General features: G+C 39.7%; 1 protein-coding gene and 1 long non-coding RNA gene across 3 annotated transcripts; both read right to left on the bottom strand.

The window, feature by feature from the left end:
* Positions 1-37,438: 37,438 nt before the first annotated feature.
* On the bottom strand, positions 37,439-43,706 carry LOC118824191. The gene is made up of 5 exons (XR_005008579.1): positions 43,590-43,706; positions 43,381-43,487; positions 40,357-40,496; positions 39,068-39,167; positions 37,439-37,935 (listed from the first exon to the last, which is right to left on the bottom strand). It is a non-coding gene; the product is annotated as an uncharacterized LOC118824191 (long non-coding RNA).
* A 2,971-nt stretch (positions 43,707-46,677) lies between these two features.
* il6r (interleukin 6 receptor) lies at positions 46,678-71,788 on the bottom strand. Of its 2 annotated transcripts, XM_036594173.1 has the most exons (12): positions 71,598-71,788; positions 65,467-65,910; positions 62,338-62,568; positions 60,471-60,594; positions 58,068-58,240; positions 56,298-56,449; positions 55,650-55,809; positions 53,027-53,067; positions 50,824-50,878; positions 49,584-49,683; positions 48,257-48,475; positions 46,678-48,114 (listed from the first exon to the last, which is right to left on the bottom strand). In XM_036594173.1, exons 1-11 carry the CDS (start codon positions 71,686-71,688, stop codon positions 48,271-48,273), a joined length of 1,776 nt encoding a protein of 591 aa, XP_036450066.1. In that variant the 5' UTR covers positions 71,689-71,788; the 3' UTR covers positions 46,678-48,114; positions 48,257-48,270. The 2 variants fall into 2 exon arrangements, with proteins under 2 accessions (XP_036450066.1, XP_036450058.1); XM_036594165.1 differs by having other exon boundaries at positions 46,678-48,475.
* Between the last annotated feature and the right edge of the window lie 301 nt (positions 71,789-72,089).

Raw genomic sequence — 72,089 nt, 5'->3', positions numbered from 1 at the left:
GTGATCACACAAATCAAAAAATGACCAAATAATTTTGGTCAAAATGCAGGACCTCTACAGAACCTTTATTTCTAACAGTGTTACAGTGTTACAGTGTCACTGTTAAAGTCACTGTTACTGACTATTGTTAGAGGCCTATAGAGTAACTAATGAAAAACAGATCTATGAAAACCAGTCACTGTCATTAACTGGTACCAGTGTTACAGTGTTACTGTTACAGTCACTCTTACTGACTATTGTTAGAGGCCTATAGAGTAACTAATGAAAAACAGATCTATGAAAACCAGTCACTGTCATTAACTGGTACCAGTGTTACAGTGTTACTGTTAAAGTCACTGTTACTGACTATTGTTAGAGGCCTATAGAGTAACTAATGAAAAACAGATCTATGAAAACCAGTCACTGTCATTAACTGGTACCAGTGTTACTTTTACAGTCACTCTTACTGACTATTGTTAGAGGCCTATAGAGTAACTAATGAAAAACAGATCTATGAAAACCAGTCACTGTCATTAACTTGTACCAGTGTTACGGTTACAGTCACTGTTACTGACTGTTGTTAGAGGCCTATAGAGTAACTGATGAAAAACAGCTCTATGAAAACCAGTGTCACTGTCATTAACTGGTACCAGTGTTACTGTGTTACTGTTAGTCACTGTTACTGATTACGGTTAGAGGCCTATAGAATAACTGATGAAAAACAGATCTATGAAAAACAGTCACTGTCATTAACTGGGACCAGTGCTACAATGTTAAGTTGGTGGATGATGGTGGGTATATTCCGGTCTGTCTGGTGTGCTTTTCTTTTTTTTCCAGGGAGACGCTGTTTGTCCTAAAATGTCTGCTTGATGGATTTTTGCTTTATGTCAAGACTGGGTAGAGGCTGGTGGGGTCAAGTTTAAGACAAGACCAAGACTAAGGCCAAGTGAGTCAAATTCAAGACCATGACACAAGTAGTCACATACTATATAGGCCTATACTGTCATATTAATAAAGATTTAGGTGGCGTTTTGTGTAGCTATGCAACATGAGGGTGGTTACATACCCCGGCTGATTAACTGGGAAAAATTTGCACTGTGATATTTTTTAAAAAATGCAACACAATAATTTACCTACATAAACTGTTCCCAAAGAGACTTAATGCTCTGCAATGTGATATCACATGTCCAGCCATGTCCCATGTTTATTTTTATTCCTATTCAAGTTGTCTGTCTTTTTTAGTATGTCCAGTACTGTGCAAAAGTCAGAGGCCACCCCATAATTATTTATTATTTCCGGTCAAAACAGTCATTAAGTACAAGATATTTACTTTCAGAGTCAGGAAAAAGCAGAAATATACATTTAACAGAAAGTTACACAGAAGCCTCAACAACTAAATAGCTTTTTTCAGTGTTTAGTGTGTCCACTCTCCGCCGCTTCCACTCTTTACAAGAGACCCACTTTCAGTTTTTCATAGAAATGTGCAGGGATGTTTTTCCACACCTCCAAAGTTCAGTCTTAGAAGCTGGTTGATCATTTTCTGAAGTAATCAAACCCATCCTGTGATGTTGAAGTCTGGACTCTGGGGTGGTCAGTCCATTGTTCAGCTTTTTTGTTTGATGTGTCCGTCTCCTTTTCTCAGTGAGGTTCTTCTTGAACAGCTACCCATCCTTTCAGACCCACAGTGCTGAGTCGTCTTCTCACAGTGGAAGGATGGACAGAAACACCTGTGGATGTTTTCAGATCTGAAGCAGCTTGATTTTCTCCTCTCTCTCAGAGATGAAAGCTTTAAGTGCTGTTTATCTGATGGGGGGAGTTTTGGTGTCTACCAGGTCTTCCAGGTGGTTGTTAGGAGTCTCATTTTCTCTGTAGCTTTTAATCATTTTCTGAACTTCAGTTTTGGAAACTTGAGGGATGAGAGCATAGTTAAGTCTGTTTGGATCCACATAAAAGACGTAGTTAAGTCCTTCTGTTTGGATCCACATAAAAGACAAGAAGAATAACAGGGAAGCCTGCCAGAGTTTATTTGCAGTTTACAGTAACTTTGGTCAGATGCAGTGATGGCACGAAGCCCAGGAGTTGTTAGCCCAAACAGATGCGTTACGAATTACAGGTGAATAAAAGGATAAACTGGTAATCTGGGAGATTTAATTGTGAATACAATCCATAAACTTTCATTATAGACTTTCACATCTTGGTCCACATAATAACAATTACAAAATCACAGCTTCATTCACTGGTTGCATAAAATCCTTACTCACCAGAAGAGTCAACCAGCAATTAAAGGATTATACAACTCAGATAAGGGAGAAAAAAAGTACTACTAGACATAATCAGGCTGTTCACAGTTTCACTCATCTCATATCCAGTTAATGCCCACATAAGACTGAAACTTTTTGGTAAAAAAAGAAAAAGAGCAAACATCTTTGCCGTTAAACTATCACCTAAAATATCTGATGGCTAATTGTGGGAATGTTGGGGTGTAGAGGTTACAGGACTGCACTATTTTACATGTTACATGTAGGCTCCCCTCGAAAAGATCAGGCTGAGCTCCAGAGTTCGACTTTGGAAGCACGTGGAAAGTGGAAGAAAACACTGAAAAACATCAAATAAACAGGCTGCAGTGCAACTAAAATGACTAGGACAAAATGGATTACTTCTAAGCATTTACACAGTCCCCTGTGGATGTTTCTGGCTAAACGTCAGCCAGTTTGTGCCGGAGGCCGCAAGGCCACATAGACACATCCTACATTCTCCACTTCTGAATGAATTCCCCCCCTTTTAACACCCTAGCCCCGCCCCATCTGGTTAACCCAAACCATTCCCCAGGGCTAGTGAGGGGTTACACAAAACAAACAATAACAAAATAATCCACCACAATGTTTGAACAGTAGAATGCTGGTATTACTACTTCTGAGAGTGGCTGTTTTCCGTGTAATGGATGTAGTGAAACAGTCTAATTCTAGAGCTTAGCAATATAATGTAGCACTGCAAGTCCAGGGCGGCACGGTGGTGCAGTGGGTAGCGCTGTCGCATCACAGCAAGAATGGCCTGGGTTCGATTCCCGGCCAGGTGACCAGGGTCATTTCCGTGTGGAGTTTGCATGTTTTCCCCGGGTCTGCGTGGGTTTCCTCCGGGTACTCCAGTTTCCTCCCACGGTCCAAAAACATGCAGTCAGGCCAATTGGAGATGCTAAATTGCCCCTAGGTGTGACTGTGTATGTCTGTCTGTCTGCCCTGCGAAGGACTGGCGGCCTGTCCATGGTGTATCCTGCCTTCCGCCCAACGACAGCTGGGATAGGCTCCAGCACCCCACCGTGACCCAGGAGGATAAGCGGTTTAGATGATGTATGTATGCACTGCAAGTCCACTACAAGCATTAGCACTTTTCTCTTTTACAGTGCATCTTCCCCACCATTTTGGTTTGGGGGATTCTGGCAGGTTCCCCTCCTACACTGGAACCATCTGTAAACACAAAGTGAGAAGATTTGGCTGAACCCAGAGTATTTACAGATCCACTTCTGAGCCAGCAAGAACTAACGTTACAACAAATGACCATAAATGACAGGAAATGGACAGTGCTGGACATGGCTCAGATAATTAAGTGACAGTTAAGTCTAACAGTGACTGCAGACTTACCCTTTAAGCTTCCTCCAGTTACACAAGGCAATGAAGAGGACGACCAGCACCAGAATAGCACCAACAACAGAAGCGACAGCAGAACCATAGAGGCCTACAAGACAAGACACAAACTGAACACGTCAAATATCACTAAAAAGAAAATACACTTATGGAATGCGCCTGTCCCCCGGACCCCGATGACACCCGCTAGAGCCGGCAGGGAGGCAGGGTCTGAAGTAAAAGCGAGGGGAGAGAGTCGCGAGTGAGTGGGAGACGGCACACAAACCTTGACCACCGCCGAGGGATGCAAGTGATGGTGGGAGGAGGACATCAGCCGCGAGAGAGGGGACGAAGACGGCTGGGCTGCTGTGTTTTTAGAGCTAGCGTACATTAGCTACCAGAAAACATGTAGAGCGACAGAATCAAACGGCACTTTTACAGCTGAGAGTCTTACGAGGCTGACGATTTTTCTCTACTACCATCCCCATCTTCGACGAGGGAAGGTGTTTCTGATCAGGCAGTGCGTCTTGAGGCTTAACAGTATGAGCCACTGACTCAAGCTGCTGAAGAGTTAACGTAGTGCCAGAAAATGATTAGCAGTGAGTGGCAGAGGCGTCCAAATGGTAGAACTTTCTCTAAAAAGGCTGTACGGACGAAAGGTTGACACAGACGGTAACAATGGCCATTTAACATAAGAGCTGAAAAGATCGAGTGAAGAGAAGGACTGAAAAGTCTCGCTGAAAGCCACTTAGCGCTGATTTTGTTTCAGTTTGTGTTGTTTGTTCTGTGGAAAAATAAAGTGAAAATGGCTGCTGCAACACTGAATCCTGCCTCTAGCGTCCTTCTTGAGCCCGGGGAAGCGCATGCCATGCTACAACACTGTTATAAGCATCATAAATAACTGACATGGGAAGTATCACCTGTCAGGCCTGTATCAGCCGTCTGACTTCTCTTTCTTGCTGAACTGATACAGAGATTCTCCATCTTTGTCCTATTACAATAAAGCACTTCAAGCTTCTTTAGGCCAACAATGACCAATACTGCAAAACAGCTTACTGTTGTAACCAAACTTTTGCAGTCGCTCTACCTTTTTAAAAGGGCTCAAGTCCTACATTTGTTGTATTTTACTTTTCCGTTAAGGTCCACGCAAAACTGGGTTTATTTACCAAAAAAGTAATTCATTTTCAAACCTCTGCCATCCCTTAGAATTCAACAAGCTGTTTTTGTTACTGTGCCTGTAAGACTGATTCACTAAAGCCTTTATTGTGTCTCACTCAGGAAAAGCACACAGAGCTGAAACACCCCTTATAACATCAGTGTGAGTGGGTGGGGCTAAACTGCTGTGCTTACATATTACTTCAAACTCAATTTGAAAAATGCGAGAGAATGTTTTTCATGACGTTAGCACCAATTTACGGAGCCCTGATGATGACATTCTGTGTAAATAAAAATAATGCGTAGCTACGCCTTATTAACATGTGGGAATGAGATCCTAATGCGTGGCCACGACTTAGTAGGCGTGGGAATGAGGTGACTAAGTGGTGGCCATGACTTAGTAAGGCGCGGGAACGAGATCACAGCTTACTAAGTCTTAATTATCTCATTCCCACGCCTTACTAAGTCGTGGCCACGCATTTTTTTTTTATATATACAAAATGTCACCAGCGGGGCTCCGTACCAATTAGACCAGCAGATTAACACATAGCACTAAATTGCAGGTCTAATTAAAAAAACTAATCTCACTTTCTAGTCAGTGTTGATGACAGAATGCTATGGTTGCTAATCATGCAGCAGTTCCTGCTGGGATTTTGTCTTTGGTGGAACAAAAGCTTTGCTTTTTAACAAAATATGCCTTGATGTGACTACAGTATGCACCCACATCGGGCCTTCAAAGATACATGTGGTCAAATCTGATTGTAAAATGTATGCATGCAAATTTCAGCCACAGTTTTGCTGTTCATCAGTTTTTTATTGCTGAATCTGTACGATCAAACTCATGTCTGGTAGAGTGAAAGTAGAACAGATGTAATAATTTAACCAAAGTGGATGTTCTTATTTTATACGCACATTGATGTAAACAAACTGTAAATTTTCAATTTAAAGATTTTACACTGTGCTTTGTTTCGTACTACTGGGCCACAAATCCAAAATACGCACAGAAGCATCTCATTCACTGCAACAATACAGCATTTGATACAGGGGTAGTCATTGGCTGGAGGTTAGGGAACCAGCCTTGTGCTGGTTTGAACCCCTGAGCCGACAGGACGTGACTGAGGTGCCGTTGAGCAAGACACCTAACCCCCGACTGCTCCCCGGGCGCTGTGGATAGGGCTGCCCACCACTCCGGGCAAGTGTGCTCACTGCCCCCTAGTGTGTGTGTTCACAAGTGTGTATGTGGTGTTTCACTGCACAGATGGGTTAAATGCTGGGTGAAACTTCCCCATTGTGGGACTACTAAGGGTCACTTAATCTTAATCTTAATCTTAAATATGTTCTAGGAAAACAACCACATCAATCTACTATCTTAAAAAACAAAGACCTTTTAGTTTTTTACATTTTATTCTTTCCAGTGGCTGTAATTTTAACACAAGTTTCGTCAGCTGGGGAAGCAGAGCGGTCACTGCCCAACCTCAAACTCCACCTACAAGCACAGCCACTGGCTCACGAGCCGCTCAATGCGGTTTCTGGTAGGTTGGTTCTCCACTGGAAAGAGCAGGATGTGGTGAGGTGACACGTACGTTCCAAGCAGACACGTACGTAAGAATTCCCGATCAAGTGTGAAACAGGTAATGGAACATGCTTCAGTAACATTCTGTTCACTGTTATTGTAGGGATGCCAGTTAATATGCTGCAATGTTTTTGTTGGAATACATTTATTGAATTAAAAGTTTCTCATATTTTCAGTGTGACAAGATATTTAATGACCTTTTTAATCCCAGATGGCCAACCTGACTACATAAAGCAGGAAAAGCAGCTGTTCCATTACCATTATAAAAGAGCTATGAATGGTTTAAAATGAGTTTATTAATGAATAACAGCTTAAAAAGTATTGATAACCAGTTACAAATGAAAAGGGCAATAGTTGTTCTGTGATGAATATGAATATTTAATGAAGCTAACAGGTTAAATGCTGACGGATGGAGAAGACAAAGTCACATAAGAAACAAGCAAGATCTGATCTTTAGTAATCAGCTGCCATTTTATTAATGTATTATAACTCCCTATTGATTATTGTTTAAGATGTTCACCTAGTTAATAACCATTGATAAACTAATTTTAAAACATTCATGAAAAGTTTAGTCATATAATAAATGCAGCTGTAAATGAGCTGTGTTCAAATGCTTCCAGCCTCTGTGCTCATAGAAGGGCTTTGATCTATGAGAAAATCAATGTCAGTCAATTTTGCTTGGCCAGTGTCAAAAATGGGATTTTTCAGATAATTCAAATTTAGGCGAGTGCATATTTAGAAGTAAGATTTTAATACTGAAATATGACGAGTACATATTGACAGTCTTTTAGGGTTGGCCTAGTCTCAATCATACTTCTGCTACTGGTCAAAGGCCTCACTCAGAAGCGGTTTCAGTACATCAAACAAAAGTACCACACTAATATCACAAATTTCGTAAAACAAAAAAATTGCTCACCTTTAATGGGAGATTTCCCGAGGCAGTTATCTGTAAGGCAAAAAAAAGAATTAATCTCTGGTTTCTGAGAACACAAACATCTGTTATTTCAAGCGGATCTCATTCTGATTACGGTTCCACATTAATGTCAGTATAGATTATAGACTAACAATAAATGGAATAGTGAAAATTTAGCATTAGCACCCAAAGAATTCTCTGATAAAGTGGATTTTAACCTCTTATGCTCCAGGGTATATTTTGGTTTGCCTATCTGAATTTACATGACCAAGGCAAATTATTCAGTAACTGCATGAAATAAATGTACATTTTTATTTTATTTGTTCCCCTCAAATGAACAGAACATGTGTTTCATGATCACACATATTCCTATCTTCTTACAATTTACTGCTGAAAGCCAAAAATCTTAGATGCTCTTTGTATTATTTTATAAGAATAATGTTTACAGAGCAGATCACTGAAGAGACGCCATCTGTTTATAGTTTATAGCCCAGATTTGTGGAAAAATGGGTCGACTTTCAGTAGAAAAAAAAATCGATTTCTTTTATTATAAGGGTTTAAAATTACATCACCCATCTATTTGACTAGAAAGAAGACAGTTACAGCTCTAATACGACACCCGCCTTTTGAATGTAGCTTATGAAATATGAAAGTTATGAAGACTATGACAAAATACGTTTTGGAACCACCGGTGGTTCCAAGGAGCTTAAGTGGCTACGAAACAGTAAAACATTAATGGATTTAATAATTTCATTTTTACCAATGTCATGACTTCAGTACTAGATGTGCAATAAAACACGCAGAGTGGTTTTGTGCACTGAAACGATTCTTCACTTTTAATGGGTTAAACAGCAGGTTAAATGAATATGGTCGTGCATTACAGTGATTTTAGCATTTTTATTTTTCATGAGAAAGTTAAAAGCAAATCCGTGACTAGTACATTGGTTTTATAAAATGGTAAAAAATCTCATATGATAATATACACCAATGTTCAATAAATTATTTATCCCAAAATTAACAAAAAGTATATGAAATGCCAATAAAAACAAAAAGCAGTGATTATTAAATTTTGTTTGAACTGTATTAAACTGAAAACAGCACAAAAACATGATATTTTATGTTCCACCTTATGAACTTTGTTTTTTGGAAATGTATGCTTATTCCAAATATAATACCAGCAACACGTTCCAAAAAAATCTTGGGATAGGATCATGTTTTCCACTGTGTTACGTCATCTTTCCTTTGAACAGCTCTTAATAATCCTTTAGGGACTGAAGACAAAGACTGGTCCAGTTTTGAAAAAGGGTTTATGGCCGTTTTTCAGTTGTACATATCTTCAGCTGTGCAATCATATGAGGCCTTTGGTGCCGTATTTTGCACTTCACTCTCTGATTACACAGCCATGCTGTTGTAACACATTCGGTATATTTCTTGGGCTTATGTTAAAATAAGTGTGAACGTCCCTGAAAAAGACAGTGTCAAAAAGGCAGCATATGTTTCTCCAAAATGAGTGTATGTCAGGTGTAATACCAGCCTCGACACCAGAGGTCAGTTGCAGCTCGTCCAATTCCCTTTATAAGAACCTACACAAACACATACTCTCTGCGAAGTATTGCCAGTTTGTCTGTGAACTGAGCCGTACATCTCTACTGCTGCTGTTCATGGTTTACTTGGACTTTCTTCTGAACTCTTGGATTCTGTCCTTTGGACTATTTTTGGTACTTTTTTTGACTATTTTTGGACTGTCTCTGTATTTTTTGGTACTGTGACTATTTTGGACTGTCTCTGACTGTTTTTGAGTAAATGGGAAAAAAAATGGATTCAAATGCCTCTGAAGAGGCTTCATTACAGTGCATGCCTTTCAATGTTTCACCCTCATAACATGACCCTGGATTTTGAACTTTACACTGGTAACAATCTGGACGGTCCTGTTCTTCTTTGGCCCGGAGAACACAACATCCATTATTTCCATAAACAATCTGAACTCAGCAGCTGGCGTTTTTTCTGGACAATGCTGATAAATGGCTTCTGCTGTGGAAACTACAGGCTAAACTTAAATTTGAATCAGTGACAAACGGTGTTTATGGACAAAGGTTTGTTAAAGTATTCCCGAACCCATGTGGGAATATCCATCACCGAAGCATGCCAGTTTTTAATGGAGTGCTGCCTGAAGGGTCAGAAGTCATGGGCATTTCGTTGTAGCTTGGTTTTTACACAATTTTTGCTGATTCCCTGAATTTTTGATAATACTGTGCACCCCACAGGGTGAAATGCCCAAAATCCTTGCAACTGCTCGTTGAGGAACGTTCTTAAACAGTTGGACTTTTTGCAGAGGCATTTTTTGGCAAAGTGGCAAGACTTGACCCATCCTCACTCATAAAGGCCTGCTCTTTTATATCCAAGCATGATTACATCACCTCTTTTAAAATGTTTTCTGAATTTAAAGTTGTGAAACGTACTGTAGGCATCAGTTTCAATATGATCGTAGATTTACGAAAAACAACAAAACTGATAAGATACAATTTTAAATATATTGACTTTGTACTGCTTTCATTTAAATACAGGTCAAAGTGGATTTACAAGTCTATAAATTCAGTAAGGTTTTCTCTGCCAAGCAGTGTTATTCTTCACACAACAACAATAACAATCCTTTGATTTTTAATAACTTTGCACATTAATACAGAATTTAACTGATTATTTTAAATTGGATTTTACTCACAGGAGCAGTTGGTCGGCACCTGTGGAGAAAAAAACTATAGAGGTTAAAAAATAGAGGTTATAGATTCACAGATGAACAAACCACAAGCCTGAAAGAGAATACAGACATTTTACATCAGTGTTTCCAAATCCCAGCCTGGTTCAAAAAAATGTGAAGTACTTAATAGTCAAGTACGATAATGTAGCTTTAAAAAAATTCAGAAGAATTTATAAAATTCCTCAATTTATCAAATTCCTCAATAATTATCAAAAAATATTTGAATTTTTTAAACGGTATGGCTGGCATATACTAATTAATTGTTCTGGAATAATTCAAAATAATTCATAATTAGGCCTAATTAAAAATTCTATAACTCAAGAATCCTTCACTCAAAAAAGTGAAACTTCACAGGCTTAGTCAGTAGGAGATTCTGAGATAGAGTATCCATTTTGGTATGCATACATCACTAGGGGGCGTTGTAACTGCTGAATAACTGTCTCACCCTTCGTACATCCAATCAAGCTGAAACTTTGCATGCAGCATCTGTTAGACAGACTATAAGTGAATCTCTAAGGACAATTTGATGCGTTGAAACTTATGGCTGCCATGAGCCAATCAACATTCAGCAGGCTTTTGACAGGGTTAACACTGACCAATCATCATAATACTTGAATGCTGTATCTACAGTATGTGGGCACTTTCTAACAACCAGTGAAGTTTCAAAAGATTTGGCCACTGGGGGGCGCTATTCAGCTCCTGCATGTTGTACAAACCTTTGTAAATCAGTACATACGAATGTAAACGTATACTGTGTTTAAATACCACTGCTCATTGTTTATGGCAGCTGAAGGCCTTTTGATCAACTCTGACCTCCTTTCAGGTTTTTTCTTTTCCCAAACAGCATTAGGCCTTATCAGGCCTGATTGGCTTAAACTACAGAAGGGCTCATACTGCTGACGAGTGCTTGAACCTACTTATTGCCGCTTGCAGCAATGTTTTTATTTATTTATAAAAATTGAATTCTATTCAAAAATTGAATTAAAAAAAAACATTGTACTCTGTTGCATAACTGTTTTGCATTTTATCTATTCCAAATATAGGACCATTTTTTTTAGCAATTTCCAACTGGAATTAAGCGTGCACCAACAGATCTGATCAAATCTAGTTTTAATAAACTGAAATTTCATTACTTACCGTAGTACAGGTATTCTTATGTGTAACATTCCTATGGCAGGCAGTCAAGGTGATGTTTTGAAAATGGCGCTCGTACACAAGGCTTTGGGTAAAGTTTTCTTCATGGGCCACCACAACTCCCTAAACACACACACACACACACACACACACACACACACAATACTGAGTCTTTCTACGTACAAATAAAACTCTTTATTGAGCACAGAAATACATAGTGAAAGTGCAGTTTACACAATTTACCATATTTTTACTTTCATGGTTGTCTTTGTTTCTATGAATATCTACAGTGGAAACCACTTTGTCAGGATATCTGATCTATAGCACACAATCTAACCAAACTACAATTGGAACTGAAAGACTCATGTTTTGAAATGACGGATTAATGATTGTGGGTTACTTGACCAGCAAACCACAGTGTTGCTACAGTCTAATATATATATATATATATATATATATATATATATATATATATATATATATATATATATATATATACACACACACACACACACACACCTCCTTGTTTCTACGCTCATTGTCCATTTTATCAGTTCCACTGACCATATAGGAGCACTTTGTAGTTCTACAATTACAGACTGTAGTCCATCTGTTTCTCTGCATACTTTGTTAGCCCCCTTTTACCCTGTTCTTCAGTGGTCAGGACCCCCATGGACCCTCACAGAGCAGGTATTATTTGGGTGGTGGATCATTCTCAGGTGGTGGTGTGTTAGTGTGTGTTGCGCTGGTGCGAGTGGATCAGACACAGCAGTGCTGCTGGAGTTTTTAAACACCTCAGTGTCACTGCTGGACTGAGAACCAAAAATATCCAGTCAACAGCGTCCTGTGGGCAGCGTCCTGTGACCACTGATGAGGGACTAGAGGATGACCAACACAAACTGTGCAGCAGCAGATGAGCTATCGTCTCTGACTTTACATCTACAAGGTGGACTGACAAGGTAGGAGTGTCTAATAGAGTGGACAGTGAGTGAACACTGTGTTTAAAAATTCCAGCAGCACTGCTGTGTCTGATCCACTCGTACCAGCACAACACACTAACACACCACCACGTCAGTGTTACTACAGTGCTGAGAATGATCCAACACCCAAATAATACCTGCTCTTTTGTGCTCCTGTGGGGGTCCTAACCATTGAAGTACAGGGTAAAAGGGGGCTAACAAAGTACGCAGAAAAACAGATGGACTGATAGCACCTATATGGTAAGTAGAGCTTAATGAAGTACTTAATGAAGAGGTAAAGGAAACACTATCAATAACGTTTACAGACAAAACAAATACTCACATTGACAAGCCAATTATAATCCTTACACTTCTGAACACTCTCATCCAGGATGTAAGAGGTAGTGCCATTAGGATGTTCCTCAACATGGCAAAGTGTACTGGCTCCAACCCCACATGACTTCAGCAGGGCAACGCAGATAACTGGGTAATACAGAGAACAGATCACAATACAAATGTATGTACATCCTGACAAATTATGATGACCCAAAGCCCAAAGTTTCTGAGAGGGCTCAAAAGGAGAACACCTTAACACTGGTCAAAATATGCAGGTCTCAGTTTCAACTGAAGAGCTGCAGGTTTGACAGGTTGAGTTGCAGGAACAAAGCTATTAATAAAATGGCAAAATAAGAAAAGGAGGCTTTCCCAGGGCAGCACCACCAGTGGACTACTGAAGACTGTTAGAAGGTCTTAAAAAGCAGTGAATCGAAATTTAAAGTCTTTGGTTCATCATGCAGGGTTCTTGTTTTTAAAAACGGCATTGGAATGGATGGCACTGAAGAGCTCAGTGGCTTTAAACATGGTTCTGTGAAACTGTTTAAACACACACACATTTCATATATATATACATACATACATACATACATACATACATCATCCAAACCGCTTATCCTTCTGGGTCGCGGTGGGGTGCTGGAGCCTTTCCCAGCTGTCATTGGGCGGAAGGCAGGATACACCCTGGACAGGTTGCCAATCCATCGCAGGGCAGACAGACAGACATACACAGTCACACACACACTCACACCTAGGGGCAATTCAGCATGTCCAGTTGGCCTGACTGCATGTCTTTGGACTGTGGGAGGAAACCGGAGTACCTGGAGGAAACCCATATATATATATGTATATGTATATGTGTTTGTGTGTGTGTGTGTGTGTGTGTATATATTTATGTTATATGTATGTATGTGTGTACATATACAGGCCCTAAATAAATTAGTGGGTGGAATTTCTAAATGGTATTACATTTAGTGATCTGCTGTAAATGTAGCTCTTCTGTTGATTGTCTCCTGAACGTGTGGCTCCACTGGACTGAGCTGATGTAGATTTCCTACACTACCAGTAGATTACTCATATTTTTTTGGCACTTTTTATAAGGAAACCTTAATAATCACATAATAAGAACTTTGTCACCAACCATCCCCACGTCCCCTGCCAGCACGTGGTTCTCAGATGCCTCATCATAATTTGTCTTTGTTGGCAGGCCTGCAACAGACTCTCCCACAGTATCCAGACAGGCCAACCTCAGCATGACTCCACTGGGCAATAATGCCTTTCAAACACAAGAAACTTGGGCAGACTTTGGGACACCAATACCAAAATGGAGCCATTTTTACAAACTGTGTAGAGTATAAACATTTCTAAGCTTGTATTTTGATTATTTTTATTAAAAGTCTTTTTATTCATTTTTTTTTTTTTCACTTGTATATTCATTGTTATGAATGCTAATCAATCGCGTCCAACATGCAGGATGCAGCTGATGTAGCTATACATGCTCCTATCTCTTTCTGGACAGCCATATGATCCAAACCCATGTTCTGCAGTAAAATAAACACTTTAGCTCTCGCTGATGGGCTTTGGCCACACTTCAGAATAGTTCATGGCAAAGAGCTCCATTCTGGAAAGACTTACAAGTCAGAATTGTTCACAGCTGTGAACCAGATGTCTGACGAGTTTTAAGGGCATCTCTGCTGATTTATAAACTTTCTCTATTATTAAGTTGTTAAGATGTAACCAAAGTCATTCAGAGTGGTTTGGTGTGAAACGCTCAGTTCTAGAGAAACTTGCAGAGTCAGAACTGTTCACAGTGGTGGTGATAGGAACCAGACGTCCACCTCTAAAAGCTCCCTCACAGAAAGTTACTACATGAAATGGTTATGAATATAACGCCAGATGTCTGATGCAATGTTTTATGATAGGTTTAAGACAGTTTGGGCTCAAAACGTATTTTTAAAACTCATTTATGGTGGAGGGGTCAATGCGAGGTGTTGAGGCAAAACAGTTCCCAAAGAAAACTTTTCAGAAGTTTTTCAGATTTATGACTATTTTACCATAAACAACATTACATCTAAAAACTCAGACACGTGTAGGTTCGCTGGTGGTTTTGGATAGTGAATGAAGTGGCTATATTTGTGTTGTAGACATTGCGACTCCTGGTTCTAGTCACTACCACTGTAAAGAAATCTGAGTCTGAAAGTTTCTCTGCAATGAGCCACTTCACATCAAAATAAAGACTTTATATGTCAAGGACTGAATTATACAGACGTTTTGAAAAATCTGTGGAATTCCCCTCTAAAACCTCTAAAACCTACATCACATTATTTTACACAACAGTTAGTCCCGGCCAAGCTGATTGGTTGAGAAGCGTTCTGTGCTGTTATTTTGCTACAACATCACAGGTTTTTCACAAACACTGTATCACTCCGCTGAGACGCTGTTGCTAAGCAACGACTTTGCCAGCTGTAGGAGACGCTCAAGACATTTGAACGTTTTGACTTCTTACTTTGCCACAAACAGAAAATGGACACTTTTAAGATCACATTTGACTGACAGCCGATTTGGTCAGACTCTGAAGATGAGACGACACTAAATTCCCAAACTGTCACCACTGAGCAGCTTTTCAGTCGGCAGCTGTGACAGAAGAACAGCTAAACAACCTGGAATCAGCCAGAAATGAACCCAATACCATTCGCCAAACTAAATGGGCTGTAAGATGCTACAGACTGGCTGGAACAAAACAACATTAATATTGATCTGGAAAAAATTGACAAAACTGAGCTGAACTTGATATTGCGGCAGTTTTGTGGCTCAGTCCGATATAGTCTGAAGATCAGACTACACATTTGGCGAATGGTATTGGGTTCATTTCTGGCTGATTCCAGGTTGTTTAGCTGTTCTTCTGTCACAGCTGCCGACTGAAAAGCTGCTCAGTGGTGATGACAGTTTGGGAATTTAGTGTAAGAAGCTGGAGAACGAACTGCCGGCTGTGCAGCGAGTGAGCGGAGTTCATTACTCTGATGGAGCAACAAGCTGCTTGTTAAGGAACTATAATTTGGCGGAAGGAACTGCCAACATTAAAACATATTAAACGCCGCGTTCACGGCCCAGTTTATTAATTTATTACTTTATTTATTTAACTGTTGTATTAAAGCAATAGAACACGGGTTCTATTGCTTAAATATAAAATGGTCATGAATATGCTGCCTGAGGCCTGAGACATTATTTCTGTTAACCGAGTTAAGCTTCAGGGCTAAAACATAGTTTATTTCATGTACGGTAAAGAGATTTACAGCTGTTATGATGTATGGCAAAAAGTGCCCAAAGAAAACTTGTAATTACAACTATATTAACATCAGTATTACATACAAACACTCAGAAGACACGTGTAGGTTCACTGGCGGTTTTGGACAGTAAATAAAATGGTTATATTTGTGTTGTAGACATTATGACGGTGTGTCACACCCTGTTCTGTTGAGGTAACCTCTCTCCACTCACTGTTACAGATATCAGTGTGGTTAGGAAGAACATAAAACACAAATGTACTTACAAATCCGGAATAGCATCCGAGGGGCAGCACCAGTCTTCAAGTTCATGCTGAGGAAGCTGAGGGAGCTCGTCCAGACGCCCCTAACGCCGTTCAAACATGGGTCTTTTTTGCTCGGTCGCAGCATGAAAGTATAAGAAAGTGATAAACTGAAAGTGAAAAACAGAATCTCATAGCTAAAAAGCCCGACAGTGTCAGCTTGTAGAAGTTAGCGCAGCGAAGCGCCTGTTAAACCTGCAGCGTCCTCAGCTGAGCACTCAAACAAACCGGCGCGCGAGCAGCGAGGAGGAGCTGCTGGAAGAGGAGTAATTCACTCTTCTCTGGTGGGAAAACCGACCAACCAGCCGCTCCGTTCGCGAACACGCCTCTCCGTCTACACACAGGATTGGTCGAGCCAAGGCGAGCCCCTTTAACTCACCCGCAGCACAGCGCATGTCTGAAAAGTGCTGCCGCGTGGCACACTGGGAGATGTAGTTTCCCTGACATTCATTTTTTATTCGTTTTTCGCCTCTGTGGTTCACTGATATCGTGTGTTACCACCATAGATATGCATAACTAGATGCCGCGTTGGGATCAAGCCAGGCACGTCAACTGCGCCGCCATTTTAGGGCGGTCAACATCGTTGCTGGACTGCATTCAGTACCATTACAGAGCGGCAGTTTAAGAAAGATACTGTCCAAAATTATACTATTTCAAGAATATTGCTCTCAGAAAGTGGGATAGGATTATATAACGGAGGGAACGCAGCGATACACGCTCATGATTGTGTGATATTTATGTGTGCATATGGTCGTGTGGTTGGTGAGGCACAGAGAACCTGTTGATCTGATTGTTTTTCCTCTGATTTTATATTAAGCTTATTTCATTTAATAGTCCTTATACTCCTTAATCTGTGAAGATGTTTATAAGAGATTAGCACCTTATTATACGAACCTGAAGTTATTCTTAATTGCCAGCTTCTTGTTTTAATTTTCCTGTTCCACCTTAAATGGTGCATCAGCCAGCTTCTTGTTCAAATTTCCCCGTTCCACTTTAAATGGTGCATCAGCCAGCTTCTTGTTCGCGTTTTCCCGTTCCACCTTAAATGATGCAGCTTCAGGCACCAGAAAGTGCACCATTTAAGGTGGAACGGGCAAACTCGAACAAGAAGCTGGCGAATTGGAGGCCAACGTAGCTTCGTTCTTCTGTGTATAAAGATTAGAAATGATTCACACATTGATGGATTTGCTGATTGTGTTTTTACCAGAGCTCGCGCTAAATTCATGTCGGGTGCAGACTGAATACTTTCCCGCTGTTCCGGACGGATAATTAGCTCGATCCGTTATTAAAGAAATAAAAGTTACCGAGAGCAGCCCGTGCAGCCCAGATTAATCTGTGTCTGAGGATTCTAACAAAACAGATTTGGTGCAAATCGGTTGAGTAAGAAGGAAGTTGTGGCTGATTTAATCCTGAGACTCTTCATCTCTCAATAGAAGTGAATTTGTTCACAAGCGGATCTTGACCGCACCAACATGGCGGACGCGCCTCAGCTACAGAACAACAGGCAACGCGGCATCCAGGTATGGATATATATATGGTTACCACTAATTCTTTAGTTATTGGATAAACAGTCCCTGCCGCTGTGCCTGATCACAGAGTCATCTTAGATATCTTAGTAGAAACAAAATATTAATGCTGGTCTTTCTACGAAAAATGTACTGGAACCTCCAAGAACACAACAGATTTGAACAGCGACCAGTGTGGGCTTCGATGGAGTCTGAAGACTCTCTACAATAAGACAGCAACCTCACCCTGCACTCTGAGTTTCAGCTCCCTGGGTCTTGCAATTCTTTACCAGTTCCTCATTGTTAATAAACAAAACGTTAAGTTTGTGAAAAGTGCAAATGCAGTGTGACTTTTTTGTTGCTGTGATCTTTAGTTGTTGCTCCTGCTGACTTGAGTCAACAATTTTTTCCTCCTCTCTGTGTCAGTGGAGAAACCGTACATCCTTCCTCCTTTCTCTGGGCGACTGAAGCATCTCTATGCAGCAGAGCAAACCATGGTGGAGACCGAATGCAAGGACAACATGGAGAAAAGGGCACAGACTAACTGCTTGACATGCTATTCATATTTGAGTTTATTCAAGCTTTATTTAATGAATTCATTGCACTACACAAGTGCATAGTAAAAAACAGGCTACATAAAGCGTACATGCATACAGAGAAATATGAATATATGTGTTTTAATATGTCCTGTCTGGATGTGATGCCTTCTAACATCCCCTTTTCATAGCAGATTTCTGCTCATGCAAACCAGAGAAATTTCTTTGGCTCCTTCTCCTTCTGTCCTATCTGAAAGTCATAAAGGTGCATTAGTGCTTAAGTCATTAGGATTATTTAGACCCTCAGTTACCATATGATTACTGAAAGCACCAGGAGTTAAAGGTTAATAATAGAAAATGAATCTGATCTGAGTTCTGAAACATTAGGATATGACTGCTCTTAACTACCATACAAGTTTAAGAACATAATGATAAAAGCAATAAACAACAACATGCTCTGTAACTGATGTAATGTTAGTCTAAGATATGCCAACAAAGCGAGTAATGCTGGCTGTTTAATCCTCAAATCGTAGCGAATTGTCCTTAAAAAAACGATACTGATGTAACTACATATAGTGTGCTGTGTAAATGCTGTATAAATGTTGTAAATCAATGCATTTATTGACCACTAAATACCGAAAGGTTGCAGTTCTCTACATGGCTCTGCACTCGGCTAGCTCAAAGACCCTTGCTGACACTGTGTTTCACTCGCAAATACGTTATAAGGAAGGAAATGTGTTCTTATTTCCCAATCAGGTGGACTTCAAACATGTTTCTGGTAGGGATGCACTGACATTTCAGCCACTGTAACGTTCCAGCCGAAAAGGGTTGAAATGGCACTATTGGTTTTTGGTTTCATGAGTTTTTCTCGTTTTTGAAAAAGAAGAAGGGAAAACAAATTTATAAAACTGATGAAAACTGGCCAGTATTTGTTTTTTTTTTTTTTGTATTCCTAAAGCAAATAGGTTTGATCAGTGGGATGCAAACACAGTTACATTGTGACAACCTACTGTTTTTAGGGGTGCTCACCCAATGAGACCAGCACCCCCCCCCCACCTTTTTTTTGGGTTTTCAACATATCTTCTATTATTCTATAACATTAATTAGCTGAGATGCATGCAGACAATACTAGTCTAGCACCTTGTCTTAACACACACAGGCCGACCAATGGCACAACAGCTTGCTTCTCTCACTCGAATTCAAACAGTGGACGGGCGTTGATTGACAACCTGCAACATTAGCTTGCTACGTAAAAAAACATCAGACAGCTAACAAGAACAACATAAAGAGTGATCTGAGATTCAGTGCAGCAAAATGAGGACTGCTGCAAATGACTAATGTGTTGGCGCTGAACGTTAAAGTAAAGAAATCCTCGTCTGCACTACTTACTGGAGCCACTACACCACACAGTCACACTGTAACAAAGAGACAAACTTCTGTTTAAAAATAAACAAAAAACTTTTTACTCTTATTTTTAGGGGTGCTGGGACTCAATTTAGAGGCACTTGAGCACCCCTTAAAAGGGGCTAGACACACCTATGGTTGTCACAATGTTGAAATGTAATTCCTCTGAAAGTTGTGACAACGTTATCTGACAACATTGTGGCAGCGTAGTGGCAACGCTGTCAGTATGTTGTCACAACCTCCAAGAATCTCCTCTTAAGTTCCATTACGTTGTGAATGGAACTCCATGGAATTTTGCTACGTTACCAACAGGCGGTGATAAAACTGCACAGCAACGTTACTCAATGATGAGGTTGGGACAACTGCACCACCTTTTTAGAAACGTTGCAGCAACGTTGTAAGAAAGTAAACAACGTTTTGACAATGTTGTGTGTTTGCTGGGATCACTACTTTAAAGCCCCTATTCATGTTGGGCTGTTTAGCTAGCACCCTCTAGTGTTCTCTCCTAGGAATGTCCCATGGAAGATGGTGGAATGTCTTTCTTTTCTTTGCATATTGGAATAAATGTAGTGAAACATTCTAATTCTAATGCGCAGCAATACAACAGTGCTTTGCAAGGAGACCACGAGCATTAGCTAAAATGATTAGTTTTCTCTTTCACAGTCCAACTTCATGACGATTTTGTTGTGGGGTACTGTGGCAGGTTCCCCCTCCTCCTGGAACCATCTGCACACACAAAGTGAGAAGACTTGGCTGAACCCAGAGAATTTACAGATCCACTTGTGAGTCAGCAAGAATTAGTGTTACAACAAACAATCATATGCAAATGAATGTAAACTGACTGTCCGGCGCTGATGGCTAGATATTCAGATAATAAGTGACAGCTGTCTAACAGTGACTGCAGACTTACCCTTTAAACTTCAAGGTAAGACGATGGAGATGACGACCAGCACCAGAATAGCACGGAGAACAGAAGCGACAGTGGCCTACAAGACAAGACACAAACTTAACATCAATAAAAAGAAAAATACATTGTTAAAGGGAGAATCATAAACAAATAACTGATATAAGAAGCATCCCGGATTCCGGCTCGCGTCAGCCATTAGACGTCTCTTGTTTGCTGGATTAATACAGAGCTTTTCTATCTTTGTTTCAATAAAGCACTCAGGTCAAGCTTCTATAGGTCAACAATGACAAACTTTGCAAGACTGTCTATTGTTGTAACCAAACCTTTGGAGTTGCTGTACATTTTATTTAAAAGGGCTTATATCCTGCATTGTTTCTTGTATTTTATTTTCATCCCCCTTGAGGTCGACTCAAAACGTTTGTGTGGATTTATTTATTTACAAAAAATAATTCATTTTTAGTGATAATTGAAAATAAATAATTCAAATCTCTCTTTATCCCTTACTTGTTACTGTTACTGTGCCAGTGAGACTGATATACGTAAATGACCTCTGTCCTGCATTACGCCTCATTTGAAAAAGCACACAGAGCTGAAACACTCCTTATAACTTCAGTGTGAGTGGGCGGAGCTAAACTGCTGTATGCTGAATAAGTGGATATTTAAGCAATAGAACACGAGGGGAGTGTGTTAAAACATACAACCTCGCTGCACCGTCTGCTGTAAGCCTCGCCTTTTGAAGTACAGACTGAGCCTTTAAACTGCAGCAATATCAAGTTCAGCTCAGTTTTGTCAGTTTTTGCTAGATCAGTATTAATGTTGTTTTGTTCCAGCCAGTCTGTAAAGCATCTTACAGCCCATTTAGTTTGGCGAATGGTATTGGGTTCATTTCCGACTGATTCCAGGTTGTTTAGCTGTTCTTCTGTCACAGCTGCCGACTGAAAAGCTGCTCAGTGGTGATGACAGTTTGGGAATTTAGTGTCGTCTCATCTTCAGAGTCTGACCAAATCGGCTGTCGGTCAAATGTGATCTTAAAAGTGTCCATTTTCTGTTTGTGGCAAAGTAAGAAGTAAAAATGTTCAAATGGCTTGAGCGTCTCCTACAGCTGTCGAAGTCGTTGCTTAGCAACAGCGTCTCAGCGAAGTGAAAAAACGTGATGTTATGGTGAAATAACAGCACGGTTAGAACGCTTCTCAACCAATCAGCTTGCGTGGCCGGAACTAAACTGTTGTATAAATGTAAATGAGATCTCGTGACATCAGAAAAGCAATGATTTCAAAACAGACTGTGTTTCTGCAGCATAGTTGAGTAGAGAATGGTACGTTTTGAAACTTTAACAGTGTTTACGTTTTACGTCAAACAAGAGAAACTTGGTTTTTCCACGATACGGACACTTAAATCATTTTCACTAAATTGCTGGTCTAGTTAAAAAAAAAAATCTCACTTTTGAGTCATTATCGATAACAGAATGCTGTGGCTGCTAATCATACAGCAAGTGCTGCTGGGATATTGTCAGTTGAACGAAAGCTTTGCTTTAACAAACTGTGTACTGATGCAGCCACAATCTTCACCCACAGTAGGCCTTATTCACCAAAGTTACATGCAAACAAATCTGATTTTGAATGAGCACACGCAGATGTCACGACAGATCTCTGGCATATCTGTGTGTTTAAACTCACATCTGATTTGCAGCTAAATACCCAGCACTATTGTGATCCCACACTGAGTAACCTACTTAGAATGAAGTAGTTGTCAGTGTAAATGAGTGCAGTGTAGCTGAACAGTGAAATCATTAAAATCAGGCTTAATGCTCACTATTGGAGAACACAAAGTAACATAAGTAAATCAGCAAGATCTGAGCTTTACCAGAATAGATGAATATGGCTCACTATTTGGCAAACAATCATTGTTGCCTTTTTTATTGATGTGTTGCTGATTAATGTTTTTTACAGTGTTCATGACTTAATTATTAACAATTAACAAACTAAATTTAAAACATAAAATTTAAAATTAAAAATAAAACTTAAACTTTAAAATTCAGTTTTAAAAATTAGTATGAAAAGTACTTTAGTATTATATTAGTAACAGTATTAGTAGTATTATAAACAGTGCTTTAAATGAGCTGTGTTCATTTGCTTCCAATCCATCTGTTCATGGAAGAGCTCTGTTTTTTTCTTCTATGACAAGAAAAAAAAGGTCAAAACATCTCATTTATGGTTAGTGGTTAAAATAGTTTGATTGGTCAATGGCAAAAAATGTGAACACAAATTTAGCAAGTTCATTATTTGTGTCTGTGGTTTATTTATAGGTAAGATATTAATATTGAAATAATATTTAAAGTCATGTCGGGTTGGCCTAGACTTACCTAGGCTGTTACACGACGGCAGGGAGGCGGACCCAAATGCAGAGGGGAAAACCCGAATGAAGTTATTGAGGCGATGGAGTGTGAATTTGGCGATTGTGCACGCTGGAGCAAACACCTTTTGTATGGCTTGGAGCCGTTTCTTAATCAAGCCTACTTTTGGTTTTTAAGTAGTTTTGGGGCAATTCCTCTCTTTTGCTTTTTCCAGCCGCCTTTTCTTTTCTTTTTTTCCTTTTCTTTTTGTTTAAATACCCACCTGGGCTAAGTACTGTACTGGTCACCCCTCTACAAAGGTGTGACAAAGGGCTGCTGTTTGCCACAGCCTTAAGTAGAGGAGTCCACAGGTGTGTCAGGTTGGGCCTAATCAGCCCGAGGGCATCTGGGGATTGGAGTTCCCTGAACTTATGGCACCTCGCCGCCGTCGCCCTCTGCTGGCGGCCAGCGGGGCTTACTGGGCCCTTACATAATCATACTGGTCAAAGGCCTCACCTGGAAGCAGTTTCTGTACTCAAACAAATATACCGCATTAATATCTGAAATTTGTTAAAACACAATAATGCTCACCTTTATTGAAAGACTTCCTGAGGTTTAGGTGGCAGGTATCTGTTGGACAGAAAAAAAATAATAATCTCTGGTTTCTGAGAACACAAACATCTGTTACCTATGTGGATGGTTGAACATTTTGATTAAAGTTCCACATTAACTTCAACATATGTCAATCAATTGTGAATAGTGAAAATTTAACTTTGTGTGTTGAATCTGCGACATGATCGTCCACAGCCATCACTAAGCAGGGGCATTCAGGGCATTAGGACCCCCGAGTTTATATTTTACTGGTGATACATTTTATATTACACAGTTTATATCATGAATCAGTTTTATAAAATGCAATATCATATTATACACAAATGTTCATTACATAATTTACAACCCCAATTCCAAAAATGTCCTGTCTTTGTACTGCTTTCGTTTAAATAGAGGTCAAAATATTTTATAAATCAATGCCTTTTATTTTGCATTTCACAAACTGTCCCACCTTTTTTTGGAATTGGGTTTGTAATTTGTCATTAATAATAATTTCTCCGCCAAGCAATATCGGTCTTACTATTTACATAACAACTCTTTGATTTTTAATAACTTTAAATTTTAAATTTTGTTAAAATTTTACAAAATATTTTAAATTGGATTTTACTCACAGGAGCACTTGGTCAGTACCTGTGGAGATAAAAACAGAGGTTATAGATTCACAGATCTCCAAACCACAAGCCTGATAGAAACAGAAAATAGACATTTTACATCAGTGCTTCCTAAGTCTAGCCTGGTTCAAAAAATGTGAAGTATTTAATAGTGAAGTATGATAAAGTAGCTATCAGAGGTATCATCAGTAATAAAAATGTTAAATGGCCAAAACTTTATTACACAATTCTATAACCTAAGAGTCGCTCAGCCACTTTGCATTGTAGTTTGTGTAGTTAAGTAATAAGCCTGGGATTTTAAGGGGTTAAAGAACAATGAACTGCTGCATTCTTCATAAATAAAACAGAGATTTGGAGCTTGTAAACAACAACAACAACAACAACAACAACAACAACAACCAGTATTTGTTTAATAATTGAATTTTTAATTACTTACCCCATTACAGACATTCTTACGTGTAACATATTCACGGCAGGCAGTCAAAGTGATACTCTGAAATTGACGCTTTGACTGGAGGCTTTGGTTCAAGTATTTTTCACGGGCCACCGCAGTTCCCTAAAAAACACAGACACCATACAAGACTGTTTGAGTTTAACTTTGTATGAATTAAATTCCACATCTAGCATATAAAGTGGAAAATGGAAACCACTTTGTCAGGATGTCTGATATGTAGCACAAAATCTAACCGAACTGCAAACAGAACTGCACAAGTGATTTTTTGAAATGATCTAGTTTATTAAGTGGTTTGTTTCTCTTTGTTTCTACACTCATTGTCCATTTTATCAGCTCTACCTACCATCTAGATGCATTTTAGTCAACCCCACTTCCAAAAAAGTTAAGACACAGTGCAAAATGTAAGTAAAACAGAATGCAATGATGTGCAAATCATTTATCCTGTGTATAATATCATTAAAAGATTCAGAGAATCCAGAGAAATCTCTTTATGCAGCAGACAGGGCCAAAAACCAACATTGGCTGGCTGAGTTCTTCAGGCCACTACATTAAAAACAGACACAACTAGTAGTATAGATTCACTGCATGGACTCCAGTTCCAAAAACCACTAAAAAACACCACTAACCACCACTAACCACTAACACACTAACCACTAACACAGTTCATCTGTGAAGGCACCATTAATGCTGAATGATATATACAGATTTTGGAGCAACATATGCTGCCATCCAGATGACGTCTTTTTCAGGGAAGGTCTTGCTTATTTCAGCAAGATAATGCCAAACCACATTCCGCATGTAATACAACAACACGGTGCCAAACTGGCCTGCCTGAAGTCCAGACCTGTCGCCACTAAAACAAACCCGAATTGTTGAGCAGCTGAAATCCTATAACAAGCAAGAAAGGGAAAACCTTTTACTTTCAAACTACAGCAATTTGTCTCCTCTTTTAAATAATTCACACATCACTGCATTCTGTTTCTATTTACATTTTGCCAGTCTCCCAACTTTTTAGGAAACAGGGTTGTAGTTCTACAATTACAGACTGTAGTCCATCTGTTCCTCTGCATACTTTGTTACCCTGTTCTTCAATGGTCAGGACTCCCATAGGACCTCCACAGACTGGGTATTATTTGGGTGGTGGATCATTCTCAGCACTGCAGTAACACTGACGTGGTGGTGAAGTGTTAGTGTGTGTTGTGCTGGTACAAGTGGATCAGACACAGCTGGGTTTTTCAACATCTCAGTGTCACTGCTGGACTAAGAATAGTCCACCAACAACAACAATACCCAGCCAAAAGTGTCCTGTGAGCGCTGATGAAGGACTAGAGGATGACCAACACTGTGCAGTGACTGATGAGCTACTGTCTCTGACTTTACATCTACAAGATGGACCAACAAGGTAGGAGTGTCTAATACTGAGTGGACACAGTGTTTAAAAACTCCAGCAGCACTGCTGTCTGATTAACTCTCTTGATTAATGGTCAGGTCCTGTGGGGGTCCTGACCTCTGAAGAACAGGGTGAAAAATCTATATTTATTAAGTGTACATTAAATGTAGAGCTTAACTTTTTCCTTTTCTGCTGAAAAGTTACCATTTTGGAGATACAGGGTATGTAAACATCGATGTGTGTGTCTCATATATAGTAACATCTCAAAATCTGTTCACACTGTTTACTGTATTCTGTCGCGCAACAATCAATTCAGCAGGTTTCTGCTTTACTGCAGTTATTTGCTCTCAAACTGAGACAGCAACACAATAAAAGGAAACACTATCAATAACGTCTATAGACAAAACAAATACTCACATTGACACGCCAAAGATATTCCTCACACTCAGGAACAGTCTCATCCAGGATGTAAAAGGTAGTGCCATTAGGATGTTCCTCAGCACGGCAAAGTGCACTGGCTTCAGCCCCACATGACTTCAGCAGGGCAATGCAGATAACTGTGTACAGAGAACAGATCACAATACAAATGTGGTGCTCAGTCCATAATAAAAACATCCTGACAAATGATGATGACCCAAAGCCCCAAGACAATCAGGAGACAAGTTTCTGAGTGTGAACAGCTGGGCTCAAAGGACAACACCCTAACACTGGTTGAAATAAGAAAGACCCAGGCCCAATCCCATTTCTTATTTTGACCCATACGCCTTGTTTTCGAGTGTCAACTTGCCCCTTGGAACTGAGTTACAAGGGGTAGTGGTTGAAATGTTCCCTTATGAAATGGGACCCTCAAATAAACAAGAGCATTACTTCATTAACAGCTACTAGCGCTGCTCTGTAGGTGACCCTGCCAGTCTGCAGTGATAGCAGAGGAGGGTAAAGTTCAGCTCCTCACTGCTGGGCTTTAGTTACATTTAGGGCATCATATGCCTTCAAAGGGGGGATGACAATTATTTAAAAAAATAAATAGCATCATTCTTACGTTTTTGAGAATGGATTTTATATATATATATATATATATATATATATATATATATATATATATATATATATATAAGCTCTGCATGTTTAATGTGGTGGTAACTTCAGGCTGCCTATGGCATTACACAAGGATGATCGGGCTATAAATACCAGCTGGATGTGCGACGCGATTCATACATTCAGAAGAGCTGGTACAATGCAGTGAATGTCATTGTGGAAAATGGGTCGCAAAGCAGATGTTACAGATTGGCTAAAAGGACTGACTACATTTGGGCGTTAAAAGCTGCGATTCGATTCATGGACTGGACTGGACAAGTGTCTGGATGTAGGCGACATCAATGTTCAGCCACTCTTGCATGAGAGATTTGCGCAGTTCGGCCAGATTTTGTCGATGCCTTCCCTGGCATCTTACTCGTTGTTCCAAGTCGTCCCACAGACTTTTAAGAGGATTTAAATCTGGGAATTTGTGGGCAGATTCCCAAGCTGCTCCAGTGCTGGCTTTTAGGTTTTTAGGTATCTCTTTCACTCACTCATTCACTCTCAATCACTAACTCACTATCTCACTCACTTGCTTTTATTCACTCTTTTACTCATTCACTCACTATCTCTTCCACTCGCTCACTCCCTAACTCACTCACTTCTCTTTCACTCACTCACAATCTCTTTCGCTCACTCATTCACTCTCAATCACTTACTCACTATCTCACTCACTCGCTTTCAAAACGCTGAGTAACGATGTTCTAATCATGCGCACCTGATGTGATACAACTGTGTGTGATTTTAGCCATTTTAAGTGGGAATAAAGGTGGGGGTGTCCTGATTTATTCCTCACCGGAAATTGCATTTTTTTTAATTACACTTTACAGAAACTTTTAAAAAGTCTTTTCTTCAGTTTTAATTGTTTAGTTTTATTACTTGAATCTCTCAGTATTGTTATTCCCACATGTCCATATATGTTAAAAACACACAGGCTTTCATAGAGTGTCCTGATTTTTTCACATGACTGTACACACCCCTTTGTTTGACCTCTGTGCTTGCCAAGTCTCTATGTTGTTAACATGAGTTCTAAACTGGTTTTCATTTCTCTTGTTCCTGTGTTTTGACCCTCTCTTTGTCTTCTAGTTTTGTGAATATAGATCTGCCTTTGCTATTGCTTGCTTGTGTTTTGACTCCTGCCTGTTGTATGGATTCTGAGTACTGACTGCCCCAAATAAAGCCAACGTTACACAAGACTTCACCAATCAAGGCTGCAGTGAGTGGCTTCACAGCCCCAACCAACAAGCCTGTCTCCACTCTGCCAGCTTACCCCAGCTTTTAATAAGGGGAGCCAGAGCAGTGTTCGGACTTCTGGATCTCCAAGTTTCCCACTGCTGAGTCATTCACACAGCTTGTGTGAGCACACTAAGGCCCCAACCACCCCCCCCACACACACACACATACACACACCCTCGGGGGCTCTGGAAAATTATGCAATTGAGCGTATATTTTACAGGAAAGAGGGTTTGCTGAGAGTAGCAGAAAGTCTTTAGTGTCAGTGCTAGAGCAGAATGAATGGGGGGACGGGGACTACAGAAAACTACAGATTTATGCATACAGTAAGACAGGGCAGGCAAGGAGGAGGAGTGGCATGCATTTATAATAATGACTTCAACTGCAAAAATACTAATTCTATAGGTGAATTTATGTCTTAGTATGTTGCGGTCAACCTTTTTAGCAACACTACTGTCATTAATTATAATGTACAGACCTCCTAAATGAAATTGTCATTTTTTGGCAGAAATTGCAGAACTAATATCAATTATATCCACAAGCTATGTGTGGCATATGCCCGCCCCCGAACACCCAGCGGCGACAAACCTCGTTAAGGTCGGCAGGGAGAGAGCCGCGAGTGTGGAGGGGCGGAGCACAAAGCCCAAGCTCCCCCGAGGGACGCGAGTCAGGACAGTGACGGCGGGACGAGGAGGATGAGGACGACGGTGCCGGCCACAAGCGGCACAAGCGAGTCCCGAGGTCCGCCGCCCGAGGTCCGCCGCCCGAGCCCCGCCCCCTGGTACGCAGTGAGGCCGGTTCACTACACCTCACGTTCGACCCGGGTGGCCGAGCTGCAAGCTTACATACTGATAGTCCATCAGACAATAATGCATTAGAATTGATTAGACTTCAAGAGATCTTTGATTTGAAGCAGCATGTGGACAGCTCCACCCACAAGCGAGGTCACATCCTGGATCTGGTCATCACTAATTGTTTAAACACAAATGTATCCTTCACCTCTGATGTTTTCATATCAGATCATGTCTGTATATTTCAGCCCATGGATTCCTCCATACTAAATAATTTTAGACTAATTTCTGATCTTCCTTTGTTAAGTAAAGTCTTACAAAAAGCTACTTTCAAACAATTAAATGTGTATCAAATATCAAAGAAGTTATATGAGAAGTTTCAATCAGGCTTTTCTTCTACCCACAGTACTCAGTATTGAGTTCCTTTATCATTGTGGAACTGAGTTGAAAGTGACTTTGTGGAGATTATTCAGGAAACTTTAAGGCTTTGGCTCTGACAGAGTTTTTCGTCAGACCTTTGTGGTGGGCGTATCTTTAAACAATCACTCGAATTGAGTGAAGCCATGTGAAGTCAAGTTAACCATCCAACCTTCTCGTTGAGCTCCTGAGCACAGCGTTAGTAACAGAACTGAAAAACCCACTAACTCAAAACTGTTGATGCAAAGCACACTTGCATTATTTAAATGTTCTGATCTGATACTTGTGGCTTTGGTGAATAAAACACTCTAGAGCTCTGTAATTCGTGATGAGAAATGACACCATGAAAGCCTGAGTCACATCCTTAATCTGGGTAAAGGGCGGGGGGGTTTCCACAGGTTTAACGTACGGCAAGGTGACTTTTTGTACGATTTTGGGATCCACAGAAAGGAAGTCTACCACTTTAAGCATGCGGTGGACATTAAAGAGTTCTTTACGTGGTGAAATAGTTTCTCAGATTGATGGAGAATGTGCTGAATACAGTTCTATATGGAACCTTTCTGATAATGGTTCTTCATAACACCAAAAAGGGTTCAAGCCTGACATCATAACAGAAACACCCTTTCTGGTGCTATATAGAACCATACAAAACCACACAATCTTAAAAAGATGGTTCTTCTCGGGGGCTTTAGCAAAGGGAAATGATTCTATTTAGAACAATGAGTTCTATATAGAAGCATCTCATGCTTAAATGGTTCTTTGCATGGTGAAATGATTCTTCTTACCATGTCAAGCAGAACCCTTTAGTGCTATATAGAACCATTTTCAAAACCATGCATAAGCAGAGTTGGGATGTAATGGAATACAATTATCAAGAACACGTATTCAGAATACAGACATTAAGTTTCTGTATTCAGTCCAAGTTACATTTTGTAAAGGCAGTATTCAGAATACAGTTACATACTATTAGAATACTTACTCACTAAATTTGAAAAATATATACCATCTCTAAAAACACCATCAAACCTGATTATTAACTATTTTTAAATCAGTGCAGTGGTTGTGTAGTCATTGGCTTAATCACAAAAACTAAAGGTCCTGCTAGAGCCTGAGTAGACTGATAAATCAATGTGATGATCAGTTATTAATCTCAGTGTTACTGAGCTCTGCTAAAGCCTGAGTAGACTGATAAATCAATGTGATGATCAGTTATTTATCTCAGTGTTACTGAGCTCTTTTAAGGGATGGTCAAATGAATCAACTCCTCAGTAATGTTCAGTTTCACCAGATCTGAGTCATGATGGTGGTTTTTCTCGAGACTCGAAGTCATTTAGCTTGAGGAATGATGCCGTTCTGAGGTCTGAGGATGTCCTGAAATGTCCCCCGTAGCCCCGCCTAGTGCTAATTAACATATATCTGCATGTTGTTCAGTTTGAAAACGAAAAAGAAAAGTCGGAAATGAAAAGTGAATCTCCAGCAGGTGGCGCTGATGTTCGTTTGCATTTGTCTTTTCATTCTGACACTTAAAGCGCGTTGACGCTGAAAACTGAATCACAAACCGTAACTTTGCTGTTGATTTATCCGACATTTTCATTTTCAGATATGCAGCCGATTGCTATGAAAAAGCAATATGAACGTAAACATTGCACTTTGATTTTAGTTTTGACACGTATTCTGCATTTTATGAAGAAAAGCCAAAGTGAAGCTTGGATTTTCTTTTCTCTATTAGCTTTTTCATTTTAGATTTAGTCATGAAAAACCAGAATAACGACTAAAATTAAATGATAAATAGCTTTTTAAAATTTATTTTCATTTTCATGAGAAATTAAATTGCAAATGTAGGTATTTCATTTCATTTTCAATGTTGTCAGGATATTTGTGCAGATGTTTGGAAAAAGAAATGGCAAAAAGAGGTCTGCATTTACATTTTATTGTTTTAATTTTAATTTTTGGCTGGATTTGCCTCCCATAGGTGGTGAGAGAAAAGAAAAAAGTTAAGAATTTTCAGAAATTCATTTAATTTAAAAGTGAATTTTTCATGAAACATATTTCAATATATCCAGTTTGCCTTTCCAAGATTTATTGTGAATGTGTTCTTAATGTATTCTGAATACGTTACTTTTCTTATGTACTGTAATGGAACACATTACTGAATACATGTAGGACGGTGTATTCAGTGTTCAGACATCACTACTTTTAAAGTACTCTGCCCACCCTGAACACATGAATGAGGTTCATTGTGCAGCACATCCTATTCTGTTCAGGGAATCTCTCTCCACTCACTGTTACAGAAGTCAGTGTCGTTAGGAAGAACATAAAAGACGAATGTACTCACAGAGCACTGCTAGCATCCGAGGAGCAGCACCAGTCTTCCAGTTCATGATGAGGAGGCTGAGGAAGCTCGTCCAGATGCTGGTCCTGACACTGGTCAAACGTGGCTTTCTTACTCGGTCGAAACATGAAATTATGAAGAAAGAATCAATTTAAGGTGAAAACAGCAGCACAAACAGAATAAACTCCACACTTTCAGGCTGTAAAACTCACCACAGCAGCGTCCACAGCTGAGCACAAACTCAAACTCAGCCGCTACAGCTTAAAATACCCTCTGCGCGGAATGATACATCGGCACGAGTCTCTTCGTAGAGATGGACTCCTATAAAAACATCGGCACCAGGCGCTTTTACAGACTAATATTTGTGCTGAATACCGTAGAGCATTTATATTATTTGATGCTGTGAAAATAAAAAAACAATAACGTTGTCAAAGCAAAATGTACAGGGTCTATTTTTCTATGAGGAGGCATCCATTCCTTGGAGGCACTGCTCCTAGTGCGGCTCTTTAGCCAGCTGTTCTTCTTCTTGAGGGAATTAATAAATATTCATAAATCTCTAGACGGGATTGGTCGAATCAAGGCGAGCCTCCCCACTTTTTTCCGCATGATTTTACCGGGATAGGCTACAGCTTGAATATTCATAAAGCGTTTATTAGAATCAAGCGTCTCACGTGCGTGATTTTCTCCACTGGAAGGATGGAGGATGTCTGAAAAGTGAGTGACTACAAATAGAATCGGCGTCGATGGCCAAGATGTAGTTTTCCTGGCATTTATTCATTCGTTCATTTTTAACACTGTGATTCTCTTTCACGAGTTCATGTTTTCCCACTATCTGCTGTGTTTTTAAGCAGGTTTTTCTCAACTGATTTAGCCCATTAAACACTTAAACTCCTGTCCACTTAATTATGGAGACATTTTGAAAAAAAAAAAATGGACAGAATTTTTGGACCAAATCCCATTTCACCCATTGCCCCTACCACTCAGCCCTTAGCCCTCTGTTTTGCACGTTCACATCTAGGGGTAGGGTGTCCCAACTGTTGTTGAGAGAGAGGGGTGGGGTGAAGTGTTTGGGCTACATGGCCCTCCAAACGGAGGTTTTTCAGAGACTCCAAAAAGAGTGTTATGAGAAAAAAAGGAAAACAGGCAAGATGGCTGAACAAAAGTCCAAAGAACTATTAAGTGCGTGGAAACACACTCAGTGATAACATGATTATCTCTGTTGTCGGAACAAAACCTTGTATTTCTAAAATGGTGACTTTACAGGAGAAGGAAAAAACCTACTTTACTTTTAATGTAAGTCAATAGAACCAGAATTTTTCCAAGTGTGAGAATTTTCTCTGTTACAAAATTACAGTAACTATCGTTTTATCTTAGTTTGATGTTGTTTCAATGTATTATGGTCCTTTTCTTCATATCAAGCATAAAAAATCTCTAATAGCATCCTAATGTCTCGATAGCTAGCTAGCTAACTTTCCCGTTCCACCTTAAATGGTCCAGCAGTTCTGACGCCTGAAGCGCCAGAATGTAACTGCTGCACCATTTAAGGGGGAACGGGAAAATTTGAACAAGAAGCTGGTGAATATCTGACTTCAGCTTCATATCACTGAAGAATTAGGGGGGGTGATAATAAATAATTGCCCCCCTCTTTGAAGACACATGATGCCCTAAATGTAACTAAAGCCCAGCAGTGAGGAGCTGAACTTTACCCTCCTCTGCTGTCACTGCAGACTGGCAGGGTCACCTACAGAGCAGCGCTAGTAGCTGTTAATGAAGTAATGTTGTTATTTATTTTTAATTTGAGGGTGGTCCCATTTTGTAGGGCAAGATTTCAACTACTACCCCTTGTAACTCAGTTCCAGTGAGTTTCTCGTGCTAAAGTGAGTTTAGCGTGAGTAAAAACAAACTCACACACATCAGCAAATCCATCAATGTGTGAATCACTTCTAATCTTTATACACATAAAAATAAAATAAACTCCCAAAACACAGTAAGAAGGACGAAGCTGAATGGCTTCCTATTCGCCAACTTCTTGTTTGAGTTTTTCCGTTCCACCTTAAATGGTGCAGCAGTCACTTTCTGGTGCCTGAAGCTGCACCATTTAAGGTGGAATGGGAAAATTCTAACAAGAAGCTGGTGAATAAGAAACTGACTTCAGCTTCGTGTTAGAAGATGCTAACATTAATCTATTATGAATATCTACACGGATTAAGGAATACTATAATTTAACTAGCTACAAAGCTTTAACCACCATTATAAATAAATACTACGTAAAGTTAAAATCCTCTGAATAGACTATTAAATCAAATAAGCTTAATATAAACCAGAGGAAGAACAATCACATCAGCAGGTTCTCTGTGCTTCACCAACCACACGACCATATCTACATACACATCACACAAACAATACGCATCAGATAATCATGAGCGTGCATCGCTGCGTTCCGTCTGTTATATAATCCTATTCTGCTTTCTGAGTGCAGTATTCTTGAAACAGTATCTGTAATGGTACTGAATGCAGTCCAGCAGCGATGTTGAAAGCCCTAAAATGGCGGCGCCGTTGACGTGCCTGACTGGACCCAACGCGGCATCTAGATATGGATATCTATGGGTTGTACTATAAGAGGTTAGCATTCATTGGCAAACGTGAAAATGTTATAGAAGCAGCTTTAATATTTTTTCCTGTTTTAGGAAAAAAGTTAAGAAGTCTAAAGAATAGAAATCTAATATTCTCTTTTCTGTTTTTACATGTGTGGGGTGAGGCTAATGTAGCTAACAAGTAGCAGAAGTTTACTTATGCGAATAACCCAGTAAAGGCCCGCCGCCGTGGTTTGGCCTCAGGAGGTCATGTCGACCCAGTCCGATTATAGGCCTAACCAAAATTGGTTGGCATACAGACCTCTGAAGGTGTGTCGTCATGCCGTAGTCCACCCATTTCAACGCAAAGGAGTGTTAGCTTGCATGTAGCATTATCCATGTTACGACTCCTTAATGACCTCCTGATTCAGAGGGTCCAGCGAGATTTGGGGGAAAATGTACACGGGACAAAATGTTTCACCTTTGGAACTTCTTTGGTTTATAACAGGGCCTGATATCAGCAATTTTAGAAAACAGAATTCATTTTTACTTTAGACCCGGAGTTCCTAATATGGGCATGACGCCAATTACATAACCCTTCTGGCTTGCGTTCACACTTTCCTGTTTAATGGTTGTTCAATTCCTGTCTAAAAGTACACATGAAAGGCATGCATGAAACAGACTCAAACTCTTTTTAAGTGGCACAGACTTCTACATTAGCCTCATAGCTCCAACGCAAAACTAAAGAAGCAAATTTCAGACAATTTCAGTGAATGCGCCGTGCCCAAGGACCTAAATTGGTCAAAGGGAACATGAATTTGAGGGGGAACTGAATCAGATACAACATTGGCAGCAGCTTTTGCTTACAGTTTATTTTTAGTTTTCTTACCTATTTTTGGAAGGTGGAAAAGTGTGTGGAGGACCTTGATAAGGCCTGTTTCCAAAATGTCGTAGAGCCAAATCGATTTGAACCAGAACACACAAATGATTTGCAGCGGCTTGAAGGGAGCAAACAAGCGAGAGAGAGAGAGACAGAGAGAGAGAAAGAGAGAGAGAGAGAAAGAGAGAGAGAGAGAGAGAAAGAGAGAGAGAGAGAGAGAGAGAGAGAGAGAGAGAGACTGAACCCACTGGCGCTGAAGCAGAAGAACCCAGGGTGAATGGAAATTGACGGTGTTAACAACAAACTACTTGCTACTCTGCTCTCCAGTTTATGGGGCAGGACAGCGAGGAGCAACTGTGATCTATCACAGCTCCTCTGATGAATAACGTTACTCACATAAGCTCTGAGCTTTGTTGACACAACACCACCAACTCAAACAACACGAAAGAGCGGAGGGGTACATGCAGGGCGTTGTAAGGAAAAATAGTCCCCAAAGAAAACACATTTTTTTGAATTTAGCACTATTTTACCATCATCAGCACGACATGGAAACCTTACAAGACACATGGAAGTTCACTGGTCATTTTGGATAAACAGATGTATTTGCAGTGTAGACATACAGACGTCTAGTTCCCAGTACTATAATAGCTACGTTCACATTACAAGCTTCATTTCTCAAATCAGATTTTTTGCTCAAATCTGATCTCTCTGACATGATGGTTCACACTCGTATAGGTGATTCAAATCTGTCATTAATGTGAACTAACTGGCGTCCTGAAATGACCCACATGAGCACATCCTACTCAGTAACGTCACGTGAATGAATTGCGTCACGTGCATCATCAGCAAACAGACTAACGAGCAGAACGAGCTTCACTGAGAGGATAATTAACTCTGATCAGCTCTCAGCTTCATTATTAGAGCCAGACGAAGGAGAAAAAAGTGAGATGAGCTGCTTTTCCACCATTTACAGGCTTTAACTTCTGTTCAGGGCTGCTGCCATGGTAACGCTGAATGATGGCGCACGCGCAGTCGAAAAAAAGCATATGAATTCCGATTTGAAGGTTCACATTAAGGTCGCATGGCCACGAATCAGATAGGTATCCGATCTAGGACCAGAAAGTGACTCAGGTCGGATTTGAAAAGATCAGATTTGTGTCCACACAGCCCTGAAAACATCAGATTTGAGTCACATTAGGGCAAAAAATCGGATTTGTGCCACTTCAACCTGGTAATGTGAACATAGCCAATGGTGAACAATTGTGACTCTGTAAATTTCTCTAGACAGGCACATTTCACACCAAACCACTGAATGATTTTGTTTACGTCTAAACGGTTGAATGATTAAGGAATTTTGCAAAATTGGTGGAGTTCCCCTTTAAACATGGTTTTTGGAGGTTCCTGAATTGCAAGTTTATAATTAATTTCAAAGCCTATTATGGAATTATATTTTAATTATATTATAATAGAGTATAATATTTGTGAGATCACAGCTGAAAATGTTTTAGCACCCCATGAAATGAAGTATAACATTTAAAAATAAAACATTCTTTATTAAAATGAACACTCAAAACACAAACTTTCAGTAGTACAGATTATGTACAAAATCTTTTTAAGATTATGCTGGGAAGGAAACGCCTGCATATGTACAAGAGACAACTGGTGTTTGTAGCCAGTTTTGCATAGTATAGTAGTTCAGTATGGCAGCTGAAGATGACATACAGTATTAACCCTATCAAAACCAGCTGCCCTGCAGACGGGATTAAAATTCCATGTTGTTTTTTGAGCAGCGTTGCGTCTTTGGCAGTTATAAGCATTAAACAACAACAACCAGTGTAGTAACAACATAAACTGCACAGTAACAAGCAGCTGACGGGCGGGTGCTGAAAAGACCCCTCTACCTTATTGTTATTACTTAAGAATAACCCCTCAAGTAACTACTGAATAATAAGACTTATGATGAAATAAAAGTCACTAAGAGGTTATATGTGGCACTGCAGTTTTGCTGGTGCATTTAGTCTGTTTGTAAACCTCAGAAAAACATATGTAGATTATTACTGTATTCTTGGAAATCTGCTCACTGCCCGACTCATTAAGATCTGGTGTTTTCCCATTAAATGCATTGAACAAATTATTGACAAAATCTGATTTTCTGTAGGTATTGGATTATTAAGTGCATGGAAACACACTCAGTGATAACGTGATTATCTCTGTTGTTGGAAGAAAACCTCATATCTCCAAAATGGTGACTTTACAGGAGAAGGAAAAAACCTACTTTACTTTTAATGTAAGTCAATAGAACCAGACTTTTTTCAAAGTCATTTGAGGTCATTTCTTTTAGTCCATTTACCATGAAATTTACAAACAATGTAAAGGTTAAAAGGTATTTTATGTCAAAAACGTCAAAAACTGAGATACGGGGTTTTGTTCCGACAACAGTGATACGTAGAACACAACATGGAATTTCCTCCTCTTGCTGGCAGCATGGCTGATCTGAGGCAGTTATACTGGCCCTGAGAGAGAGAGGGAGAGAGAGAGAGAGATGGAGATAGGGATAGGGGATAGAGAGAGGGAAATGAAGAAAGAATATGGGGGAGGCCAGTTGTTAAATGAATACTGGCCTTTGATACAGCACTGTCATCAGCTTGTCTGCTAAAGTCTCTGACCTTTCAAGTCCATTTCAGTCCCCATGAGAGAAAAAATAATCAAAGTTATGTAAATTAATGCCTTTCCCTTCCTCTTCCGCTACAGGCAGGAAGTGATGCTGGCTTTGCTGACATGAGGGGCTGACTGAGAAGACCTGGGGGAGGCGACGAGCACGAGCAGGGAGGAGAGTAGCTCTGCTTGTCCATTTTAGACATGAACTGCAATCTGTGCCTGACGGGAAACAAACAGACACACAGGAGCCATAAATGGAAGCCAAACTTTAAACCATGGTGAAAAATGCAGGAAACAGTCAGAAAGCACATAAGCAAGTCTATTTGACATCATTTAAAGGGGAATTCCACCAATTTTTCTAAATGTCTATGATTAAATGGTTAAGATGTAAACAAAGTCATTCAGAGTGGTTTAATGTGAAATCCTCAGTTATAGAGAAACGTACAGAGTCCGAATTGTTTACAGTGGTGGCGATAGGAACCAAAGTGTTTAATGCCCTTAAATGCTCCCTCACAGAGAGCTATTACATAAAACAGTCCCAAACACATCCAGAGGCTTGGTTGTACAATACTATGAGATAATATAGATAATATATTGGTCTAAAATGTATTTTTAAACCCATTCATGGGGAGGGGTACATGCAGGGCTGTGAGGCAAAAACTTCCCCAAAGAAAACATACTTTCTCAGATTTACCACTATTTTTGCATCATCAACATTACTAACAGCTCACAAGGCGCGTGTAAGTTCAGTTTTGGATAGTAAAAAAATGGCTATATTGGTGCTGTAGACACTGTGACCCCTGGTTCCATTCATCACCACTGTAACATACAATTTCACATCAAACCACTTTGTTTAGGTCTCAACCACTGAATCAAGCAGATATTTAGACAAATCAGTGGAATTCCTGATATGGTTTGAGCCCAGTGATGATTTAGGCCTGCAGTTCACATAATGCTGACTGGTACATTAGCCTCATAGCTCAAAAAAGAAAACTTCAGACAGAAATCGTCTTGGCTGATTGATTATGTTTGGAGTAACGGGAACTGCTGAACTGAATTTCCTCTGATTTTTCCAAATTTCTAACTCATATGAATAAGATGTAAACCGAGACGTCTCTCTGAAGACTCATGTAGGTTCACTGCGGGTCTTAGATAGTAAATACAATGGCTATATTTGCACTGCAGATATTGTGACCCCTGGTTCCATTCAAAGTAAGTTTCTCTACAATGAACTGTTTCCACTCTAAATGACTTTGTTCAAGTATCGACCACTGAATTAAATCTGGTTGACTTCCCCTTTAAGGATGCAATGAGAGCGGAACTGAACTAAAGAATAATAAAAGGTCAGTACCTGAGAAAGTAGGCAAAGAGCATGATGATGGTGACGAGGAGACACAGCCCAAACGCCCACAGCACATACACCCACGTTACATCAATGCCATCAGCTGCCTCTGTTAAAGCAGAGAGAGAGAGAGAGAGAGAGAGAGAGGGTGGAGGAAGGACGAGTATCAGAGGAGTGTCCAGTCTTGACAGTCAATTGTCAATAAACACTGTTCGCCGCTGCATTCACAAATTCAAGTTAAGACTATAATGTCCAGAAACACTGCCAACGTTTCTGGACTCAAGCTCTCCTGAAATGGACTGATTCAGAGTCAAAGCCTTTATTGTAACATTCTGCAGGTGTTACAACAGCATGGCTGTGTAATCAGAGTGTGCGGGTGCTGGACTGGCCTGCCTGCCTCCTATTGACAACGTGTGCCGCATTATTAAGTCCAAAATACATATACAACAACAAAGACGCCGTACATTTGCAGAGCTGAAGACTTGTATAACTGAAGAAGTGCAAAAAATCCACTTTCAAAACTCCCATATTTGGAATGAGCGTAAAGTTACTGTAAGGGTCCAGTCTGTGCGGGGCCGGCCGCCAGCAGAGGGCAACAGCGGCGAAGTGCCATAAGTTCAGGGAACTCCAATTCCCAGAAGTCCTCAGGCTGATTAGGCCTAACCTGACACACCTGTGGACTCCTCTACTTAAGGCTGTGGCAAACAGCAGCCCTTTGTCACACCTTTGTAGAGGGGTGACTGGCACAGTATGCAGTCTAGGTGGGTATTTAAATAAAAAGAAAAGAGGGCTGGAAGAAACAAAAGAGAGTAATTGCCCTAAAATAAAAAAAAAGGCTTGAGCTACAAACGGCTCCAAGCCATACAAGTGAAACAAAGTCTGCCTTCCCCTCTTAATTACAGAGGAAGTCATTTTATTTTCTGATTATCTTTTATTTCACATTTCTAGTTCAGCCTCTGTCTACTAGGTGAACCAACAAGGTAGGAGTGTCTAGTAAACTGGACTGCGAGTGGTCACAGTGTTTAAAAACTCCAGCAACACTGCTGTCTGATTAACTCTCTTGATTAATGGTCAGGTCCTGTGGGGGTCCTGACCACTGAAGAACAGGGTGAAAAATATATATTTATTAAGTGTACATTAAATCTCAAACTCTGTTCACACTGTATACTTTATTCTGTCGCGCAACAATCAATTCAGCAGGTTTCTGCTTTACTGCAGTTATTTGCTCCCAAACTGAGACAGAAATACAATAAAAGGAAACACTATCAACAACGTCTATAGACAAAACAAATACTCACATTGACACGCCAAAGATATTCCTCACACTCAGGAACAGTCTCATCCAGGATGTAAAACGCAGTGACATTAGGATGTTCCTCAGCACGGCAAAGTGCACTGGCTTCAGCCCCACATGACTTCAGCAGGGCAGTGCAGATAACTGTGTAATACAGAGAACAGATCACAATACAAATGTGGTGCTCAGTCCATAATAAAAACATCCTGACAAATTATGATGACCCAAAGCCTCAAGACAATCAGAAGACAACAGCTGGGCTCAAAGGACAACACCCTAACACTGGTTGAAATAAGAAAGACCCAGGCCCAATCCCATTTCTTATTTTGACCCATACCCCTTGTTTTCGAGTGTCTCCTTGCCCCTTGGAACTGAGTTACAAGGGGTAGTGGTTGAAATGTTCCCCTATGAAATGGGACCCTCAAACCCTCAAGAGCACTACTTCATTAACAGCTACTAGCGCTGCTCTGTAGGCGACCCTGCCAGTCTGCAGTGACCGCAGAGGAGGGTCAAGTTCAGCTTCTCACTGCTGGGCTTTAGTTATATTTAGGGAATCATATGCCTTCAAAGAGGGAGGCAATTATTTATTATCACCCACCCCTCATTCTTCAGTGTCCTGAGCCTCTTCTAGTCTGCCTTTGGCCCAGTACTGAGAGAGGAGAAGGCTCCCCAAGGATTTTTGGGGGGAGGGGCTATACTGGCTTCCTGTCACCAGAACACAGTTTCCCACTGCAGAGTCAGAGCATTCACACAGCTTGTGTGAGCACACTAAGCCCCCCCCCGACACACACACACACACACACACACACACACACACACACACACACACACACACACACACACAGACTTCCTCAGGGAGCTCTTGAAAATCATGCATACTTTTCACAGGATAGAGGTTGTGTCCAGAGCAGCAGGAGGTCTTCAGGGTCAGGGTCAGCAGGCAAGGAGGAGAAGTGGCATGCATTTATAATAGTGACTTTAAATGCATGGGTTAGATTGTGGAGGTGAAATTTTCCCATTGTGGCGACTAATAAGGGTCACTTAATAATAATAATAATAATAATAATAATAATAATAATAATAAATTAGACTTCAAGAGATATTTGATTTGAAGCAGCATTTTCAACTAAAGGTTGAAACACAAATGTATCCCTCATCCCATCATGTTTTCATATCAGATCATGTCTGTATATTTCAGCCCATGGATTCCTCCATACTAAATAATTTTAGACCAATTTCTGATCTTCCTTTTTTAAGTCAAGTCTTACAAAAAGCTACTTTCAAACAGTTGAATGCGTATCAAATATCAAACAAGTTATAGGAGAAGTTTCAATCAGGCTTTTGTTCTAACCACAGTACTCAGTATTGAGTTCCTTTATCATTGTGGAACTGGGTTGAAAGTGACTTTGTGGAGATTATTCAGGAAACTTTAAGGCTTTGGCTCTGACAGAGTTTTCCGTCAGACCTTTGTGGTGGGCGTATCTTTGATCACTCGAATTAAGGGAAGTCATGATAGCTAGTTAACCATCCAACCTTCTCGTGAGCTCCTGAGCACAGCATTAGTAACAGAACTGAAAACCCCACTAACTCAAAATGTAGTTATAACTGAAGTTTGGGGGGAGGAGCATGGCTGAAACCCCTCCTTCTTACAATCTAATGGCCTATAAATTCACATCCTCACCTTCCGTACTTGTGACGAAGGGTTCGCAATCCCCACTACAGATATGAGGGGGGTCTGGCCTTCTGGCTACAGGCAGAAGCTGCACAGAACTCCAGCCCAAGTTCTCAGAGTTCTCCCCCTCCCTCAATCAGCCTTCCCCCATAGTACCACCACCATGTTGACGGCACAGTCTGAACTCACAAAATACTCTTAACATAAGCTTCTGTTGACGCAAAGCACATTTCTATAGGCTTCAGTTATAGATGTATAGCACATTTTGGTTCAGTGAGGCTTTCAGCTCTTTTTCTCTGTGGAAATCATCTGTGCAGTGTGGCAAATATAAAATGTTGAAAATCACTTCAAAGAACCCTTTAGAGCCTCTTAAATTTAGGAGTGATCATTTAGTGATCATTGGGGGCGGTCATGGGCTGGAGGTTAGGGACCCAACCTTGCGACTGGAAGGTCGCCGGCAGGACGTGACTGAGGTGCCCTTGAGCAAGGCACCTAACCCCCAACTGCTCCCCGGGCGCTGCGCATAGGGCTGCCCACCGCTCAGGGCAAGTGTGCTCACTGCCCCCTAGTGTGTCTTCACTTGTGTGTATGTGGTGTTTCACTGCATGGATGGGTTAGATTGTGAAGGTGAAATTGCCCCATTGTGGGACTAATAAGAGTCTCTTAATCTTAGTATAACAGGTTAATAAGGAAGTGTAAGATGAATAAAATCTGAAAATGTTATTGTAATGCAGTACATGACATCTTTGCTTTATTTAAATGTTCTGATCTGATACTTGTGGTCTTGCTGTTGGCCTTGGTGAATAAAACACTCCAGACCTCTAGAATTCATGATTGGCTCTGAGAAATGACACCATGAAAGTATGAGTCACATCCCTAATCTGGGCAAAAGGCAGGGGGAGGGGGTGTAAGCAGCCCAGCAGCCAGGGCGGAAACAATTCTGTATTGAGCCTCTGCTCAGGGGACCGTGGGAACAGCAGTGGACTGAAGCAGGTGGTGAGAGAAAAGAAAAAAGTTATGAATGTTCAGAAATTCATTTAAATTAAAAGTGAATTTTTCATGAAACATATTTCAATATATCCAGTTTGCCTTTCCAAGATTTATTGTGAATGTGTTCTTAATGTATTCTGAATACGTTACTTTTCTTATGTACTGTAATGGAACACATTACTGAATACATGTAGGACGGTGTATTCAGTGTTCAGACATCACTACTTTTAAAGTACTCTGCCCACCCTGAACACATGAATGAGGTTCATTGTGCAGCACATCCTATTCTGTTCAGGGAATCTCTCTCCACTCACTGTTACAGAAGTCAGTGTCGTTAGGAAGAACATAAAAGACGAATGTACTCACAGAGCACTGCTAGCATCCGAGGAGCAGCACCAGTCTTCAAGTTCATGATGAGGAGGCTGAGGAAGCTCGTCCAGATGCTGGCCCTGACACTGGTCAAACGTGGCTTTCTTGCTCAGTCATAACATGAAATTATGAAAAAGTAATCAATTTAAGGTGAAAACAGCAGCAGAAACAGAATAAACTCCACACTTTCAGGCTGTAAAACTCACCACAGCAGCGTCCACACCTGAGCACAAACTCAAACTCAGCCGCTACAGCTTAAAATACCCTCTGCGCGGAATGATACATCGGCACGAGTCTCTTCGTAGAGATGGACTCCTATAAAAACATCGGCACCAGGCGCTTTTACAGACTAATATTTGTGCTGAATACCGTAGAGCATTTATACGGAGCCCCGCTGGTGACATCTTGTATAATTAAAAATAATGCGTGACCACGCCTTATTAATGCATGGGAACGAGATCCTAATGTGTGGCCACAACTTAGTATGGCGCGGCTTACTAAGTCGTGGCCACGCATTAGGATCTCGTTCCCACGCTTTACTAAGTCGTGGCCACGCATTAGGATCTCGTTCCCACGCTTTACTAAGTCGTGGCCATGCATTATTTTTATTTATATAGGATGTCACCAGTGGGGCTCCGTACATTTATATTATTTGATGCTGTGAAAATAAAAAACAATAACGTTGCCAAAGCAAAATGTACAGGGTCTATTTTTCTATGAGGAGGCATCCATTCCTTGGAGGCACTGCTTCTAGTGCGGCTCTTTAGCCAGCCGTTCTTCTTCTTGAGGGAATTAATAAATATTCATAAATCTCTAGACGGGATTGGTCGAACCAAGGCGAGCCTCCCCACTTTTTTTTCGCATGATTCTACCGGGATAGGCTACAGCTTGAATATTCATAAAGCGTTTATTAGAATCAGGCGTCTGATTGGTCCAACCAAGTCGAGCCCCTCCAACTCACACGTGCGTGATTTTCTCCACTGGAAGGACGGAGGATGTCTGAAAAGTGAGTGACTACAAATAGAATCGGCGTCGAGGTCCAAGATGTAGTTTTCCTGGCATTTATTCATTCGTTCATTTTTAACACTGTGATTCTCTTTCATGAGTTCATGTTTTCCCACTATCTGCTGTATTTTTAAGCAGGTTTTTCTCAGCTGATTTAACCTATTAACCACTTAAACTCTTCCCCACTTAATTATGGAGAAATTTTGAAAAAGAAAGATGGTGGAATTCCCCTTCAAGGCTGTCAAAACAATATACCGTCAAAACACACATTTGGAGTTGATCCCTATCAGCTGGTGTTCTTTTCATACAGGAATGGGTTTACAAGACATCCCAGACAGCAACATGTTCGGGCCGGATTACCTTGGCCGTCACAAAATCCTCCTGGCTGTCGCATCTGTACTGCGGACTTGTGCCACATTTGGGCCAAGTAACTGTTAACAGCGTTTACAGCACTGGACACTCCTTAATGACCTCCTGATTCAGAGGGTCCAGTGAGATTCGGGGGAAAATGTACACGGGACAAAATGTTTCACCTTTGGTTTACAACAGGGCCTGATATCAGCAATTTTAAAAAACAGAATTCATTTTTACCAAAACCGCCTTAGACCCGGAGTTCCTAATATGGGCATGACGCCAACTACATAACCCTTCTGGCTTGCGTTCACACATTCCTGTTTAATGGTCATTAAATTCCTGTGAAAGGCATGCATGAAACAGACTTGTGCCACTCAAACTCTTTAAGTGGCACAGACTTCCACATTAGCTTCGTAGCTTCAACGCAAAACTAAAGCAAATTTCAGACAATTTCAGTGAATGCGCCGTGCCCAAGGACTTAAAATGGTCAAAGGGAACATGAATTTGAGAGGGAACTGAATCGGATACAACATTGGCAGCATTTTTGTCTTTTACAGTTTATTTTTAGTTTTCTTACCTATTTTTGGAAGGTGGACAAGTGTGTGGAGGACTTCGATGAGGCCTGTTTCCAAAATGTCGTAGAGCCAAATCGATTTGAACCAGAACACACAAATGACTTGCAGTGGCTTGAAGAAAAGGGAGCAAACATGTGAGAGAGAGAGAGAGAGAGAGAGAGAGAGGCTGAACCCACTGGCGCTGAAGCAGAAGAAACAGGGTGAATGGAAATTGACGGTGTCAACAACAAACTACTTGCTACTCTGCTCTCCAGTTTATGGGGCAGGACGGCGAGGAGCAACTGTGATCTATCACAGCTCCTCTGATGAATAACGTTACTCACATAAGCTCTGAGTTTTGTTGACACCGTGTGACACAACACCACCAACTCAAACAACACGAAAGGGCGGAAAGGTACATGCAGGGCGTTGTAAGGAAAAATAGTCCCCAAAGAAAACACATTTTTTTGAATTTAGCCCTATTTTACCATCATCAGCACGACATGTAAAACCTTACAAGACACATGGAAGTTCACTGGTCATTTCGGATGGCATTTTGGATAAACGGATGTATTTGCAGTGTAGACATACGGACGTCTGGTTCCCAGTACTATAATAGCTACGTTCACATTACAAGCCTCGTTGCTCAAATCCGATTTTTTGCTCAAATCTGATCTCTCTGACACGATGGTTCACACTCGTTTAGGTGATTCAAATCTGTCATTAATGTGAACGAAGCGGCGTCCTGAAATGACCCTCATGCACACATCCTACTCAGCAATTTCACGTGAATGAATCACGTCGATCATCAGCAAACAGACTAACGAGCAGAACGAGCTTCACTGAGAGGATAATTAACACTGATCAGCTCTCAGCTTCATTATTAGAGCAAGACGAAGGAGAAAAAGGTGAGATGTGTTTCTTTTTCACCGTTTACAGGCTTTAACTTCTGCTCGGCGCTGCTGCCATGAATCGAATACGTATCTGATGTAGGACCAGCAAGTGACTCAGGTCGGATTTGAAAAGATCAGATTTGTGTGTCCACACAGCCCTAAAAACATCAGATGTGAACGTAGCCAATGGTGAACAATTGTGACTCTGTAAATTTCTCTAGACAGGCGCATTTCACACCAAACCACTCTGAATGATTTTGTTTCCATCTAAACGGTTGAATGATTAAGGAATTTTGCAAAATCATCAAAACATGGTTTTGGAGAATACACTACTATGCAGACATGACCCTGGCGTTCCTGAATTGCACGTTTATAATTAATTTCAAAGCCTATTATGGAATTACATTTTAATTATATTATAATAGAGTATAATATTTGTGAAGTAACAGCTGAAAATGTTTTAGCACCCCATGAAATGAAGTATAACATTTAAAAATAAAACATTCTTTATTAAAATGAACACACAAAACACAAACGTTCAGTAGTACAGATTATGTACAAAATCTTTTTAAGCTTATGCTGGGAAGGAAATGCCTGCATATGTACAAGAGACAACTGGTGTTTGTAGCCAGTTTTGCATAGTATAGTAGTTCAGTATGGCAGCTGAAGACCACATACAGTATTAACCCTATCAAAACCAGCTGCCCTGCAGACGGGATTAAAATTCCATGTTGTTTTTTGAGCAGCGTTGCGTCTTTGGCAGTTATAAGCATTAAACAACAACAACCAGTGTAGTAACAACATAAACTGCACAGTAACAAGCAGCCGACTGGATGTCAGCCAATTACAGCATCTTTATACTGTTTTTGCCAACTGTTTAATTTTCCTCTTGTTCCTCCTTAAAATTGTACAAATATTAATATAACAAAATAATTGGATTTTTACAGCCTTTTTAAACAGCATGTAACTGCCAGCAGTTCCAGACTTGCATGCCTTATCCTAGAGGTCTGCACTCTCACAGATTCCCGTAAGACCCACCACAGTATCTTGCGGCGTGGGACTAATGTTCAGTGTTGCACGCGGGAGCGGGCGGGAAACCAGCCCACTGCAGGCGAGAGCAGGCCGAAGCACACATGAAGAGAAATCTTGCAAATGAATGACCAGCCTAAATAAAGTAGAATGAGCACTACTTCATATATACAAACAATATAAAAGAACAACAGTAAAACAGTTCAAATGAATGAAGTCTCCCTAAAGAGTTGCGAAGCAGGCGATCACGTGAACAACATGCAAATTCTCGTAGCTTACAGAGATGACCGAGCCTTCAGTCTGACGACCACGGCTGCCCAGCTAAGCACCAAAAAGAACCGCTCTGTGGTTTAATTCATGCTTTGTGTTTACTAAATCTGAAAATTCTTCCTCTTGCATGGCATGAAGTTCGAATTTTGTTATGTTTAGCTTACTGGCCGGTTGCAAAGCAGAAATCTGCTTACTGCCCGACTCATTAAGATCTGGTGTTTTCCCATTAAATGCATTGAACAAATTATTGACAAAATCTGATTTTCTGTAGGTATCGGATTATTAAGTGCATGGAAACACACTCAGTGATAACATGATTATCTCTGTTGTCGGAACAAAACCTCATATCTCCAAAATGGTGACTTTACAGGAGAAGGAAAAAACCTACTTTACTTTAAATGTAAGTCAATGGAACCAGACTTTTTTCAAAGTCATTTGAGGTCATTTCTTTTAGTCCATTTACCATGAAATTTACAAACAATGTAAAGGGTAAAAGGTATTTTATGTCAAAAACGTCAAAAATTGAGATACGAGGTTTTGTTCCGACAACAGTGATACGTAGAACACAACATGGAATTTCCTCCTCTTGCTGGCAGCATGGCTGATCTGAGGCAGTTATACTGGCCCTGAGAGAGAGAGGGAGAGAGAGAGAGAGAGAGATGGAGATAGAAGGGGGAAATGAAGAAAGAATATGGGAGGGCCAGTTGTTAAATGAATACTGGCCTTTGATACAGCATTGTGATCAGCTTGTCTGCTAAAGTCTCTGACCTTTCAAGTCCATTTCAGTCCCCATGAGAGTAAAAATAATCAAAGTTATGTAAATTAATGCCTTTCCCTTCCTCTTCCGCTACAGGCACAAAGTGATGCTGGCTTTGCTGACGAGGAGCCATGAGGGGCTGATGGAGGGGGGCTGGGGGAGGCGACGAGCACGAGCAGGGAGGAGAGTAACGCTGCTTGTCCATTTTAGACATGAACCGCAATCTGTGCCTGAGGGGAAAGAAACAGACACACAGGAGCCATAAGTGGAGGCCAAACTTGGTAAAAAATTCAGGTAACAGTCAGAAACAACATAAACAGATCTATTTGACATAACTTGAAAGGGAATTCCACACATTTTTCAAAATGTCTGTATAATTAAATGTTTAAGATGTAAACAAAGTCATTCAGAGTGGTTTGATAGGAAATCCTCACTTACCAGCTTCAAAAATCGTGTTTACAGTGTTTGATGCCTCTAAATGCTCCCTCACAGGGAGTTTTACATAAAACAGTCCCAAATACATCGCCTAAGTCCAGAGGCTTGGTTGTACAATAACTATGAGATAATATAGATAATATATTGGTCTAAAATGTATTTTTAAACACATTCATGGTGGAGGGGTACATGCAGGGCTGTGAGGCAAAAATGTACCCCAAGAAAACATATTTTACCACTATTTTACCATCATCAACATTACTAACCTCTAACAGCTCACAAGGCGCGTGTAAGTTCAGTTTTGGATAGTAAATAAAATGGCTATATTGGTGCTGTAGACACTGTGACCCCTGGTTCCATTCATCACCACTGTAACATACAATTTCACATCAAACCACTTTGTTTAGGTCTCAACCACTGAATCAAGCAGATATTTAGACAAATCAGTGGAATTCCTGATATGGTTTGAGCCCAGTGATGATTTAGGCCTGCAGTTCACATAATGCTGACTGGTACATTAGCCTCATAGCTCAAAAAAGAAAACTTCAGACAGAAATCGTCTTGGCTGATTGATTATGTTTGGAGTAACGGGAACTGCTGAACTGAATTTCCTCTGATTTTTCCAAATTTCTACATCATATGAATAAGATGTAAACCGAGACGTCTCTCTGAAGACTCATGTAGGTTCACTGCGGGTCTTAGATAGTAAATACAATGGCTATATTTGCACTGCAGATATTGTGACCCCTGGTTCCATTCAAAGTAAGTTTCTCTACAATGAACTGTTTCCACTCTAAATGACTTTGTTCAAGTATCGACCACTGAATTAAATCTGGTTGACTTCCCCTTTAAGGATGCAATGAGAGCGGAACTGAACTAAAGAATAATAAGGGGGGTCAGTACCTGAGAAAGTAGGCAAAGAGCATGATGATGGTGACGAGGAGACACAGCCCAAACGCCCACAGCACATACACCCACGTTACATCAATGCCATCAGCTGCCTCTGTTAAAGCAGAGAGAGAGAGAGAGAGAGAGAGAGAGAGAGAGTTAGAGAGGGTGGAGGAAGGACGAGTATCAGTGTCCAGTCTTGTTTGCTTTTCCAGCCACATTCAAACTGCACTGCACTGCTGAAGGACTGTTTTTTCTGCTACAGAGGAATCTCTGCACGTAAAGGAAAAGGACACAACTGAACGTCCGTGACCTTCGACTCCTCAGACATCACTGCATTAAAACCGCCAAGCTTCTGTGGTGGACATCACCACATGGCCTCAGGAATACTTTGACAATCAACTGTCAATAAACACGGTTCGCCGCTGCATTCACAACTTCTAAGACTGTACTACGCACAGTGGAAGTCACATGTCAGCAACGTCCAGAAACACTGCCAACGTTTCTGGACTCAAGCTCTCCTGAAATGGACTGATTCAGAGTCAAAGCCTTTATTGTAACATTCTGCAGGTGTTACAACAGCATGGCTGAGTAATCAGAGTGTGCGGGTGCTGGACTGGCCTGCCTGTCTTTTATTGACAACGTGTGGCGCATTATGAAGTCCAAAACACAACAACAAAGACCCCACATGGCTGCAGAGCTGAAGACATGTTTAACTGAAGAACTGAAAAAAAACTGGTGTCTTCAGTCCCCAGATGTTGCTTAAGTGCTGTTAAAAGGAAAGGTGGTGTTACCCAATGGTAACAATGTTCTTGTCCCATATTTCGAATGAGCGTATATTCATAATCAATAATAAAGTGCATGAGGCAAAGCATCAAATATCATACTAACACTGTACTGTTTAATTCAATACAGGTCAAGCAGAATTGACCAATCACTGCTTTCTGTTTTTATTTTTGCTTTCTGCATTTATTTCACATACTGTCCTCACCTTCCTGTTCTTCATTTTATCGTTCTAAACTGTAATATGGATAACGTACATTTTTAGTAGTAAATCTGCTCATTTTTTTGTGTTTAATTTTGTTTAATGTCATTTTTTAACACATGGTATGATACTTATATATATTATTTATTTATAAAATAAATATTATTCATTTTAAAAAAAAGTACATTGGTTAACTGGCTGACTTGGAATTAGCGATCAGTATCAGCTCTAAAAATCCTGATCCTAAAAGATCCTGATTTACAAACTTACCCTCTTTTGAATCAACCTCAGATCCAGATCCTTCAGGAAACGTCCAGAAGGGTTCCTAAGAAAACAGGCAAGTTAGTGAGATCAGAGAAAAGATACAGACAAGAGGCAGGACATTTACATATACATATTACTGCCCACTGCATTTATCAGCAACCTCACTTTATATGAACAAAAGGTAGCTGTTATTATTAAGTGCTGTCAAGTTAGTTTCAACAATATGGACAGACCTGCTCCAGAATGTCTTTGGAAGTCACTGTGCTGTACAGCTAGCTGAGGAAATATTTAATATATGTCATATAATATATTTTCATACTTTACATCTGTTTTATTCTTTTGTTTTGATTGTATTCTTTTCAATGGTGCTGCCATGTTTTAACATGACAAAGAAATGTAAGTTCTGGCCACTAGAGGGCGTCCACACTCTATGTCTGAAATGTCCTGGAACTTCAGTCAGTGAGAGAGTGTGTTATACAAAGTAGGCCAATTTTGGCCGTGTTCTCTCTCATCACACACACACACACACACACACACACACACACACACACACACATATATACAGTGTGTCCCAAAAAAATTGACATCATTTCATAGTCTAATAACAGCCAATTCTCCCTCAAATGATCTCAAATTTTAAAATGTGTAAAAACTAACCAAGTTTAATTTTTAATGTTTTTTCAGGTTGAAGAATGGCGTTCACTAGAAATGATAAGGCATTCTGAGTGTTAGAATATGCTCAAACGCAGTCAAACAAGAGTGTGCAGCGAGCATTTTTGAGAAAATTCAATAAAAATGCACCAACTGGAAAGCAGATTTGGACATGGCACAAAAACTTCAAAGAGGAAGGCTGTCTCTGCAGGGCAAAGGGATCTGGACGACCACCAGTATCAGAAGATATTACATTTGTGAAGCTGTGAAATCGGTTATAAAATCTACATCCCTCTGAATTTCTTTTTCGAATTTTGATAAATAAATCTTGTGTTGTTCAACATGAAGCCTCTTTAATTTCGTTTGCCCAGGACATGTAGTTACTCAGATACTGACATCTCAAATGATGTCAATTTTTTGGGACACCTATATATATATATATATATAGGTTGTCACAGGAAAACCTCATATCTCCAAAATGGTAACTGTACAGGAGAAGGAAAAAACATACTTTACTTTTATTTTCAAATTATATCAAAACCTGAAAAACATCAAAAACGGAGATATAAGGTTTTTGTCCGACAACAGCAATATATATATATATATATATATATATATATATTTACACAGTGCAGTGCAAAATTTCAAACATTAATAAGCAGTAAAATCACTAATATTACAATCAATACTAATAGCATTAAACATGAAGTAGTTACTTTACGTATGTCAACATCTGTGTTGAACCATTTCCAAACCTTTCCACAAGGAAGCCCAGTATTATCTGTGGTTATTATCCAACACTTAGTCTGGCTCATCAGTGCTTTATGTTAAATCAGGTGAGCTGGAGATTGAACAAAATCCATTGGATGGCCAGAAGCACTAAAGAGGAATAAGGAACTAGGGGTGGGCGATATCGCAAAAATACAACATCATGATTTCAAAAAACACGATATTCTGAGTTTTTCTGAGGATTGATAAGTTGGCACAGAGAAAAAAGAACCAGGAGTGCCAAACACTATCAATACGCCATTAATACAATGATTTTTATTCACTGTTTCACATTCCGTACTGCACTAAACCCAAATAAATTATGCTCTGTTTCTAATTAAACATAGTTGGTCAGTCCTCATTAAGTCCATATCCATAATATGCTCAAAAACCCCTTTTGTGAAACAGCCTTTACCAGGCAGATCAGATTTTTATTTAAACAGTTTTTTATCAGGAGAATATTTCTCTCATATTTTGACCATGAGGTCAAGCTGATATGAAACAATAGCATTTCTTCATGGCCTTTATTGATCATTACTGCCACTCTACTTTCACCATCCGCTTTATCAAAAAACACCAACCTTGTACTTCCACTCGGACCACTTTATGAGCTCCACCTATTTTATAGATCCACTATATAGGTGTAGAATTACTGACTGTAGCCCTTCGATTGCTGCACTTCGCAAACTGTGCATCGATACATGAGCTACAGTCTCTAACTGAGCACCAGCAAGGTGGAGCTACATGAGGAGTTTCTAATAGAGTCTAAAAACTGAAAGGCAGAACTTACCAGAGTAGCATCGATGTCAGAAACAACGGTGGGCTTGGGAGCTACAAAGACAGATAGACAGACATGTTTATTCTTCTTTTTGTGATTACTCAAAGTTATGTGTGGTCAGTATGTCTGTGTGTGTGCGTCCTGTTAAACAGCCAGGATTTTGGATTAATTTGCTTAAGGCTTCCTCACAGTTGATGAAATTATAAGAGATATATCATTTTGGACTTTTGTAGCTCAGAAAGTTCTTATTAGATATATGTACTCGCATATTACATATAAATAAACATGTATACTACAAACCCAATCCCAAAAAAGATGGGACAGCATGTGAAATGCTAATATGAACAGAATCATCATCATCATCTTAAACTGCTTAATCCAGATAGGGTTGCGGTTAAACAGAACCAGCGATTTATAAACCTATTTTGACCTGTAATTTAACAAACACTGGATTTATGTGTACAAGACATGTAATGTTTAATCTCATCAGTTATTAAGAAATTCTGTTTGATCTGTATTAAAATGAAAACATTACAAAAACACAATATTTTATGTTTTACCGTATGAACTTCATTGTTTTTTCGGAAACATTTGCTAATTCCAAATCTGATGCCTGCAACACGTTCCAAAAGCACGTTTACCACCTTGTTACATCACCTTTCCTTTCGCCTGTGCAGCTGTGGGGGTCCTTCACTGTTGTGTTTTGCACACGGTTTCAGTGGGAAACAGGTCTTGGCTGCAGGAAGGCCAGTCTAGCACCTGCACTCTCAGATGTCGCAGCCATGCTGTTGTAATGCGTACAGAACTTGGCTTGATGTTGTTATGCTGAAATAAGCATGAGCGTCTCTGAAAAAGACGGGGTCTAGAAGGCAGCATATGTTGCTCCAAAACATGTTTAGTGTTAATGGCCTATGGTAACGCCTGTACAGATATCCAAGTTAGCCACTAATATTCCCCGATACCATGACAGACCCTGGATTTTGAACTTTTTCTTATTGGACCAGAGAACACAGTGTCCATTATTTCCATAAACAATCTGAAGGGGTGACTCGTCAGACCACAATACACTTTTCCACTGTCTATTTCAGATGAGCTTGCACCCAGAAAAGTCAGCAACATTTCTGGATGCTGTAAACATAAACAGAATGTGCATAGTACAGTCTTAACCTGCATTTGTAGATCCAGCGACGAACAGTTCTTATTGACAATGGTCTGTCAAAGTATTCTCAAGCTCATATGGTGACCTCCAATACAGAAGCCTGCTGGTTTTTAAAGCAGTCCTGTCTGCGGAGTTGAAGATTATGGGCATTCAGTTGAGGTTTTTGGCCTTTTTTCTGATTTCTCTGAGTCTCTGAATGTTTTTCTATTATTATGCACTGTAGAGGGTGAAACACCTGAATCCTTGCAATCACTCGCTGAGGAACCTTATTTTTAAACTGCTGGATTATTTGCTAATGCAGTTTTTGGCAAAGTGGTGAGGCTCGATCCAACCTCATTCATTGAGAACTTTCCTGGGCAGCAACATGTGTCTCTTTTACTGCCCTGTTGCAGCTCCACAGCAGAATTAGATTCTTAGGTAAACATAAAATAATCCTCTTCTGCAGGAAAATAAAGCTCTGTTGATCGTTCTAACAAGTTTAAAAAACTCTACATTAAGGTAGAACAGCTAATTCACCAGCCTTTAACCCTGAAGATCGGTACTGCTGGTCACATAGCAACGCAGATAAAAATCTTGCCTAGCTAGTAGCTAACGAAAAAGTAAAGAGAGATTTAAGAGGAACATTAATAATTTAAGACGAATGGACACTGTTTGCATTTATAATCACTCCAGCTGGTTTCCTGATACGTTTAATCTGCAATGCGAAACTGAAACACTAAAAGAAGTCGCAAAGCTGAAGTCAGTTTCTCATTCGCCAGCTTCTTGTTCGAATTTTCCCGTTCCACCTTAAATGGTGCTGCAGTTACATTCTGGCGCTTCAGGGACCATTTAAGGTGGAACTGGAAAATTCGAACAAGGACTTCAGCCTTGTAAGAAATCAAACGTTGAGAGACATTTTTGCGGAAAGGTTTCCTGCCGGAGATGTGAGAAAAGCAACTATAGCTGAGCTAAAGCTTAAAGCAGAGCAAAGTAAGTCTGCGTTTTCATTTGTATTATATTTTTTAGCCTGTATTGGTACACTAGCACACACTGACATATATTTACAGCCAAAATGTTGTGGCTCCCAAGGTGGCTTGATTTTTGTGGAAAGGACAGAATGGCTATTCTTGACATTTGGGTTGCCGACCCCTGGGCTAGCACGATTGTAATTGAGGCTTATAGTAGAAAAAACAGTCCTTCAATGATGCAATGCAGTGTGAATGATTTGCATCACCTGTTTAGGACATTTTGTGAACAATTCGCAACCTTCTTAGTCATTTCCTTTCCTCCAACTTTTTTGGAATGTGTTGCAGGTATCAGTTTCAGAAAGAGCGGATATTTACGAAATGAAGTTGGTAAGTTAAAACATTACTTATTTTGTCTTTGTACAAACTTGTTTTTGTTCAAACAGAGGTCATAAACTTATAAATCACTGCTTTCTATATATATATAATATAATATAAATACATATGGGAGGTATGTATTTGTGTATTTTACCTGTCCAGGTGTGTCCATACACAGGATGGGTCCATTCACTCCAGACACCATCAAATTCATCTTTGGCTCGAAGCTGCACTTCATACTGAATGTGTGGCAGAGCATCCATAATCCACCACGCAAGCTCCTCATGCTCAACGTCTATCTCCACATACTGGTACTACAAACACACACACACATACACTGAAACCTAGCATATTCATGTGATAATAATGTGATATGCGATATTAATTCACATAAACTAAAATTCATGTAATGGCATTAAACAGAAACACTCAAGTCAATAAACAATAAAAATGTATACAATATAGATTATATTAAACATAGATTACATTAACTTTTATAACATAGACACCAAATATATTTTACAGCAAAGAGTTACTAAATGATATTCTAAATAATTATGTATATCCAATCATTTTTTGTTATTTGCCTCAAGATCACCTTTGTTATATGAGACAGGCTGAATATAACTTTTATTAGTACTTTCTCTGGATATCTGGATATTAATTGTATTAGAACTTAATTCAATAGCTTGGTCAGTCATTTCAGAATCATCTACAGCTTCCAAACTTCTGAAAATATACTGCAAATGTTTTTTTAATACACTTGTTGTTTGTTGTTGTACATTTTCCCAACAAATCTTACATCTTTGGCCAGTGAAGGCCGATATCTGAGCTGGAACTGGAGAGAGTAATAGCCCCGTTTCCAGGTGGCAGGATATGACCATAAAATGCCCAGAGTGTGAGGCCGACCTTCGGCAGATTTCACCACCACTTTGGCAGGAGGGTCTGGTTTGACTACGGAGAAGGAAAGAGAGAGAGAGGGATTTCACATAGAACCAATGAACTGCTTTATCCAACCACAATGAAACATGGAGGACTGGTCTTCATAAACTAGGACACTTGTGCAGCTGACAAAAGCAACACTATTCCACACACACTAAAATTCAAACCTTGACATTAATACAGAAACACAGAAGCCTAGTTCAGACTCTTCATCTGCATACATGTATATAAATATACAAATACACACATATACACTGTGTGTGGTGCTTGAAAGTTTGTGAACCCTTTAGAATTTTCTATATTTCTGCATAATTTTCACCTAAATCTTCATCAGATTTTCACACCAGTCCTTACACTAAATAAAGACAACTACAAACGTACCAAACATAACAATATATAACAAACAAATATACACCGATCAGGCATAACATTATGACCACCTGGAGTTTTGAAACACCTCAGTGTCAGTGCTGGACTGAGAATAGTCCACCAACCAAAACTATCCAGCCAACAGCGTCCTGTGACCACTGATGAAGGACTAGAGGATGACCAACACAAACTGTGCAGCAGCAGATGAGCTATCGTCTCTGACTTTACATCTACAAGGTGGACCAACAAGGTAGGAGCGTCTAATAGAGTGGACAGTGAGTGGACACAGTGTTTAAAAAGTCCAGCAGCACTGCTGTGTCTGATCCACTCAGACCAGCACAACACACACTAACACACCACCACGTCAGTGCTACTACAGTGCTGAGAATGATCCACCACCCAAATAGTACCTGCTCTGAGGGTCCATGGGGGTCCTGACCACTGAAGAACAGGGTAAAAGGGGGCTAACAAAGTATCAGAGAAACAGATGGACTACAGTCTGTAACTGTAGAACTACAGAGTGCTCCTATACAGTAAGTGGAGCTGATAAAATGGACAATGAGTGTAGAAACAAGGAGGTGGTCATAATGTTATGCCTGATCGGTGTGTATAGTGAGTGATGTGGTCTATCACAGACTGTGATGCACCGAAACAAAAACCTTTGGATGAAACTGAAATTCAGCCACACTGGGCCAAAAACTGAAAAAGAAAACTGGGACAGGCACAGAGGGGCATTTACAATTTTGCATAATCATGCATATTCATAAATGTTTGCATATGTTAAGGCATAGGACATTTCGTATGTCGTTTTTAATGGTTTCCTGGGTTTAACATAAAAAATAATACATAAAACTACTTTATAAATTATTATTCGACACAGATCACTGTTCATGGTTAAAAATATTAAAAGTACTTAACCTACAAAAGAAAATCACAGACTCTCAGGCTACACATGACGGACCCCACTTTGAGAACCACTGTTCATCACTGTTTTTGTAGATAACACTGCGTCAGCGTTAGAAACAATATAAGTAAGGCTATTAGTGATTACTGAACACCTACATACAGTTTAAAGGAAGTTTAAAGAAAGTGTGTGATGTGATTTAGGCCTGCAGTTTTCATGAGGCTAATTGGTGGGCTATAAGCTTCCATTCATTAGCCTTGTAGCTCCAGTGCAAAACTAAAGAAGCAAACTTCAGGTAACACATCTTGGCTGATCAACTACATTTGGGTTAAAGGCGGAATCTTTTCTTGCACTCACTGATGTTCTGTAGTGTGAAAGGGTGGGGTTGACTGGTGGCGTTGCCCGCTGTGTTGGTCACACACAGTTTGGCTATGTAGGTGTCTTTGTCGCCCTCGTCAGTGGACAGAGCGCACCAACAACGAGATCGCTCAGCAGAGTATGAGCAATGAACACGAGAGAAATCTTGCAACCTACAGAGACAGAGAGAGAGAGAGAGAGAGAGAAAAAAGTGTGAATTATGAAAGTTAAAAAAATTGTGATTTATTAAAGCCAAACAACTTAAAGAGTGACTTAAAGTTAAAGTGTTATTTATTAAAGTGTTATAAAATAAAATGTGATTTATTCAAGTTTCAAAAAAATTAAACATGACTTACTAAAGTTATAGATCTACCAAACTACACCAAGAGCAAAATTACCCTACAAGCTTCTGACTAGAATCATGAGCTTCTTCGTCTTCTTTGGTTTAAGCTGGCTTTTCTGAGGCGTTATTATGTTACAATGGATCATATATCACAATATGTCATCGCAGATTTTAATAACTGCAACAGATCTGTACTGTGGCTGAAGAACCTGAAGTCACTCTCACCCCTATCAATTACTCCCCCAGCAGTGATTAGTTTCATGTTTAACTGCATGTTTTTGTGCTCGCTACCTGCTCTGTGTACATCGACCACCAAAAGCTCCAACAGATTTTCCGGGGTCAACTGTTGACACGGGGGTCTGTGGTCACCAGCCTCTGCTCTCTGACTTTTTTGCTCCTATTTGTTTACGTTCCCAATAGAATCGTGCTAACTTATAACTGTGCAGCAATACGTTTTCATATGCACAAGTTTGAACACCCTTGGTCAGATTACACGGTTTGTTGGTTTTCTATGTGAGAATAAGTTAACATGGAATTTCACAGGGAAAAACCTAAATATGACACTTTTCTGCAAATTAATTTGAATACTGGGGGGAAAAAACAGACATTTGCCAGCTTCATGTTTGTTACATTTACAGCATTTGGCAGACGCTCTTATCCAGAGCGACTTACAATTTGATCATTTTTACACAGGTAGGCCAAGGCAGTGTTAGGAGTCTTGCCCAAGGACTCTTATTGGTACAGTGTAGGGTGCTTACCCAGGTGGGGACTGAACCCCAGTCTACAGCATAGAAAGCAGAGGTGTTACCCACTACACTATACTAACCTACCCCAAATGTTACCCAAATCTCCTTGTAGAGGATATGTACTTATTTTCACTTAGAAAATCAAGCAGAATTTTTGCAACTTTTGCATGTGACTGTGACACATGTGACAAGAAAAGTAGCCTCGATAACCATGAGAGGCAAACTTGAGGCCATATTAGTGCAGCGTTAGTCTTTCCGCTTGGTGACGGATTAAGAAATTTTACATCAGTGTTAGATCATTTATTTCTTAAGCCCAATTGGATGGGAACAGTTCTATATGAGAAGATTCTCAGTGAAAAGTTTCTCAGTGATTTCAGTCCCGTCCAAATGCACCATGTCCGTCATTTTTACGGACTGCGCGCAGCCGCAACAGCGAAGATTCCGCCGTCTTTTACTTTCTCAAGCAGTAGAAATAACCTCAGGTGATGTTAATCCTGTGCAAATCGACATGCTGGTAAAAACGCTCTTATATCTTGTGGAAGGAGTTTCTTAAGTACAGATGCACTCATGTTCTCTGTGGCTACAATCAAGCTGATATGTACTGTCTTACTGTGAATGTACAATGCAGAACATTTCAAATTCCAAAAATACAAAGCATGTAAAATTACAAAAACAGTCTGATTTTTGCAGTGATGTTGGCTGTAAATTCTCAAGCTAATAACAGCAAGACAGCTGGTTTTAATGTGATTTCTCCCCTTTTTTCTAGAGTAAAAGTGCTGTGAAAATCAAGAAGCAACTCCTATTTGGGTCATTTATACTGAGACTTCTACCTATCAAACATCCTGTGTCCACTCACTGTCCACTCTATTAGACACTCCTACCTTGTCAGTCCACCTTGTAGATATAAAGTCAGAGACAGTAGCTGTAAAATCTGTTTGTGTTGGTCATCCTCTAGTCCTTCATCAGTGGTCACAGGACGCTGTTGGCTGGATATTTTTGGTTGGTGGACTATTCTCAGTCCAGCAGCGACACTGAGGTGTTTAAAAACTCCAGCAGCACTGCTGTGTCTGATCCACTCAGACCAGCGCAACACACACTAACACACCACCACCACGTCAGTGTTACTGCAGTGCTGAGAATGACCACCACCCAAATAATTCCTGCTCTGTGGTGGTCCTGACCATTGGGGTAACAGAGTATGCAGAGAAACAGTCTGTAACTGTAGAACTACAAAGTGCTCCTGTATGTAGCGGTTATGATGTACTTAATGAAGTGGGTGGTTGTTGTGCATCTCTCGTTGTCACTCTTACTCACCCTGTCTTTATGAGCAGGTAACACACAGGGCGGGGAATTATAGGCTTTCTGGATATCCACTCGCAGCGCAATTTGCTAGTGTGGAATTTCTTGCGGCAGGACAGGGTGGGCGCCTCTGGGGGAACTGAAAGAGGTACAAGAGAGTTTGGGAAATTTCAGTCCAGAGGCCTTTATGCATCACTTTTGCATATTCCTAACTGTGTGCAGTTCACATTACAGCCCAGTGAAGCGATTTTCACTCCGCCTTCCGCTGAGCTCTAAGGAGACAGAGTTGCGTGCAGGTGTGGTCCGAGAGCGGCAGTCGAGCGAAAACAGTGAGAAAAGCACAGAATTTCGGCACTTTATGCAAATAAAGTCTGCTGTCCAGTGATTGCATGTAGCAGTGATTTAACTGAAATCAGCGATTGGGAGATTTTTAAAACAATATTTGGCCTGTGTTCCTTTAGTCTCAGCCTGAGACGCTACATCCACACGAACAGGGGACATCTGATCTACAACAGTCTAAGGTGGCCCAAGCTTAGCTGGGATTTTGTCAGTTCTATTTTGTTTGACAATTAAGCCTGGCAGAAAACGAGCTCCCTGGGGAGGGTGATATGGCAAAGATATCATGTTTTCATTCTTAAAGGGAAATTCAACTGGTTTTTAAAAACGTATGCATAATTAAGTCGTTAAGAACAACAATAATTTCCCCTTTAATGACACTTTCACGATACACAATATGTATCATGATATTTTTAACACACTGCAGCAGCATTTGGTCAGTGTCCTTTAAATACTGATGATATCTACGATATACTCCGAAAGGCATTTAATGTATCACAATAGTATAACTTAATCTGACAGCGATAAAATATAGTCATACTGCCCACCTGTATCTCCTGCTCTGTGCTCAACAGCCTTTCAAAACTATACAAAAAAACTAGGTTTAGATATACAGCTGTATGCAAAAGTTTGAATCCCAATTTCTATTTAACATATTGGAAAAATCAAAACAATACATATAAAATGTGCAATAACTTTTGCACAAATCACATTTGTTTTGTTTTTTTTTCCTTATATGATAAATTTAGCAATTAAACAGTAATTGTGCATTAAAATAAGCAGACATATATCGTCTCACAGGGATGTGTGCTTTTCATTTTTTAGAAAATCAACAGAACATATCATTTGACCAGGGACACACAAACTTTTGCATAGGAGTGTAGTTGTGGGGCTTTAAAAAAAGTTCAAAAAAGAATTTTCTTTGAAGCATTTAGTTGTGCTTAAAGAAGATACTGCTATCTTTGTGTGTTTTCTGACACACCAATTAGTTTCCCATGGGTTTGTTATGGTTGTACACACAGTGATGTGAATCACTGCTATTATGAAACAACATAAGCTATTTGACAGCTAATGGTGCCCCTTCAATCTATAAACAGTCAGCATTCCCTGAACAGCTTTTTCTATTCAGGTTTGCAGTCAGGCTACAAACTCATATAAATATGTATCTTTTTTTTAATATAGACCTACAAAAAAATACATTTTATTCCTTAAAAACTTATGATGATGCAGGTTTGTTGTAAACTTATAATGATGCAGGTTTGTTGTAACAGTTGCCAAAACTGCTTCATACACTTTACCACACTGTCTATTCATTATATTCACAATAGTTTTCGCATTTTAAGCATTTTTCGATATCATGCACATCAGCAGGCTTCAAGCCCAATGCAAGGACGAAGTTGTTGTGCTTCTAACACTACATTCACATCAGCCTAATTACTGCATGTGAGAGATAATTTGATCCTTTTTGATTCTTTTCCTCACAGCCCTTAATCATGTGTTCACTAAGGATGCTCCTACAACATACGATTTACTGTACAAGCCCTACCTCCCACACTGATCTGAACAGTTGAAATGAGGTGGCCTCCTCTGTAGCAGCTGTAGTTTCCTGAGTCGGTCGGTTGGAGGGCGGGCAGTCTCAAAACCCCTCCTCTTTTCACACCCCTCACTTTCTGGCCGTTCCGAGTCCAGTGTGTCTTTCTTTTAATGGCTCTGGTCACCCGCAGCCCCTCCTCATTGTCCTCATAGTCCTCATAGTCCTCATACTCCGTGCTCGTACCTGTTGGCAGGGCGACATTTTAGTATCATATTAATGGACTTAACCATCTTCATGATAAACGCCTCATATCAATAATTCATCATAGACATGCTGATATTTTTAAGGCTGTGAATTCAGGGGGAAAAAAGCAAAACAATTTAAATTACTCATATTTAGGCCTTAGAAACAGCAGTTTTCACTGGTAATATCAAAAAGATAACGTCTGCTGAAAGTACAGATTATAAACTTTTAATCCTTACCACACTTGTGTTTTTAAGTAGAAGAGTAGATTTTTTTTATTATGATTTAAATTTGATAAAAAATCTACGGTCGTGTGTCCAGTCTTGTTTTACCAACTGTATTATTAATTAGAAAAGTGCATTTCCTGACAAAAAATGTGACTGCACAGCTTAGGCCATTCCCAGGTGGTTGCTAGGGTTTTGGTAGGCGGTCGCTGTGGTATTCCGGACTATGTGTTGTTAGGTGGTCGCTGTGTTATTTGAGTGTGTAATTCTGTAATTACAGGTGAACATTTATACAGTTTTTTACGATTGCTTACACGATAAATCACACACAGTTAGTGAAACCTGACGGAGCAAAACCTCAGCCCAGATCTGCACTACTATAAGTTCATTCTCAGCCTCAAACTTTTAGCAAAACACTACACACTGTGCAGAGCAGTGAACACAATTCTCTACATTAGACACAGGAATCTAACATGATGTCACTTCTATGCCATTTCAAGGCACTGCCTTTCAAAATACCACACCTGTGAACCGACCGATCAAACATGGCCATCAGGTGCACCAATCAAGTGTAAGCAATATAAAAAAGGCAACAGGTGAGTTTTTTTAATTCATGCTTTCTTGTTGGGCTCTACAAATGTTTTGCTGTGTTTATGTACTTTATTCTCCAAAATGCAACCTCTGGTTACTGAGCTCTGCTAAAGCCTGAGTAGACTGATAAATCAATGTGATCAGTTATTAATCTCAGCGTTACTGAGCTCTGCTAAAGCCTGAGTAGACTGATAAATCAATGTGATCAGTTATTAATCTCAGTGTTACTGAGCTCTGCTAAAGTCTGAGTAGACTGATAAATCAATGTGATCAGTTATTAATCTCAGTGTTACTGAGCTCTGCTAAAGCCTGAGTAGACTGATAAATCAATGTGATGGTCAGTTATTAATCTCAGTGTTACTGAGCTCTGCTAAAGCCTGAGTAGACTGATAAATCAATGTGATGGTCAGTTATTAATCTCAGTGTTACTGAGCTCTGCTAAAGCTTAGCATTGGTGTTGTACTGGACACCTTCTCAGGAGATTGTTGGAGCAGCAGAAATTAGCAGGTGGTGGGAAATAAACTAAATGTTAAGAATTTGTCATTTTCATTTAAATGATAAGTGGATTTTCCACAAAGATCACAGAAGAAAACTGCTAACATGTGACAGCAAGGAACAACGTGAATTAATAAAAATTTACAGTGTTTTCCCTTTTTAAATGTATTCAAAATGTAATTTGAGTATGTTGGGTTTTTTTATATTGTGATGGAATACATTACTGTACACATTTTGGAAAGTGTATTCAGTATTCAGCCATCACCACTTTTTCAAAGTTGCCCAACAACGTCAGTGTGCAGTTCTGGTCTTGTGCGTTCTGTTTGGCTATTTATATATTTTACTCTAACAATATCTCTGAATAAAATCAAACCTAAGACTATATGAACAGGAAAGCAGGACTGTCGTGCCTAAGCAATAAGGTTATGATTTCATCTTCAAATTTCTGTCAAACTTAACTCCATCAGGAAATCCATTCTGAATGATAAGATCATACATTCTCATCAAAAATCCACCCCACAGATTTTACACTATTCTTGTTGAATGGCTTCGCTCGCTGATTCAGATCATTCATTCCAGGTTAAGAGAGAAATAAGAGTGAAATTAAGAGTGAGTTTCGCCATTTTTCATGCACTATAACTGATGAAATGTAACCAGTGTAAAGCAGTAATTTCCTGCAAAACCTGCTCGTGTGTGTGTTCTGCTTCACTGAATGAAAAAGCTGCATTTGCCATGTTGTCATCATGAATTTCATGTATATTACAATTTATTTAGTTCTACACATTTTCTTTTGTTTTGCTTTCCAGACTTTTCAACGGCCTGATAAGAGGAAAAAATACAGAATACACAAAGAATCGACTGATATTGCGCAGTTTGCTTCTGCATAACTGAATTGTTAAGATGTAAACAAAATCATTCATGACTTTTTGACATCTCACTCTTTAAATTATGCAGAATTTTTGAAAAATCGGTGGAATTTAACCAACTTTCTTAAAAGATCATGGCACAGAAATGAAGTGAAACTGCCCTATTAATGAGCAGTCAGACACATTTCTAATCATTTGTTTTGGTTTTGTTGTTTTGTTGGTTTGTTTTGCTGGTTTGTTGTAGGAGAAACACGATGCAAATCCTGCAACATGACACTAAATTTACACGTAACTGCACTATTTGTCCTGTTAAAAGGTTTCCACCACATTACATCCACTTCATACCGATAATTGCCATGTTAATCACCTACATTATCAAATAAAGCGAAGCACAGATTTTTTCCTACTATACACCGTTTTATAAATATATGCTTATTTTTACTGCTTTCACGGGTCGCAGATTTCAAACTAGAATGGCCTACCAACCACTTAGCAACCACCTGGAATAACAAAGCTGGTGCTACGAAATCTGAGGTGTTTGTGCAGGTCTTGCTATGTCAAGCTAACTTCAATTTTGTCCACAAACTTGTCTCACATAGTTAAACATTAAAAGGCCAATTTGCAATATTTAGCAATATAAGTGCAATACTAAAATTCTGTCCACATTGTGCAGCCCAGCTAATAACCTTTTTATCAATAATCGTGCCAGCATTTACTCATACCCCTCTCAGAGCTCATCCCCATTTCCACAGTTACACTGAAAGCTCCTCCTTCTTCTGCAACTCCGCCCACTCTGTTTGACTGGGTGGACTGACTGACGGCAGAGTCACGCCTGTTCCTCGTCTGCTCCTCCGTCGTGATCGTAGGAGTTTTAACAGTAGTTACAGGTTCCCCTTTGGTTTCAGCAAATGTTCCAGTGGCACTCTTGTTTTGGTACATGCCAGTTACGGCACTGTTCCTGATGGTAGAATGGTATGTTCCAGTAGTACCGGTATTATCTCCCTCCCTTTGGGACGTCCAAAGGCCAGTTGTGGCTCCTCTCCTCCTGAGTCTCTCCTTCTGCTTTGTACCCATCTCTAAAGGCACGCCGTCCACAGTAACGTCGCCAGCGCAGCCCAGGATGACCTCGCTACCCATGGTCAGAGCCAGAACACCAGGAGGAGTTTCTGAGAAAAGAAACATAAGATAAAAATAGTTCTGATGCCAGTTAAAGATGACAGTAAAGCCTGTTATTCAGCACCTTCCTATTGGCTGCTATTGTCAGTGCGTTTTGAGTCAGCAAGTTTTCCTTTAACAGAGGTCCAGGAAATCAACATCGTTGTCCATGGTAACTGACCAAACATTGGAGATGAGGCCTACAGAGATTAAACTGGGGGAAAAATAACCGTTTAGCTTATTCTGCACAATGTTCTTCATATTTCTGTGTATAAGGTGAAACATTCGCCTACGACTGTATAGAGGATCTGTTTCACTGCGCTTCATAACTGCTGCCACTGGTGGTGTAATTTGTTTTTATTTTGTATTGTTTTTTGTTTTTTGAATTGTTGTTGGGTTGCCGTCGTTAACATTCATAAAAACCATTCTTTTTCCTTTTCTACTGTCTGCAAACCTCTTTGGCAACAGTGTTAAATTTTCAAAGTAGCCCAAAAAAATTGATCACTTTTTTAAAAATAGCCCGATTCAGTGTGAAAACCGTAAACGTGGCAACTCAGTAGATCATCATGTGGAGCAAACAGACTGGAGAACAGTCCATTAGGAGAGAAAACAGGGGAGGGTGAAATAATACTGTAATGACAAAAATGAAATGTAATGTAATAATCAAGACATTTATTTTGTGCATTTCTTTTGTTCTTCTTACAAGCTCGTCAATACAAGAAAAACGTATATTTCGAGGGTTTCTCTAGTGTTTATATGAGTACATTTTCCCATAATCCAGCAGATTAAGGAAGATCCAATTATATTTCTGCATGATTAAATTATTAAGATCTAAACAAAGTCATTCAGAGAGGTTTGGTGTGAAATGCTCAGTTCTAGAGAAACTTACTAGCCACGTTTACATGCAGCCTAATAATCCGTTAATAATCTGCTAACAGCTCAATCAGAATAGAATACGTGTATACCTCAAAATACACTAGTCTGATTGAGGACATTTGGAATACAATTTCTATCCGACTGAACGAGGTGGGTAATCCTGTAAATAATCCCTTAAATAGAAGAATAATAACCATGTAAACGCCTGTATCTGATTACATTCCCTATCGGAAAGTTTAAGTCCGTTCTGATCATGTTCGTCACGTCATAGTGAAAGTTTATACCGTTCAACATGGCGGAGCAGAAACTGGTCTGCAGAGGAGACGAAGTTTATGCTCTGATCTTTAAAAGACGGCGGTGGGACGGACGTCCAGCTTATGTGTCTAAGAACACGACGTCTTTCTCTCGCCGCTTCCTTAATACATGTTAAGTAGAATTTTAAAGCAATTAAAAACACAAGCCCACCAACTGAAAACTCGTCTCACTCTGACTGGACCTCACGTGATGCTTGTTGTCATGGTAACGTCTACACTAAGTGGTTCTCTGTGCTCCTGGATCTGATTACTTGTAGTGAGCCTGTAAACAGAGATTTTCCATCAGATTATTGAGTAGAGTGAGAATATAAACACCTCAGTCTTAATCCATAATCAGAATTTATTTGGATTGGCTAAAATCTTTGCATGTAAACACAGACAATGACTCAGAGTTGTTCACTGTGGTGGAGAACCAGATGTCCAAAATGTTAATGCTACATCACAGGAAGTTATTACATAAATTGGTCATGACGTCTGAGTACGGAAGGGCAATATGTTCAATTGTTATCTTAAAAAATGATCACAATATGCTTTTCTGAGCATATCGTGGATATCGTCAATACTTAAACACTGAATAACCATGTTTCATAACAAAATGAACAATACTAGGCTTTTTAATTGGATTTAGTTCAATGCAGTTTGGAGAAAAAAAATATTTAAATCATTGTAGTTTTTTTTCCTTGCGCTTTACAAACTCCTCTGACCACTAGTTTTTGTTTTTTTTTGAAAGGCTTTCTTCTTTGTGCCTCAAGCTCCTCTTCTGACCACTGTATTACCCATTTGTAAATGGCTATCTTTGCACTGTAGACACTGTGACCCCTGGTTCCATTCACCACTGTTATAAAGAGGTGGTACGTTTATCTAGAACAGAGCATTTCACATCAAACCATTCTGAATGACTTTGTTTACCCTCTCTGGGGTCTCAGCGCAATTTCTCGATTTTTGCACATCTTCTTAAATTCACCTTTAAAGTCACTTGCACATAACATGATACCCAAATGTTTCATATGAAAATGCTCCGCTATCTTCGTCTTCAGCAGCTGTAAACTCTCTGCACACCATTTCATGTGTCTCTGATGTCAAATGAATGTAGAATGAAGGGTTTCATTCGTAATGGATCAGTCCTTAGTGGTTTCCTGAGTGTCCATTGGTCAGTTTCGCGCAAAATGTAGACAGACACACAGTGAGAGGCAGATGACGTGTACATCTCTTCACAGCTTAATAACTCTGGAGTCACGTATGATCTCATGATAAGATGGACTAGAAAGGGCGACTCTAAAGATTCAGGAATGTTTGAACAGTATTATTGTGCTATATTATCATGAAGATAGAGAAACAAATACAAAAGCATTAAATTTGACGTACAGGCGAGTTTGTGGACCCCAGAGGGTTAAATCTTAAGAGACTAAATTATGCATAAGTTTAAAAAAAAGCTAAACCGTGGAAATCCCCTTTAAAAACAATAGCTTCCCAGCCTGTTTTCTCATCTTTGCTAAGGTTTAGGCCTTAATTCTCCAGGGCACCAAATGTTGCAATAACTTACTCGCTTGTCTGCTGGAATGGGGATGATACGTTTTTGGGCGGGGGTTACAATAAATTAACAACAACACAAAAAAAAAAAACGTTTCCTGGCCTTGTGTGTGTGAGTTTGTGTGAGTGTGTATGTGCGCGAGTGGAGGTCGTGGTTGGCTGATTTTTTGCAGATAAACTGCTAAATTGCACAATGGACCACCGCACTTGTTCTCAGTTCCTTCTTCCAGTCGCTCTGATTCTTCTCCATTTGCTCCTTCCCTCTCTCTCTCTCCTGCCTGCTCTATGTGCCATATTTAGTATTAAACCTCTATTGAAGAAAATACAAAAATTTCTCAAAATGTATGCATAAATAAAGGATTAAGACGTAAACAAAGTCATTCAGAGTGGACTGATGTGAAATGCATGATTCTGGAGTCAGAATTGATCACAGTGGCAGTGATAGGAACCAGACAGCTACAAGCTACAGCATAAAGTTTTTAGATGAAATGGTTACAAATACGTGCTGATACCTCAGACACTGTGTTTCGATAGTCCTGAGATACAGTTCTGACCTAAAACACATTTCTTTTAACCCCATTCATGGCAGAGAGGAACATGTAGGACATTTTAAGGCAAAAGTGTCAGATTTTACCATCATTCTTGTAAAACTATGAGGATATTAGAAATCTGTGTTTCTTTACGATGAACCATTTTACATAAAAACCACTCTGGACGACTTTGTTTACAACCAGTGAATTCTGAAATACCGGTGGAATTTCCCGTTTCAAAGAACTTTAAAAGTCGTCTTTTCTGTTTTTAAACATTGAAAATGAATCATTTTTAAACAAAAAAATAATAATCAGCACACAATAATCAGTGCGATCAGTATCATATGGTATCTAACCTTTCAGAATGAATCAGCTTTGGATTCGCTCTGGTTGAAATGCCTGCTTGGTAGGGAAAGTCCCACCTGCTGTTTATGTGATATTAATATTTGCACTGTTTATTATCTGTATGTAGACTGATCTATTAGAAGCCAATCATCCATTAACTGTATAGCTCTAAAAGTAAGAACCATATTATACAGTATGTGGATACTGGTACAGTGGCTAGATAAGCGGATAATTAGCCTTTACTGCTTTTAAATATCACTATAATTGCACAGATATCATTAACACAGTAGCCTAAAAGCATCCTCAGGATGATCAATATTGTGGTGAATTATGTCTAAACATAAGTCTTATGTAGAAGTTAACAACCCTGGTCAAATTACATTAAATTACAAACACCCTCGACAGGGAACAAACTTAAATATGGGCAATTTTAGTGCACAATTTCTACTTATTTGCTGATTTCAATATGCACAGGCCATATTTTATGTCTTCATTTTCCCCCCAATAATTTTTCCCTCACTTACGAAATCTCAGAACTAAATGCAGTGATGCAGATCGTGTGTCAAGAAAATGAAGCATCATGATATGATATTTTTGCCACATCACCCACCTATATATCTTTGACATAATGGTTCAAGTAGAGGTAAAAGTAGCTACACTCAGTGGCTAAAATGGAACAGAGTAGTTCCAAGTAGGCTTAATTTTCTCACAAAGACACTTGAGAGTAAGTCAAACTAGAGCTGGGCGATATGGCACAAACGCAATATCACAACACTTTTCACAATACACGATACGTCACGATATAAGTTTCTTCTGACTTTTGATAAGCTGGGTAAAACAAAGCTGTGCCACATTTAAAAGTGATCTAATCATTTAATTTCATAATCTTTTTTAAATTATTTTTAAAATTATTTTTCTAAAACCTAAATTTGGAGTACAATGAATTTGTACTCATTATTTCAGATACTGCACTGCACTAAATCCAGTTAAACAGGACTGTTTCTGCTCTTATTGCTCATATTACCCAGGATACTGCGAAGACTAGCTAGAGCTAGGAGGTCACCCAAATCGAGATATTGCTTTTCGGTTTTGTGATAGTTTTAGTGATATATTTGATCAAAAATAAGGAATATATCCACAATATAACACCCATAAAATAGTCTAATTCTATTTTGTGCACTTTAATGATGGTAAACACAACTTAGTAGTTAACTTTTTGCTGGATGCTTCAGATTATTTCCATAAAAATAAAATAAATAACACGTTTCGCTTCTGGAAATGTTGTTTCTATCTGTTCTACTCTATTGTCCACAGCTCTCTGCCATTTTAAGAGAAGAAACAGAAAAAACAGCCCAACTAGGGCTAAAGGATTTGTGGAATTGCGATTTAAATGTGATTATTATCTTTATATTGAGCTCCAAGACCTTTTTGGCCAATAAGAATTTCATTTTTTCAACTTAAATCGTGCAAAGATAACTGAATAGGATATATTCACTCATGATATCATTGAAATAGCAGTGATTTAAATACTGTAAACGATTCATCGTTCAGCTCTGAACCCGGTTAAAAAGGTGTGTATCACGTTTGGGAAGTGTTTTTTTTTTTAGCAATTAACAGGCAAAGCTTTATTATAAATGCTAAATTAATGGGTAACTTTATTCACAATTACTTCAATAACATTTCATGTCAAAATAGTGCGAATTATTTACCACCTTCTTTTGCTAATTGTCCGTTCCACCTTAAATGGCGCAGCAGTTACATTCTGGCGCCTGTAACTGCTGCGCCATTTAAGGTGGAACGGACAATTAGAAAAAGTAGCCAAATTCAGCCTCGTCAAAAACATAAGCATATTAAACTAGCAAAACTGTACTTTAATACATATAACCGAGTAAAAGTGACTAAGATAAATATCCCCTTCTGGTCAAAACATTATGCTAAGCACAGCGGCTAACAGTTTATTAGCTAATTATCCTCGGGTTCATCCAGAGCGTTAAGGTTAACGGTTGAATGAGGTTTCTACTTTAAAAAAAAACTGTCCTTTCCAATAAATTAACGCCCTAAATCCTGGAACTACAAACAGGGATAAAGGCTATATTGACTCACCTTTCCGAGGACATATCTCAGGTTCTTGAACACACTGGACTTTGACAGCAAACAAGCCGGAGAGTAGCAGGAGCGCCGACTGGAGTCTCATCGTCAAGTCAATTCGCCATAACTAACGAAATAACGAGCTGACAGCACTAACATATGAAGCTCAACGAGCCGTTGAAGTACAAAACAGGAAGAAAAACGGCCACAGCGAGTTATAACCCGAAAAAATGAAATAAAATGAAATAAAATGCCTTAGGTTTACGTTTACACGGCCAGCCCAGGCTGCTTTGGTAAAGTCCAGCCTGGTTCTGTGGAGTTTGTGTCAGGGGGAGTTGCTTTAAAGCTAATGTTTGGTTTTCAGATTGTGTGTAGCCGGAGATTTCCCAAAGCCTGCCCCTTTCCCTTCACTCTGTCTCTGCAGCCTGTTGACAAATTCGTTCTTGCGCAACGTTCAACCCCTCTAACAGTACATCAGGACATGGACAAACAAACTGACCGTGTCAA

This window comes from Colossoma macropomum, unplaced genomic scaffold (genome assembly GCF_904425465.1).
Source record: "Colossoma macropomum unplaced genomic scaffold, Colossoma_macropomum, whole genome shotgun sequence".
Classification (NCBI taxonomy): Eukaryota; Metazoa; Chordata; class Actinopteri; order Characiformes; family Serrasalmidae; genus Colossoma; species Colossoma macropomum.
This window is presented reverse-complemented; position numbering and strand designations above follow the sequence as displayed.

Coding starts and splice junctions, on each gene's coding strand:
- il6r (XM_036594165.1), bottom strand. CDS start 71,688: ATGAGACTCCAGTCGGCGCTCCTGCTACTCTCCGGCTTGTTTGCTGTC. Junction 60,595..62,337: donor TGTTCAGATCAGTGTGGGAG/GTAGGGCTTGTA, acceptor TACCTCTTTCAG/TTCCCCCAGAGGCGCCCACC. Junction 56,450..58,067: donor TTTCACACTACAGAACATCA/GTGAGTGCAAGA, acceptor CCTTCTCCGTAG/TCAAACCAGACCCTCCTGCC.